At 35.9% G+C, this 72,089-nt stretch overlaps 4 protein-coding genes, 1 long non-coding RNA gene and 1 other non-coding gene across 23 annotated transcripts; 2 read left to right on the top strand and 4 right to left on the bottom strand.

Annotated features, from left to right (window-relative positions):
- Positions 1-4,029: 4,029 nt before the first annotated feature.
- Positions 4,030-5,608, bottom strand: LOC110867020 (zeatin O-xylosyltransferase). Its single transcript, XM_022116168.2, has one exon. The coding sequence runs from the start codon at positions 5,547-5,549 to the stop codon at positions 4,149-4,151; it is 1,401 nt and encodes a 466-aa protein (XP_021971860.1). The 5' UTR covers positions 5,550-5,608; the 3' UTR covers positions 4,030-4,148.
- Positions 5,609-25,053: 19,445 nt separating this feature from the next.
- Positions 25,054-25,160, top strand: LOC118482945. Its single transcript, XR_004869303.1, has one exon. It is a non-coding gene; the product is annotated as a small nucleolar RNA R71 (small nucleolar RNA).
- A 13,623-nt stretch (positions 25,161-38,783) lies between these two features.
- Positions 38,784-42,595, bottom strand: LOC110867011. Of its 8 annotated transcripts, none has more exons than XR_002551451.1 (7): positions 42,401-42,595; positions 42,061-42,170; positions 40,622-40,698; positions 40,427-40,496; positions 39,621-39,946; positions 39,109-39,490; positions 38,784-38,992 (listed from the first exon to the last, which is right to left on the bottom strand). It is a non-coding gene; the product is annotated as an uncharacterized LOC110867011 (long non-coding RNA). The 8 variants fall into 8 exon arrangements; XR_004865162.1 differs by having other exon boundaries at positions 42,061-42,137; positions 42,333-42,595; XR_002551450.1 differs by having other exon boundaries at positions 42,061-42,142; positions 42,333-42,595.
- Positions 42,596-42,793: 198 nt separating this feature from the next.
- LOC110866981 lies at positions 42,794-49,151 on the top strand. 9 transcript variants are annotated; one of them, XR_002551448.2, is made up of 13 exons: positions 42,794-43,183; positions 43,554-43,633; positions 43,792-43,853; positions 44,340-44,567; positions 44,649-44,719; positions 44,810-44,889; positions 45,063-45,202; positions 45,441-45,553; positions 45,846-46,008; positions 46,109-46,208; positions 46,293-46,410; positions 46,499-48,619; positions 48,873-49,151. XR_002551448.2 is itself a non-coding variant. In XM_035976674.1 (5 exons), exons 2-5 carry the CDS (start codon positions 45,923-45,925, stop codon positions 46,741-46,743), a joined length of 549 nt encoding a protein of 182 aa, XP_035832567.1. In that variant the 5' UTR covers positions 45,605-45,740; positions 45,846-45,922; the 3' UTR covers positions 46,744-49,151. The 9 variants fall into 9 exon arrangements, 1 of the variants encoding a protein (XP_035832567.1); XR_004865169.1 differs by having other exon boundaries at positions 46,499-49,151; XR_004865173.1 differs by having other exon boundaries at positions 46,293-46,405; positions 46,499-49,151.
- A 9,237-nt stretch (positions 49,152-58,388) lies between these two features.
- Positions 58,389-59,922, bottom strand: LOC110866972 (zeatin O-xylosyltransferase). The gene has a single exon (XM_022116116.2). It carries the CDS (start codon positions 59,879-59,881, stop codon positions 58,481-58,483), a length of 1,401 nt encoding a protein of 466 aa, XP_021971808.1. The 5' UTR covers positions 59,882-59,922; the 3' UTR covers positions 58,389-58,480.
- A 2,164-nt stretch (positions 59,923-62,086) lies between these two features.
- LOC110866956 lies at positions 62,087-64,283 on the bottom strand. Of its 3 annotated transcripts, none has more exons than XR_004865210.1 (3): positions 63,834-64,283; positions 62,632-62,724; positions 62,087-62,509 (listed from the first exon to the last, which is right to left on the bottom strand). XR_004865210.1 is itself a non-coding variant. In XM_022116107.2 (3 exons), the coding sequence occupies exons 1-3, from the start codon at positions 64,195-64,197 to the stop codon at positions 62,388-62,390; spliced, it is 366 nt and encodes a 121-aa protein (XP_021971799.1). In that variant the 5' UTR covers positions 64,198-64,254; the 3' UTR covers positions 62,087-62,387. The 3 variants fall into 3 exon arrangements, 2 of the variants coding, with proteins under 2 accessions (XP_021971799.1, XP_021971793.1); XM_022116107.2 differs by lacking the exon at positions 62,632-62,724 and having other exon boundaries at positions 63,834-63,965; positions 64,086-64,254; XM_022116101.2 differs by lacking the exon at positions 62,632-62,724 and having other exon boundaries at positions 63,834-64,243.
- Between the last annotated feature and the right edge of the window lie 7,806 nt (positions 64,284-72,089).

Genomic DNA, 72,089 nt, shown 5'->3' on the forward strand with positions numbered 1-72,089 from the left:
TCATCAAGATTCAAGCGTTCTAGGATGATGTCATCATGGTGTTCTTGAAGAACTTCATGTTTTGGCCTCATTCCACCAAGAATAACTTGGATCTAACCGATTTCCACATAAACAAACAAAGATCTGTTATTGATCTAAACATAATCACGGTGTAAAGGATTCAAAGATGGATTTTCCAACTTTCTTTCAACTCTTTTACACTCAATGCCTTCAAACCGATAGAAATGAAGCTTGTGCCGACTTACTAATCAATCTAGTAGTTGTGCGGTTCAAGATTCAGGTTCTATCCACGAGGTTCACCGATTTCGGGTTACGCATTAAACTCCGTTCCGAACCATTCATCGGCCAGATTTGGGTGATTCCTGTCCGAGCAGGAGAAACAATTAAGAACGAGGGTTCTATGGTTCAACTCGTTGTCAAAATACCTCGATATAACGACAAACAATTCAGAACAGCCAAGTGTTAGACGAACAGGATGACTAGGTCAGGAAGCTGACCGATCGGACTGACTGTCCGAACAGACAACCAGCCGATCGGACAAGCCAGCCGATCGACCAGGCCAGCCGATCGGCTAGCACATGGCCCCACACTTTAGCAATTTCATGAAGTCTAGTATTGAACGAAATGTCGTTCGATCGGACTACTATCTGATTGAATTACTCTTCGGATCATGAGATACTATGCTTCAACACTTATCGATTTTCAACTTGTTTGATGCATTTGGAGTGCCACCCGATCGAACATGCCGTCCGATCAGGTGACACCCTGCTAAGAACTTGTTCACTGAAGTACCTAACCGATCGGTTAAGCGGGCCGATCGAACGGTCCGTTCGATTGATCGACCTGAAAGGTAAGGATACTTCAATGTTTTCAAATACTGCAACAAAAACCTCAAAAGGTCAAACCATCATACACAAACACATCTTACTCAAAGGAAGAAACAATCCACTCGAACAGCCCATCCGATCGGACCTACCTACCGACCGGACAGGCCGTCCGAATGGACTAATAATCGAACGGACAAGCCGTCCGATCGGACCTACCGTCCGATCGACCAGGCCGTCCGACCTTCCACACTTGTTTCCATTTTACGCGTTACGCATTGTTATACTATCGAACTATTCAGGCTAACCCAACTCTGAAGCGCTCCCTACAATCCATCAACCGCTGTGAGTATACTCGAACCCTTTTTGCTTTAGCACGTTTGGGTGTTACATACGTTACTTATCTAAATCACAATCGAACACACTACTCAATTACTTTAAACGCTAACCATTCTGCATGTATTACGTGACTAAATGAATACTTGTTGTTATGTTTACAAGTGGAATGTTGTCTACCTACCTTAACGACGTAGTACTATAGTTTGGACTCAGCACCCGTTCACACGGGGGTTGTTAAGGACAATTAATTGCATGGATTACGGTGGTAATCATGTATTGCGAACTGCCTCGGGCAGTCAACCCGCAGTCATTAGTATCGATAGATCCATGTCGATAATTAACATGCTTCGTTTCCTCTGTGTACGTGTTGGTTATGCGTAAACTATTTCGAACTCTATATGCTATTATCAAACTTGTATGCTCACCTTTACATCATATGTATTGACTTTATTTTAATGTATGTGATAGGTGTTTAAGATGCTTAGCTGCTAGGAAGGCGAAGCTAGACTAAGAGTCTAGAGCATAGTTGTCTGTAGATCTTGCAGGACGAGTCTCTAGACATAGATAAACAATATTTATTTATTTAAATCTGAGTTGTCGGAACAGAATACCTGAATAGTTGTTATCTGTAATAATTTGTTTTACTATTTTAGGTACGATATGGGACGTATTATATAAATTGAATAGTAATAATAATTGTTGTGGAACTTCTGGACAATCTGTTTCGCTCAGTGCCATGCCCCGATGATTCCGCCATCGGTTGGGGTGTGACATAGAGAGAGAGAGTAGGAGGTAGTTGTAGTAGTTGTTGTTGACAATGGAGGTCGTTGTTGACAGAACCGTTTACTGCGGATCTGGGTTGTTGCTACTTAACATTGGTCAAGCTCTGGTCATCCCTGCTAGGTCCTGCACAACTCCGGTCATTCAGGCTATGATCGCCCCTGTAAAGTCCCTTCCCTAGATTAAAAAAAAGCCTTTATTCCTCTCTCTCTCTTTATATACAAAAACAATAGCACGAATCTAAGATCAACAACACCAAATCGATCATCACAACCCGATTCTCAGATCGAACCTGAACACCATCGTGCGTCCGTCACCAGCTTCGTTGACGGGAATAGTAGTTTTCGATGGAGTATGATAATGGATGGTGGACGGTGACGGAGGTGAGTGGTTGGGTGATCGCGGCAGGAGGCGGTGCTGAATCTCACAATCGGCAGCATGAGGCGGTGTTGGACGATGTGTTAATTTTCTTTGTTTTATTATAATTGTTATAAATAGGAGTGGTGGTAGTTTGTTTTTTTTTTTTTTTGTTTTGTACTCTGTTTTTAAAAGAATTGCTCAAGCTTTTGGGAGTTCCATAAGTTTATTCTCTGCATCCATTTTTTAATCTTCAAATTTACTTTACAAAGAATCTTTAGTGTGGAGTGTGTGTTTGTGGTGTGGGACCTGGAACCAACAAAAAAGTCATAAGGTGGTTCAGTGCTAGTTCGGTGATGCGTTTTCATTGACGAGATACGGTAGTGAAAGGTGGAGGTGACCAGGTCAGTGATGATGGAAGGTGTATGGAGATGTTGAAGATGGTCCCACGAGAATTAGGAACCAATAAGAAATTAACAACACATCCTTGGTTTTCTTAAAATTAGATAATTAAATATATAAATTGTATTCATAAAACGAGAAAGGACCAAAATACCCTCACATGCAAAACATGTGAGGTAACTTAACCAGAAAATTTAATGGTGTTTGTGTTAAAGGTTGAACTTGTAGCAAAACATGAACAAAAAGGTTGATTTTTGATGATTTCATAGTGAAAGGTATAAAGTGCAGTTTAGGGCAAACATAAAGATTGTTTTCTGTAATTTTGTCAACGTCAAATATCAATTATGAGAAAAGTATTACTTTATAGAAAAGATATAATAATATTTGTCATGTGTCATAAGAGTCAAAGCCAATGAACGACTAGAAGCTCACTGCTCAAGACCATAACAGATACTTTAATAAAAATAAAAATAAAGCCTCCAATAAACTAAAAGTTATAAACACTAATAAATAAACATCACATAAATAGAAAAGTAAAACATACGTAGATTCTTTTTGAAAATTTGGTATACATAGTTTTTTTTTTAAAAAAATTTTGTATAATCAGGGATCCAGTTAATTTATTCAACCAATGACTAACGAGCCTAGTTAAATGGGGCTAAAAATAGGCTTGTAAACAAAATGAACGAACATGAACAGATGTGTGTCTGTGTTCGTTCATTTAACTTTAAAACACAAACATATAATCAAACAAATCCTTTTGTGCATGTTTGTTCATTTAGATAACGGTCATATTCGTGTTCGTTCATGTTTGTTCATATAAATATAAAACTTAAACGGACAGTTTACGTACATAAACAAACATAATTTAACAAACTTAAATAAACATAAATATAACAACCATGAAGTAGTTTTTATATATTAATTAGTGAATAATTATGATAAGTTTCATTTTAAAGCTAATTTTTATCACTAGAAAGTGTATTTACTAGTTAGTTATATTTATATAAATAGTCTTTTATGCTTATTTTATATAAGCATAACTATTACCTACTCATGTATTTATTAGAAATTAAACGAACAAATATAAACGAAAATATATCAACGAACAAAATGTGTGTTTATATTTGTTCGTTTAATTAAACAAACAAAATATTTTGTTCATGTTCGTTTGATTATTAGTCAAACAGACATAAAAAACTTACCGACGAATAAGTTCATGAGAGTTCGATTGATTTACACGCCCACACAAAAGGTATTCAACTAGACCGATCCAATCTCATACCCAGAATAGTGATTGTCGCAAGAACTTGTTTCCTTTTTCCCATTGAAATCAAAGCTTTTCAAAAGTAATGATGATAAAGAAAAGCTTTTTATATTGTTAAAACACACACATAAATAATCAATACATTGAAATCAAATTACTTAAAAACTGTTTTCACATATTTATTGTCTAGTGAAATGATCAACAAAAGCGTTTATCTCCATACGTGTAACACCACCTTCTGCCAAAGATTGCCTAACATCTTCACCAAGTTTGTTGGCTCTTTTCCTTATCTCTTTGCCCTCATCAGAATCCATCAATATTCGAATAGCTTTCTCAATAACAGAAGATGTTACTACCTCACCATTACGCCCCCAATCCCCTACATTCACCCCAATCTTTAATACATCAGTTATTAGCGTAGCGTTTCTTGGTTGGTCTGAATGCATAGGCCAAGCCGCAATCGGAACACCCATAGTAATGCCCTCCATGCTCGAGTTCCAACCACAATGACTCATGAATCCGCCTGTTGCGATATGAGCCAATATCTCTAGCTGTGGTGCCCATTCCCTCACCACTAAACCTTGTCCTTCAACTCTTTCTTCAAACCCTTTTGGCAATTCAATATTCCTACCTTCACCTTTAAAGATATCACCTTTATCAGCATCTCTTAGCACCCATATAAACTTTTGTCCACTCTTCTCTAATCCAATAGCAAGTTCTTGAATCTGCTCATCAGATATTGAAGTTGTGGACCCAAATGCAACATATATCACCGAGTCTTGAACTTGTTTATCGAGCCAAATGAGTGACTTGTGTCGTTTTCCTGAGTCTTTGTCTTCGTTGTTGTTTATGGACACTGGATTAAAAGGACCAATTGCCCATTGCTTTGTGTTACCAGAAAGCCCTTCTCTCGAAATATAGTCGATGAATTTACTGTCAAATACTTTGGAAGTATCGTGAATATTGCCGGAATTAAACTTCTCACATCCAACATGAGTATAAATGAACTCAAAAAATTCTGGAGGGACAAGATCTTGAATATTAGCAAGCTTTGAAAGGTGCATATAAGATTCATCGTCATCTTCTAAAAACGGTCTTCCTTTCTCTTCCCACATGTATGAAAACGTAGTAAAAGCCGATGCACAATGAAATACATAGGCTTCTACATTTGGAAATGAAACTACATCTTGAACGACCGTACTCATAAGAAAGTCATGAATAACGACGACTCGCCTCGCAGTGTTAGAGATATTAGCGAGTAGTTTTACGAAAGGTTCGCGTAGATGAGATGATGCTTTGAATGATGGGATAAGGTGTGATGGGAATTTTGTGGAGGAATTAGGGTTTGGAGGAGGAGATTCGAACTGAGGTGTTTCAAACTCATGGAAGTGGATATTTGTGTCGGAGTTGAGGTTCCAGCCGTGGATACGAAGCTTTGCTTGGCGGTTGTGGGTGGTGGTTCCGGCGATATGGACCGGTAGATTATAGGTGGATAGAAGACGGGAGAGGTGGAGGAGTTGGTTGAGATGACCTTGTGCTACAAAAGGCACCACCACCACCACCACATCTAAGTTTTCCATGGATATTGACTCTTGAATGGATTTTTGATTATTTATTGTTGTTATTGTTGTGTTAATAAGGTGTCATTGTATCGAATACATATACATATGTTAATAGACAAAAGGTTGCCGTCTTGATTTTGTAGGTCTTTTAAAACGACATACCTTGTAATTAATCTTGAAAATGATGTTGACAAGATAATAAATAGTTTAAGATATTAAAAAAATGTTATTGATATTTGGTAACCATCTGACAAGACAATAATATGTGGTTAAAAACTAAAATATTAACGATTCAATCAAAGGATTTGAGATAATTACCCAAGAGGCCAAGATAGTCAATTTATTGTCAAGTCAACATGGAAGAGCATATTAAAACACATTAGTTGCTACTTGCTACATGTATAGAAGATTATCTTAAATTAACATTTCAAAAAGTGCTTATTAACATCACTAAATTCAAAAGTTGATGACCTTGTCGGTTTCTCATATATGCTACTACTGTTCATGAACAATAGCTTTCTATTTGTGTTATTTTAGGAGATAAGATTTTTCATGTGCACACATTTGGCAATTAAACAGAAGCGAGGTGGGGGCTAGTTATCCGACTCGGGTACACCGTCATCACCCCATTTGGTATGGCTCGTGGGTTTGTTTCACGGGTGTAGGAACCCTAAGTGCTTTGATTGTTTGTGGGTAGGTTTCGGTGGCGGAACTAGAACAAAAAGTTAGGGATATCCTTTTTTTTAGATCAGGGGTATCCTTATCCTTTATATAACGGAAACGGAGTTGTGGGATATTTTTACACTACGGAAATAGAGTTAAAGGGTATTTTTACACTACGGAGACGGCGTTGAGGGGTAGCCTGTGCTACCCCTACTAACACTCTAAGTCCGCCCCTGGTTTCAACGGTCATTTGACAGTTCGTAAAATAAAAAAGAAATCATCACATCACCATTTCACCATCTATATTAAAACAATTTCACCATAACTTATTTTAGAGCATTCACATTCCATTCTGCATGTTGTTGATTTGGTTATGAACTCTTAGAATTTTACTTCAATTGACTTAATTGGATGTTGGTTTAGTTTGATTTTATAATTTTGAAGTGTAAATTTTAAACAAACGGGCACAAATCGCCATGTTTTTTTTTTATATCTGGCTTAATTATTTAAATTCAATTCAACAAAAATAATCCACATATAAAATAGAAGACGGGAGTTTGTAGATGCAAAATTGCAAGTATATATCACAGAAACTAAATTGGCAATTTGATGCCACAAAACCCCGTTCATTTAATACCCTTTTGTTTTTAGGTTCCAAACAACCCGCCTAACATTCCCAAAACAGCACGCCCATTCAAGCCTATTTGTTTCGGCCCGTCTTTAAATGGTCTGGTCCCAGCTTTAATAATCCGTAAACTAGTTTTGGGTTCAAACCGAGTTGGTTCGGTCTCGACTCAATGAAAAGTATAGTCTAAACGTTTCACGACAGTCACGAATAAGTAATCAAGATAGCTTAATGGAGTTATTGCATAAATGATTTTGAGTAATCTAATAATATTTTTGCTAATGTGGTTTAGTTACTTTCGTTACTTCTATCCAATTTCTTTTTGTTTTGCTATCTTTAACCAAGTCTTCATGTTATTTTACCATTGATTCATTGTATGTGTTTTTTAACTGGAGCTTTGAGTAAGGTTTAGTATTACTATTTGGGCGTTGTTGCTGTTGGGCCGATGGGTAGGGGCTGGGAGGGATAGTGTTCCATGCAGCTAGGGGTGTGCACGGTTTGGTTCGGTTCGGTTATTAGCATTATCCGTAACCGTAACTGAAGTCATCGGTTAATCGGTTCGGTTAATTCGGTTAATTTTTCGGTTTTCGGTTCAGTTCGGTTAATAACCAATTAAAACAAGGGCTAATTTTTTGCTTAGAAATACATGTAATGGAGGTATAAATACATGAAATATGTATAAATACATGAAATGGATGTATAAATAAATGTAATGGAGGTATAAATAGATGTATAAATAAATGAAATGAAGGTATAAATAAATGAAATAGAGGTATTATTACATGAAATGAAAGTATAAAACATGAAATACATGAAATAGAGGTATAAGAGCTAGAAATATATAAAGAAATAAATGGTTCGATTCGGTTAATTTCGGTTAACCGATGGTAAAAAAATATCCGTTAACCGACTTTCGGTTAATTCGGTTTCGGTTAATTCCGGTTCGGTTTTATCAGTTTTCGGTTCAGTTTCGGTTAACGGTTCGGCTATTGCACACCCCTACATGCAGCCCAAGGAGTGGACGTATAACCTGTGTGTGGGCCGGCCCATGGCGGGTATGGAAAAGGCCAAGTAGGATAAGCAGAGGAGTAATTTTGTTGGCCCATATTGTTCCCGCGACCCCGTGAACTATTGATGTCATACCGAGATTGATCACGTGTTGATTCTGACCGGCTATCTTGAGTCGCAACTAGAGCAGTACCGGCGGCCTGAGCTGCGTTGCAAGTTTGAGCAGCTTTGCGTGATTCCGTCATGCATAGACGTGACCGAGTCTCATAGAAATCAGGGATAGGATTGGTTTGTTGAATGATAGTCGTCGTGCTTTCATGTTGTTCCGTGAGTCCCATGAGTAGTTGTAGTACCAACTGTTCCTCGGTAATGGGAGAGCCAACATTTGTTAGTTGATTGTAAATGTAAATGACTTTTAAAGCTTGACAGTAAGCATTTATTGAAGGGAATTGATCAACAAGGGCGGACCTAAAGTCAACCCAAGGTGGGCGGGCGCACCCCTGGAGAAAAAAAAATTTAGTGCTAAATTCCGTCGAAAATCCCGTCCGCACCCCTTGGAATTTTTCGTCCGCACCCCTTGGAATTTTTCGACCGCAACCTTGAAATTTTTCGTCCGCACCCCTTAGGTAAAAAGTGTTATCAATTTATATTTTAAACCCAAATACCCATACCTTTACCCACTTATAACTCCTAACTAGCTAGCCCACTAAGTCTTAGCCCATTAGCCAAACCCAACAATATTTTAAACTATAATAAAATAATTAAAGCCCAAAACCTTTAGAAATTCTCTCCCGCTCTCTCTCTCTCTTGCGTCCCTGCACTGCCAACGAACAACCTCACCCAGCGACTACAGTCCAGCAGCCGGCAACCACCGTAATCAGCCACCATACCACCGTCGTTTGACACCAAATCTAACCGGAATCCGAACACGAGTAAGTTTCTTTGTTATTTTGATGATTTTGGTTGATATTACAGGAGAAAAAAGGGTAATAAAGTTGTTAAATAGGTTTGAAATTTTTTGTGTTTTGACACTGTTTATGGTTGTTTAGATGATTTTTAGGGTGATTATGTTGTTTATATATTTTTAGGTTGATTATGTTGTTTATATATTTTTAGGGTGATTACAACTTATCTTATGATTTATAGGGCTTGAATAGTCGAAAGTTAAAATTGAAACATTATATGTTATGGAGCGATAAACTTATGTTATATAAAGAAAGAATTGCTTAAGAAATTAGTTTTAGATGATATTTTGGATAGATTTCAAAAAATGAAAACCCGCAGGGCGTCGACGTTTTAATTATGTTTGTAACAAGGTTTGACATGTTTTTGATGATTATATGAATTTAGTTTGATGTTCGTTTATTTTACATGACCCGACCCGACCCGATACGAACCTATTTTTTTACTTATATACCTACGAGCCTAAAATTTTTAAAAATGTTCCGCACCCCCATGAAAATATTCCTGGGTTCGCCACTGTTGATCAAGTCTTGTGTTGGTGAACTTATTTGTTTAAGTGAATAGTTCTGGTTGCTTTGTTATCTTGAAAGATGTTTGCGAGAGCCGTCCATGCCGCATATGCATTAATGTTTGGCTTAAGGATAGTGTGTAAGAGATCGGTGGAAATCGTCCCATAGATCCATTGTAAAACAATGGAGTTGAGACCAGTGGCAAATTCAAGAATTTTTTCATGGGGGTGCGGAATATTTTAAAAAATTTAGGCCGCCTAGATATATAAAGAAAAAATTTGGTTCGGGTTGGGTCGGTTCGGGTCATGTAAAAAAAACTAAAATCTTTAAGTGTTCAACCATCAATATTTCTTAATTTTCAAGTTTTGAATTTCAACTTTTCAAACCCTTTACTAGAATCATATAATCAATAAGAGATTAAAAGACAACAAACCTATCCTATAAAGACTAGAACAACCCCAAATTACCTCAAAACACATAAAAGTTTAAACTTTTTTAACCATTCCTATTATATCATGAGTCTTGAACAAAATCATATAAACATTAAAATAACAAAAAGAAAACAAAACATGTACCTATCCTTGGCCGGAATTAAGCTATTCTTGCCGTAATGTTGTAGTCGCCGTCGGGAGTAAGGGTGTCGTAGGTCGCTGGCAGTGAGGTGAGGCAGAGGGAGGGCGGGAGTCGCACAAAGCTGACAGTCAATTGGTTTTTTTTTTTTTTTTTTTGTAAATTGGACTGATTTTGTTTAATTAAAGTTGTATTTGGCTTGGGCTTGAATTGATATTAACTTATTGGGGCTTGATGGAATGAATTCCAGTTTTATTAAAGGGGTTAGTGGGCTAACTTGTTTACATAATTTGGTCGGGTTTTAATCCGTGTTCACAATTTTTATATAAATTCCTAACATTTTTTTCTAAGGGGTGCGGACGAAAATTTCCAAGAGGTGCGATTCGGGATTTTTCGCGGAAAATACCACTAAAATTTTTTTTAAGAGGGGCACCCGCCCACCCACGTCATAGGGTAGGTCCGCCCCTGGTTGAGACGTTCCCATGAAGGTGTAGAGGCAGTTGCTTTGTCCTTATCTTTGTTAGAAGATGATGTGGTAGCAAGTTGTTTATGGGGTAGATGATTGTAAACATCATATGATTTTCAATGGATTTTGAAGAATTCGGACCAGGCAGTGTAATGTCTGTTTTCAATATCAAGAGTGATAGGGATGAGAAATTTGATTGACTGCGGGATGTGAAGGAGTAGACATGATTGATTTGTGAAGAGATAGACAAGGTTAATGGTGGCGGCAGCAGAAGAAGAGGTAGGGGCGGATCCACATATATTGTTATCGGTTCACATGAAGCCACTGTGTTTCGAAATTTTTATTAAAATATATATATCAAATCTAGAAGGAACCCATAAGTATAATATCAAATGAACTAGTAGACAATAAAAACAATCGTCCCAGCCGATAAGGTGTGTGTTTTCACACTGGATCCTACGTTCGAATCTTCTCACGCATGGTTTTATAATTTTTATTTAATTTCTAAATGGTTTCTATAATTTTTATTTAATTTCTAAATACAGTAAAATCCAAATTAGGGTTCCACTAAAACAGCTAATCGACACACATTAACTTTGATTGGATCTGATTGATTAAGTTGATAATTGGTAGGAGATGAGATTTTGGATGTTTCTTTTTTGAACGGTGATTTCTTTTTGAGTGACCTAATATCACATCGCTTAAACGACGGCCCTAGCTAAGATTTGTACAGACTACGTTGTCTTACTCGGGTCTGTGCTGAGTTGGTCAGACTTGGTTACGGCGTTCCCCGGAAACCGTACTGCCTCCACACGAGTTGCCTCGCTGAAGTAACACCGGATGAAAACCGGGGTGCGCTCGGGATTGAACCCCCTCGGTGGGTTTGTCACCATCATTGCCCAACCACTGAGCATAATCCCAGGGTTATATCCATCACAATATGACACAAGTGGAAATTGAACTTAAGTCTTTGTTGGAAAACCCAAGTCTCTTATCACTAGGCCACAACCCACAAGTGGGGATGATGTTTTTAATTTTGCTCAATTTTACATGTTTTATTCAGTTATCGTAACTTTTTAGTTGTAGAATTAACAATTTATGGTAAACTTTTAATTTCTTAGTTTACAGTGTTTATTAGTTGGATTGGTGCATCTTTACATGTTAGTTTGCATGCTTATTGCTTGAAGCTTGATATGAAAAAAGTGATTGCTAATGGTGTTGAATTTTGATTTACCTTAATGAGATAACCAATTCATCTTTTTTTACTTACATTAGCGGAGATGCTTGATTGTTGAGGGATGAAAGGTAGGATTGCACTGCAGCCATCAACTATTAATTAACGTGTTAAACTATAAAAACATATATTTCCTCTTGTATTACGGTGTTGTACATATTATTTGGCATGTTACAATAAATAGTGCATAAGGTACACGTACATGTGTCGAGGCCTTTCCTTGCCTGGAACTGACAGGGTGGCGTGTGCCAAGACTAGGGGTGCAAACGAGCCGAGCGGCTCGCGAGCTACTCGAGATCGGCTCGAGAAAAAGCTCGAAACGAGCCGAGCCTTATCGAGCCCGAGCCGAGCTTGAGCCTCAAGACAAAGCTCGTTTGTTTATCGAGCCCGAGCTCGAGCCTCACATGTGAAGCTCGTTAGGCTCGTCGAGCCTTATCGAGCCTTACTGTAAACGAGCCGAGTCAAGTCGAGCTTATTAACTTGTTTACAAGTCGACCTCGAACCTAAAAATAAGCTTATTTAGTAAACAAGCCCGAGCCCGAGCTTTACTTATCGAGCTCGAAAGCCTAAAAAGTCTATTATTTATATTATTTTTATATAATATACTAATTAATAGATAATAAACGAGCCGAGCCCGAGCTTGATAAAATACAAACGAGCCGAGCTCGAGCCTGAGCTCTCATAAGTTAATCGAGCTCGAGCTCGAGCCTGGCCGAGCTCGGGCTCGTCTCGGCTCGTTTGCACCCCTAGCCAGGACCCTTCCCTTAAGTCACCCTATTGTTTTTTTTTTTTTTCTGAAAATCAAACTTCGTTAAAATACATCTTCGACCCAAACAGGTAAAAGGCCAATACAAAACAACACCCCTGACCTAAACGGGCAAAGGGCTTTAAGTTGACAATATATGAATTTTAAACATGCCTTTTAAGTTTTACCTAAGGGGATACAGAGTGGTGCGGTAAGGGTGAGCGGCAAGGGGGTTTGCTGCACGGGAACACCGCCGCCGACCCCCTTTGCCACTCGGTTTCAATCTTGATCGGTGACCAAATGCCGTTGCGGTGAAGGGAGGAAGGAGAGAGAGGGGGTGTGCGGTGGGGTCTATGCCATCTCTCAACCAATCACACCTTTTTCCTTTTTTTTAAAGTTATCACTTCACCAAGTGTCTAATCTGTGACAACCCTTAAAATTCCATGTATTCCGTACAATTTATTATTGATAATTAAAGTGCTTGACGACTGTGTGGAATTACTTAACTGCTCTCTGATTTCTGTGTTATACTTACATGTGCGTGTTAACATACTGGTAGTATACAGAAAAGTTACTAAATAGTCCGGTATATTCTCCTTTGTGTTAGGAATTAAAAGTGTTACAAAAATATATGTAATAGACACTTTATGGAATAATTAAACATTTTAACGAACCGGTATCAAACCGAACAATCGGACATTACCCGGGACACCAAATTTCTGCCAAACACATTGTTTAATTTCTTGGCTTGCCATGATCCTCGTTCACCATAACACCCACTAAAATATCTAGTAAACTAACTAAACTAAATATACACTTGAAATGAAACTAATATTTACCAACTTGTTAACAAATATTACAATTAACCCCCCCCCTAACCAATCGGTCACCATCACCACCCTATCTACACACCATACCTCAAAGATTTTTTCTTATTATTTTATTTGATGTCTTGCTTAAGGATATGAACAAAATATGTGAAGGTAAGGTTATAAGTATGGACCATATCTCACAAGATCACTTCATATCATCTCCTACACTCCACCACTTCATCTCACTCTCCTCTCTCTCTCTCTTCCTCTCAGTCACCCACAGCCGCCCCCATCACCCCCACTTCACAACCATCTTCATCCATTAAACAAGTTCCATCCAAGCTTTGAAAGTGATTCAATGAGGTTGCACTTGTGGAGCTTCAAAAGGAGCCTTGTTCTTGCTTCTTCATCATTTCTTTCTCATCATCTTCTTCACTAGATTCTACCCTATCCTTGTGCTAGTAGTAAGCTCTTGACAAACCCTTGTTCATCTTGTTTTTATGGCTAAATGATGTAGTATGATACTTATGTTTAAACACTAAATAACAAGAACCAAGAAGATGAACATAAAGCTTTATTAAAGATGAAACATGATGTTATAATGTTAGTATGAAGTTGTTTTGATATGTTGCTGGTTACTTGCTGATTACTTTTTAATGTTACATGTCGTTATTGATCGCTAAACTTGTTAACGGAATCAATCGAACACACTTTAGAATGTTAAAAGCTGAAACAGGATGGCTGTTTAGTGATTACAGCCAACTTCAGTTGGCTGTAACCAGACCTTAATAAAGCAGAAAATGTATTTTCTAAACTCTAGATTTATGTACTATGAAATACGGTTCTAATGGCACTGGAATCGTAATTTTTCGACTTCGTTTACTATTTTTAAAGTGTCATTCCGTAACAGCAGCTAGAGCTGCATTTTTCTGCTGAAAATATACGTTCTGTTTTCTGTCATAACTTGAGTTCTGTGTAGAGTTGGGTCATGAAACTGGTACTGTAGATGGATACTAATGTCGTAGTAATTGTCCCACTAGAATTTCGTCAATCCGACTTACAATGAATTTTTAGTGAATTATTCCGTGGGCTGCAGTCAGAAAATAATGAAGCTGATTGCAGTCCGAAAAATGATTTTTAGTAAAATATTGGTGATGAATGAGATCCCGATATTTTTACACAATAATATTTGGATCATTTAGCACTTTTTGTAAAAAGTTGGGAATTTTTGAAATAAGATAACTATTTTATTAAAATGCTCAAAAACAGCCCAGTTTTGGATATTTAAGTTGAAATGACATAAGTAGTAATTTGCATGTCTAAATGTCGAGTATGCTATCTGTGAATAATCTAACATGTTATGTGTCAAAAAAAGTGTTATGTGCAATGTCGTATGTTTATTTGTGAATGGGAATAGATGGGGAGGTTACATGGGCAAAAACCGTTAAAGTAATGCATGTTATGTGTTAGATCCGGGTAGGAACTTTGTGCTCTATTTGAAAACCACTAAATGACTAATTGGTAATCATATTAGGACGTGATTGACCGACCTTGACTGTTAGCTATACTTGAGAATCTAACCGAGCAAACCGAGGTGAGTTCACACACTTTCTAAGGCATGGGATTCCCGGTGGTTTGGGAATGGGTTAAAGAATTAAAACGCAATCTACATATCTTACTTAGGTAGGATATGTACGGCCATCCTCCTCGGGTAGGATGCCAGTATTTATCCTGCGTATTCTCTTTGGGAGAACTACGTACGTTCGTCCTCCTTGTGTAGGACAACAACCTTAAACTTACTAGACAAAACTCTATCATAAGTCCCTCATTTTATATCGACTTAATTGCCGAGGCCAATGGCGAGCGGGTCATTAGTTAATAGCGCTATTAGGTTTAACAAACCTCACACCATGCCAGTCGGACGGGCGTGTACTAATGGACTATGGCAAACCATCAGTGATGATAGACACTGATGTAGGGCACAACTTACTTGCGTAGTAGTCGATATCATACGGTCTAGTAGTTCACATGGGGAAGCCCCCACTAATCATAAATATGGTCTGGGTAATAAAGAATGAACTGGTTAATCTTACTTTCAACTAGGGGTAACCCCCACGGCAATTACGCCCACGAAAGACAAACCACGTTTTCAGAAACAACTTAAAACTAAACAACCAAACGTGAACTCACTCAACTTTGTTGTTGACTCGTTGTTACATGCCTTACAGGTCACTAAATGCTTGGAGCTTGCACGAGGAAGGAGTCGTTGTGGTGTACGGACTGTTATGTTCCGTGCTTAATATTTAAATCCTTAGGAACTTATTAAACTTGTGTTTTGAACTTTAACTTTTAAACTATGGACTTATGTTTTGGACTTTACGCTTATGCTTCCGCTGTTTAAATTAAAACTTGGTTAACTAGCTTTTGGTCACCAATCGTATTGTGGTTGGCTTTATTTACTTAAATACGTTGTTCAGTATGATTGGTGGCTTGATCCTGGTCATGTCACGCCTCCAAGCGGTGATACTCTATGGTGGATTTTGGGGGTGTTACATAATCATTGCCAACACTTTTCAGCATAGTTTAAACACTTTTTACTGATTGACATGGCGCACTCTGATTGGTTGATTTTTTAGTTTGCCACTCTCAAACATCTAACCACTCCTTATACCCTAAATGGGTTATTAATTCTAATTGCTTTTTTCTATTATTATTAAGCCTAAGGACCCGTGTATTACACGGGTTCATTAAAGATAATATCGCTTCATCATCGTTCTTTACATAAAATGTTATGTATATATGTCGTTTGAGTCCCTCTGTCAGTGTGCCGTCAGTTTGACTGTTTATGCCAGGGGTAAGACCGTCTTTTGGCATATATTAATAAAACTTTGCGTCCCTATGTTATGAGTGAAATATCAACCAGAGTCCCTAAATTCATTGCTTGCTTTTTTGTTAAGAAATCATTGATTTAATAATTAAAATTAAATCTTTTAATTAAGTATTAACTCTTTTTTAAATAAATGCAATCTAATAATTAACTATTTTTAAATAAATGCAATCTAATACTTAACTCTTTTTAAATAAATGCAATCTAATAATTAAATGTATACTATATATAACAAATTATTAAAGCCTATATTGTATATTAAATGTAAACTTTTAATAGATACAATACAGAGGCAAAACGTTACAGACTCGATAACAAAAGACCGTAACATACAATACAGAGACAAATGCAAATGTGGATCTTTACTGACGGGTGCACTTCGGAATGTAGCAGATATGAATGAATATAACCCAAGTGGTAGATATGTAATTAGAAAGCTCTGGAATTTCTAGGAAAATCAAAGAGCTACACTGGAGTTATAATCATTCATATCAATCACTTCCTTATGTGCACCGCACCATCTTATAGGAGGTTGTTAATTCTAATTGCTTTTTTCTATTATTATTATTATTGGTTTTTGGGGGTTAAAATAGATTTTGATCCTCAGTGTTATCAAGCTGAGGTCTCTACTTTCTGTTTAAATACTTTGATGTTTGTTATTATTTCATAAGTTAATAATTAGTTGTAAATAATTTTCATTTTGATAAAAACATGTATTAAACTGTTGCTCCTTAAGATTGCTACTTTTGTTTTACTGTCTTACTAGGTTAGAATCCCGTATATTACACGGGTTGAATAAATGTAATTGTATATATTAAATAATAAAAAGTTATATCTTTATAAACCTCGTATATTGTACGGGTTAAATAAATATAATTTTATATATCAAATAATAAAAAAATAATTTTATCTTTAAAAACCATGTGTATTACACAGATTAAATAAATGTAATTTTGTATACTAAAAACGTCGTATCTTAAAAAAAACCCTTGTATAATCGGGTTGAATAAATCTACCAAATAATAAAAATGTTACATCCTTAAAAACCCCGTATGTTACACGTGTTGAATAGATCTAAAAAAGAGTTATATCTTTAAAAAACGTGTGTATTACACATATTAAATAAATGTAATATTGTATATTAAATAATAAAAACACCGTATCTTTAAAAAACCCGTGTATAGTCGGGTTGAAAAATCTACCAAATAATATAAAAAAAAATTGTATCCTTAAAAACCCTGTTTGTTACACATGTTGAATAAACCTAATTTTACATAGCAAATGATAAAAGTTATATCTTTAAAAACTTCGTGTATTACACATGTTATATAAATGTAACTTTGTATAGTAAATAATAAAAAAAAGTTATATTTTTAAAAACCTCGCGTTTTACACGAGTTGAATAAATATAATTTTGTATACCAATTAATAAAAAAAGTTATATTTTTAATAAATTAGGATAACATTTAATATTAATTTATTATTTATATATTTAATATAAAATAAGTAGGAAATAGAGGTATTTGTTTTAAAAATATATTAAATTAACAATTTAGATTTGAGGATAATATTTTATTAAAGGATGATAAGATTTAATATTAATTTATTATTTATTTATTTAGTTAATATAAAATAAATATAGATTTGAGGATACCTTCTATGAATGACACGTGTCCAAAACTTAGTTTCTTTTATTATAGTAGATAGATTAAATAACCTAGCTACTCCCATTTATTTATTATTATTATTATTATTATTATTATTATTATTATTATTATTATTATTATTATTATTATTATTATTATTATTATTCTATTTAATGAACTGTTGATTGTTAATTATATCACATGATCATATGCAATATTATTAGGTTACTTTAAAAGGTTTTCAAGAATTAGAGTTGAAAATGCTAAGCCCGTGTGTGGAGCGTGTCTTATCGTCGATCTTGGTGAAGAGCCACAGGACTAACTAGTTATGCTAATAAGGCCACCTGGGGTGGCAACCAATTTGTCCGTAATAAAAGAATATCACGCGTGGACTTATACAAAACACCATCGCCAATAAAAAGGATCACGCGTCAATCAGAAAACGCGTTATATTTTTGACGCGTTGAGTTTTGATTGTTGTGGGAGAAATTGTTGGTTGGGGGGAAATTGTTGGGTGTGGTGGTGAGTGATGACCATTTCCACTAAAAAAGTTGTGAGTGATGGAATAATGGTTGATGTCATGTCGGAACTTGACTGGATGTCAGGACGAGGACGGGGGAGGGGGGGGGGCACGGTGTGTGCTTCGTCGCCGGGCCTGGACGGGTGGAGGACGTTCCCAATACCGTCTAGCCTTATGTTCATTCATATCAATAGCATAAACACACTTTTAACGAACATAACCGAAAATATATTATTTTAAAATAAGGTAGAATAATAGCAAGTTATAGTGTTGATCCATGTAGTTTGGAGAATTTTCCAGATTAGTCAATAATTCTAGATTTTACGTATTTGATTCTTAATAGCACTGTTTGCTTTCAAAGTTGGACCCTAGTTTTTTTAACGAGGAGACGTACCTTCATTTATCAATCTGTTGATTCTTTTATACATGTGGAAATATTATAAGATCTTTATTATTCTATGGATCCCTCATACTATCATTGACTTTTGTTCATTAACCACAAATTTCTTGCTTATTTTATTACACATGGTCCAATTTGTCACAATATAAAATAGGTTGTTTTGCCACACATTCCCTACCTTTTGTAGTTACAGGTGTGGAAAAAGTAATTTCTTACAATTAAACCATTCTTGAAATATGATAAGAGTTTAATATCATTTATACAAATGTAATTTGGACAATGGTAAAGAAAAAAAATTATTAAATTGTAACACAAAAAAATCAATTGAAAATATAATTAAACAATTTGAAAAACAACGTTCACGCATGTTTCATTATTTTATTTCCCTAAATAGACTGTAATTATTAAAACTGTGTAATTAATATACCTTTTTTAATATCATCAAAACTAAATAAATAAAACCCATCAGCATGCATCATTCATTCATATTTGTAATTGAAGTAACATCATCATAAAATCGAAACATCATCAACCCCACATTCTTTGAAAATAAAAACATTCCTCTTAAAAAAAGTTAGTTTCATGATAATAATTAAAAGCCTTAATTACCACCATTTCCGCCGTTTCCACCACAAGCACCACCACTGTGCCCTTCACCGTGCCTTGCTCCGCCATGACCACCGTCGTTTCCACCACCACCGTGCCCTCCGCCGTGCCTTGCTCCGTCGTGACGACGGCCACCACCAAAATCGGGTAGCAAACCACCGTTACCGTTACCGTTAGGTTTAGCATATCCGTTACCCGGAGTGATGGTGTAACTGATAATGCGGGCGACAGCTAACAAGAGATGCAAGTACCTACGAGCAGTAGCTTTAGCCTTAGGTTTCTGGTTCTGGGTGGCTTCGGGAAGCTGCTTCTTCTGGTGGTCACAAGGTGTGAGAGGGATGTAGCTCTATAGCTCAGCTAGATCAAACCCCGAAGAGGTATGCACACAGTGTGCGATCGAAATGGTTTTTGGGACCACCACTTTGGTTTCCGGCGGCGACGGCTCTGCTGGCTTCGGCCCATCAGCAGCTTCAGGGTTTGTTTTCGGCGCCATTCTTGGAAACGCCCGGAGTTTCCATATCCAACGGTTCAACCTGGAAACCACCATTGCTTCTAGCGTTTTTCAGGGGCTTTTCTTTGGATTTGGGGGTGAGTGGTGACACCGACATCACCTCACTTATTTATACACAACTTTTAAATCGATCTTCATCGTGTAACCCACATTTGATGTTTCTAAATTCTATAAAACTAATCATAGGAAATACTTATTCTAATCTATGCTAGAAAAAAAGTTTTGTTATGGTATTGATGCGTGTTAGTGTATATATGTTTTTAGATATATATTTAAGCCCTTTTTACACTTTTAGCCAAGTTTTAAATTTATAAAACACGATATTTACTAACACTAAACACACATATGGGCAAGTGCACCCATCGTGGACGTAGTATAGTGTTGGTAAGATACCGAGGTCGTCCAAGGACACAAGAGCTTTTAATACCGGTTTATCCTCAACGTCTAATCAAATCAAAAAAGGTTAGAAAAATGTTTTAAACTAAGAAAAATAAAAACTAACTAAATGCTGAAAATAAAAATAAAATAAAAACAGATAGACAAGATGAATCACTTGGTTCCGACACGTGTATTAGTATAACCTTTGATTATTTTCGCACTTTTGCACTTGTTTAAGAGATTATCTTAGTTATTGTAGTAGGCCCCTCTTTTGAAGGCGACGTTACCCTCAACCCAGTAGTTTGAGTCAGCAAGGATACAATCCTAAAGGGTCGGATTATTGAAAGATAATGAATTAAGTTATTAATGCAAATTATGGTAGGTCCCGCTTTTGGCGGTGACGTTACCCTCGGCTAAGTAGTCTGAGTCAGTAGGGATACAGTCCTAAATAGCCGGGTTATAGTATTAATAGTAGTTAACTTATGAGGGGGTCAAAGAGTTTGGATCCCCGCCATCCAATACCTATGGGCATTGAAGGAGATCCTACTAAATTTGACCCAGGTCCCAAGCAGGACCTCTAAACGCTGAACAAGGGCAAGACCCTTACCAAACCGTTCCCTTAACCCCCGACCAGGTAGCCAACATACCTCCATATAGACCGTGGAGATATGAATGGTGAAAATCTTTTATTTTATATAGACAGTAAAATAACGCCAAGACACCACGGACAAACGATAAGGAAAGATCACCTTCAACATAAGTAACTAGTTATTAAAGTCATTAATACAAAACCAAATAAAAAGTGCAAAAGATTAAAAATAAAAAGTATTATACTAAACACTTGTCTTCACCAAGTGATGTAAGAGACTTAGGCAAACATGGCCTTGATTGTCAAGAACTCTTACGATCAATCTTGGATCCCGAGACGACTCACACACTCTACGATGGACAATGGATGATGGTGGTGGATGATGGTTTTATGGTGGTGGTGGGTGGTGGATGAAGTGTGAGAGAGGTGGTGTGCCAAGGGATGAGAAAGAATGAAGCCAAGCTCCTCTATTTATAGGCTGAACAGAAGGCTGGACACGGCCCCGTGTCCGCTGGACACGGCCCCGTGCCCGCCTGACACTCTCTCTCTTCATTAATTGTAATTGCGAATTACAATTAATGCGCCTGCTGTACTTTCACCACGCCCCCGTGCTCGCTGGACACGGCCCCGTGGTGGGCAATGGAAGCTTCTACTGGTTTGTCTTTTCTGCTGCTTCCTGGGCACGCCCCCGTGTTCGCTGGACACGGGGCGTGTTCAGACTCTGTTTCCTTCTTTTTGCCTTGGGAGGTGCCGTTGAGGGTCCGGGCAGTCCACTTTTGTTCCTTTTCTTGTATTTATGGTAGAATTAGTTGTCTTTTTACTTCTTTTGTGATTTTGAGCTCATTTCATCCTGAAAATACAAAAGGAAGACAAAAACACTCTTTTTCCAACATTAGTACTTAAAAAGGGTTAGTTTTATGCCTTAATTGATGTGTTTTATATGTTGCATTTTACACACATCAAATACCCCCACACTTGAACTTTTGCTTGTCCTCAAGCAAAACTCTTTAAATGTGGCTTCCACTCCCAAATGGAATAGGTAGAAGAGAAGTTTTTTAGCTTGTCCTAGAGTGTCGGGAATCCAAGGTTTTTATAGGCTTTATTTTTATTTATTTACAATCCTATTCGTTATGATTTATTTTGAACTTTTCATAAGATAAACTACTTAGTTGGGCATAACATGCCTTATTAAAATTCCATTTATATACAAGTTCACATACCTCACGGGAGATCACTCAACACTCGGCCGAAGGTGTATATTTTAGTGAATCACTCGAGAGCGGCACGGAACTTACGTATTTCCATAGGCTTGCCAAGCAATCAATCCTCCTTCTTTTTAACTTTTTACCTTTGTAAATATCAAGAGGACTTTTTGGGTGAAGGCTTGGGTTTAAAGGTGGGTGGTCGGTTAGTGGTTAGTAAAAAGGCGAAAATCGTAGCAAGCGTCGGTTTTCGTAAAATACCTTGTTTTTAGTGACTTATTATTTTTGAAGTATTTCTCCAAACAAGCTTTTTATAGCTTTTGTTTGTTTTTTTGACTTCATCATCATTTTTTTTTTTTTTTTTTTGATGTCACATGAAAGGGTAAGTTGACGAAAAACCGAGCTTGTTACTAAAATAAAGGGAAAAAAAATGAAAAAGGTTTTTAAGGTGGGTAAAAATGGTTTTTGGGGTAATGAAATGAAAGGTTTAGGCTCAAAGGGGCTATCTAGGGGGATTTTGGGTAGGTAAAAAAAATGAAAAATAATGGTTTTGAAAGAAAAATAGTTAGTCCTAATGCCTCCATCATTTACTTACTTGGGTTTAAGTTGGTAAGGACCGGGAATGTATCGTCGTGGCAAGTTCTAGATTTGTAAGGACCGAGCGGCTATTCACACAAGAAACGAAAAATGAGCATTTAATCTAAATATGTGTATTTTTATGCTCAATAAAGGCTCAAAACTCACTTTTGTGGGAATGGGTTTTTAATGTGACCAAGCATATATAATCGAATTTTAAACTAGACTTGTTATGCCGTTTCATAATTTTCTTATGTTGGTTCCTTTTTTTATCACGACGCTATCGGTTGTAAACTTGTAAAAATATAACCTTTTTAGAACTTGTTATTCCCATCTTAAACTAAGACAAGTAAATAAAAAAAATGAAAAAGTTTTTGAAAAAATTTGGGGTGTTTAGCGGTTCCAATAGAGTTTTGTGTAAGGCTTGTGTTTAGGATTTTACAAAATTTCAAGGTTTTAGCATCCCCCCCACACTTAAATTACACATTGTCCTCAATGTGTCCAAAAACAATATTTTTGGGTGATTAAAATGTATAAAAGTGTGTTAAAAAGCAAATATTTATGTTACTGGCACTCTGGACACGGCCCCGTGTTCACCGGGCACGGCCCCGTGGTCAAGTGCCAGTAACAAAAATTTCAGAATTGAAACAGAAGCCTGGACACGGGGGCGTGTCCGCTGAACACGGCCCGTGTCCAGTTACCTGAACTGGTGATTTTTCTGCAGGGGCTCAGCACGGGGCCGTGTTGGTTGGGCACGGCCCGTGTTGAGCCTTCTGTAATGGAGATTTTTGTCGGGTTGCTCTGTTCTTCATGCATGGTTCCATTTTTCTCGTTCCCTTTTTCATCCATTACCACCATGAGTGTGTTTTATTCTGCAAAAATTAAAAGATTAAACTAAACTAAACTAAGGATAGATCCGCGGAATGCCTCCGTGGTGCGCCACGTTTATAAGGGTCCTTGGCTAGACCCGATTTCTGGTTATATCTCTTCTGAGTGGAGTGCCTTGCTTCCCAAGTTACACCGTCGGAGAGCGGCATCCAAGCTCGAATCAATAACCTTCATGTAATTGACTGGGTCGTCGTCCTCTATTTTCTTCCCAACTCCGAACTTCACCTCATCGTCCCCATACCTCAAAGTCAGTGTCCCTTCGTTCATGTCTACCACTGCTTGTGCTGTGGCAAGGAAGGGTCTCCCTAAGATAAGGGGGACCTCGGTGTCTTCCTCCATGTCGAGTATGACAAAGTCAACGGGATAAACGAATTTGCTTACCCTTACCAAGACATTTTCGATGACACCTTGCGGGAATTTGACTGATCGATCAGCAAGTTGTATGCTTATTTTTGTAGGGCTCGTGGTTCCCAAGCCAAGCCTTTTGAACATTGATGAGGGCATGAGGTTAATGCTAGCCCCTAAGTCGGCCAAGGCATTGCGAACGGGTGATTCCCCTATTGAACATGGAATCGTGAAACTTCCGGGATCGATTTTCTTTTGGGGTAGTTTATTGAGTACGAGGGCAGAGCATTCTTCGCCTAAATTAACTAATTGCAAATTTTCAATTTTCTTTTTATGTGTAAGGAAGTCCCTCATAAATTTAGAGTATTTGGGCATTTGGGTTAGGACTTCGATAAAAGGAATATTGATATGCAATTGTTTTAACAAACTTTCGAATTTTGCGAATTGCTCATTGGTTTTTTGACGAATTAACCTACCGGGGTACGGAACTCGAGGAGCCTTGATAGGCTCTGGTGATGGGGGAGAGTCCTTTTCCTGCGGATGTGTTGGCGTTGTTTCTTCCGCCGCTGGAGGTACTTCTGCAGGCCCTACGGTGCGGTTTCGTAGTGTGATGAGGTGAACTTGCGCCTTTGGGTTTGTTTCGGTATTGCTAGGTAATGCGCCTTGCGGTCTCTCGGAAAAATTTTGTGCTAGTTGATTTATTTGTTTTTCTATGTTTTGAATGCTAGCTTGTTGATTCCTAAAATTAGATTCTAATTGTAGAAATCTTTCCGAGTTTTTCTTATCAGTGTCGGAGATGAGGCGAGATATAGTATCTTCGAGCCTTTCTCGTCCACCTTGTTGTTGAGTGAAATTTTGTGACTCATTCCTTGATTGCTGAAAGTTTGTTCGTTGGGTTTGTTGGTTACTACTATTGCCGGTTTCCCTCCAACCAAGGTTTGGGTGGTTTCGCCATCCTTGGTTGTAGGTTCCCGTTGGAGGACCCCGACGGCCTAGGTCTATTATCAATGTAGTTTACCATTTCTTGTTGATCGTCCGTTTCTTTCATGCAACTCCAATTTTCATGTGACCCACCACACCCCTCACAAGCCATAACCGAGACTGTTTTTGTCATTTCTAATTTTTTTATTTTTGAAGAAAGGGCCTCGATTTGGGCTTGTAAAGAGGTGCTTTCGTCGACCTTATGGGCGCCCGGGGCGATAGACTTATTTCCCCGGGGAGTGTGCCATTGAAAATTGGTTTGAGCAATTTCCTCAATTTGATTATATATTTCGTGTGGGCGTCGATTACCTAAAAGTCCCCCGGAGCTAGAATCAAGTGTCTGCCTAGTATGTGGCAACAATCCATTGTAGAAAGTGGATACTTGTTGCCATATTGCGAGGCCGTGATGGGGGCACTTGCGTAATAGCTCCTTGAACCTTTCCCAAGTTTCATATAAGGATTCCCCGTCCTCTTGTGAGTATTTATTAATTTCAGCCATTAATTTAGCAGTTTTAGAAGGAGGGAAATACTTATATAGAAATTTTTGGGCTAGTTCATCCCAGGTGTTTACCGATCCAGCTGGGAGGGTGTTGAGCCAAGCTTTCGCTCGGTCTTTCAGTGAGAATGGAAACATACGGAGGCGGATGGCGTCGTTTGATGCCCCATTGATCCGAAAGGTATCACATATTTCTAAGAAATTAGTTATATGTAGATGGGGATCCTCGTCCGCAAGCCCGTGAAAGGTTGCGGAGTTTTGGAGCATTTGTATCAAGTGCGGTCGAAGTTCGAAGTTATTGGCTTCGACATTCGGGGCATTGATAGCGGCGCCTAGATTACCTACGGTGGGCCGTAAATAATCCATGAGGGTACGTTGGTCCGCCATTGGGGGTGGATCACCCGAAACCTTCTCTTGGTTTTTGGCTTTTAACCTTTTTCTGAGAAAGCGTTCGGGTTCTTCTAGCGGTTCTTTTATGTCTTTATTGGAACTGGAGCTCATACACTACGTGAGGATGGTGTCGGGTTCCAAGTCCTGCAATAAAAACAAAAAAGAATGTCGGTCAGAAGGTTCACCACGGCCCCGTGTTGAGCGAACACGGCCCCGTGGTCGGAAATACAGTGATTGTTTTCCAGACCCCAGTTACTGGAAGTTAGACACGGCCCCGTGTTGCACCGGCACGGCCCCGTGGTCAGCCTTCTGTAACTTGAAAAACAAAAACTGCCAGTAACTTTGCTGAGCACAGCCCGTGTCCGACCAGGCACGGCCCCGTGCTGAGCTCTGCAGAAGCTAAAAATCTAAGAAAAAATCCTAAAAAATTAAAGAAAAATAAAAATATGATTAGGCCGTTGATTCCTAACTTTCTTAAAATCCTTGTGTCCCCGGCAGCGGCGCCAAAAACTTGATGCGTGTTAGTGTATATATGTTTTTAGATATATATTTAAGCCCTTTTTACACTTTTAGCCAAGTTTTAAATTTATAAAACACGATATTTACTAACACTAAACACACATATGGGCAAGTGCACCCATCGTGGACGTAGTATAGTGTTGGTAAGATACCGAGGTCGTCCAAGGACACAAGAGCTTTTAATACCGGTTTATCCTCAACGTCTAATCAAATCAAAAAAGGTTAGAAAAATGTTTTAAACTAAGAAAAATAAAAACTAACTAAATGCTGAAAATAAAAATAAAATAAAAACAGATAGACAAGATGAATCACTTGGTTCCGACACGTGTATTAGTATAACCTTTGATTATTTTCGCACTTTTGCACTTGTTTAAGAGATTATCTTAGTTATTGTAGTAGGCCCCTCTTTTGAAGGCGACGTTACCCTCAACCCAGTAGTTTGAGTCAGCAAGGATACAATCCTAAAGGGTCGGATTATTGAAAGATAATGAATTAAGTTATTAATGCAAATTATGGTAGGTCCCGCTTTTGGCGGTGACGTTACCCTCGGCTAAGTAGTCTGAGTCAGTAGGGATACAGTCCTAAATAGCCGGGTTATAGTATTAATAGTAGTTAACTTATGAGGGGGTCAAAGAGTTTGGATCCCCGCCATCCAATACCTATGGGCATTGAAGGAGATCCTACTAAATTTGACCCAGGTCCCAAGCAGGACCTCTAAACGCTGAACAAGGGCAAGACCCTTACCAAACCGTTCCCTTAACCCCCGACCAGGTAGCCAACATACCTCCATATAGACCGTGGAGATATGAATGGTGAAAATCTTTTATTTTATATAGACAGTAAAATAACGCCAAGACACCACGGACAAACGATAAGGAAAGATCACCTTCAACATAAGTAACTAGTTATTAAAGTCATTAATACAAAACCAAATAAAAAGTGCAAAAGATTAAAAATAAAAAGTATTATACTAAACACTTGTCTTCACCAAGTGATGTAAGAGACTTAGGCAAACATGGCCTTGATTGTCAAGAACTCTTACGATCAATCTTGGATCCCGAGACGACTCACACACTCTACGATGGACAATGGATGATGGTGGTGGATGATGGTGTTATGGTGGTGGTGGGTGGTGGATGAAGTGTGAGAGAGGTGGTGTGCCAAGGGATGAGAGAGAATGAAGCCAAGCTCCTCTACTTATAGGCTGAACAGAAGGCTGGACACGGCCCCGTGTCCGCTGGACACGGCCCCGTGCCCGCCTGACACTCTCTCTCTTCATTAATTGTAATTGCGAATTACAATTAATGCGCCTGCTGTACTTTCACCACGCCCCCGTGCTCGCTGGACACGGCCCCGTGGTGGGCAATGGAAGCTTCTACTGGTTTGTCTTTTCTGCTGCTTCCTGGGCACGCCCCCGTGTTCGCTGGACACTGGGCGTGTTCAGACTCTGTTTCCTTCTTTTTGCCTTGGGAGGTGCCGTTGAGGGTCCGGGCAGTCCACTTTTGTTCCTTTTCTTGTATTTATGGTAGAATTAGTGGTCTTTTTGCTTCTTTTGTGATTTTGAGCTCATTTCATCCTGAAAATACAAAAGGAAGACAAAAACACTCTTTTTCCAACATTAGTACTTAAAAAGGGTTAGTTTTATGCCTTAATTGATGTGTTTTATATGTTGCATTTTACACACATCAGTATCTTCACTTTTCCGTCTTTGTACACACATTCGTTTTCGCATATTATGAGAAAAAATTCATCCGTGTGTAGACAAACACAAACACGCATGCGTTATTTTTGGTATGTTCAGTGGGAACTGATTAAAAAATTGGGTGGTTTTAAGATTGGTTGCGCCATTAATTCATGCAAGGATAGTACAGTGAGGAGACTAACAACTATGGGTGCAAACGATTGAGCGGCTCGCGAGCTACTTGAGAAAAATATCGAAACGAGCCAAGTATTATCGAGATCCCGAGCCGAGCTTGAGCCTAAAACAAAGCTCTTTTATTTATCGAGCCCGAGCTCGAGCCTAGTATGTGAAGTTCGTTAGGCTCGTGGAGCCTTAAAGTGTTATTAGAGTATTATTAAAATTTAATAACATTTACCCCTTATATAAAGTTGTTTATTAAACGAGCCGAGCCGAGCTTCACTTATCAAGCTCGCGAGCCTAAACGAGTCTATTTTTATATTATTTTTATTTAGTGTATTAACTTATAGAACATAAATGAGCCGAGCCCGAGCCAAGCTCGAGTTTTCGAAACTAATAACGAGCCGAGCTCGAGCTTTGAAAACAAAGTTTGAACCGAGTCGAGCTCGAGCTCTCAGAAGTTAATCTAGCTCGAGCTCTCATAAGTTAATCGAGCTCGAGCCTGGTCGAGCCCAGGCTCAGCTCGGCTCGTTTACATCCCTAAACGATGGGCTTCCTTTTGTGTTTTGATGGAGAGTGTGAAACCCGGGTGTTAAAGTGTGTTATATTGATTGTTTTATTTCATTTGGAGTAATTATATGGCGTGAATGTGATGACTACGCAGATTTGTGATATTACAGGTTAATTGGTTTAAAACGATGGATTTCGTATGTTTGATGATGAACCGGAACACCCATTGATGTCAACCGGGCATATCACGTTGCTAGGTACTTTGTGAGAGAGACTTTTGGATTTGTTGGACTGGGCCGATATCATCACTCATCATCAATATCACATGACATTAATACTTGGGGAATATTGGGCTGCCACACGCTCATGTAACATTCACGCATACAGGGACCATGATATAAATCACTTCTTGATGGCAGACAAGAGTAGACAACATTGGGCTTTGTTTTGTTTTCAAAACATAAAAAGTCATGTGAAGGAGGGGCCCACATATACATTTATTTTGACGGCTAACTTCTTCTAGTGATCAGGTGAATAAGTCAACATAAATCCAAGACACGCATTGGACTTCTTGTGGACTTCTTTAAGTTAGACTTGGGGATGCACAAGACAAAAGCCAAACTCACGTGAAGAATTCTTTTGGGCCATATACATCACGCAGACAGCCAACATCATCATCATCATTTATTGAGAGGACTATTATTATTATTATTCTAAAACAATAACAAACATCAATCATCATTGGGCTTTTGCAGAGAACATCACGTGGGCCGGCATCTTCTAGACATAGTGGGCCGATTAAATGAGGGCAATATGATTAGCGGCAGAAGTTAAGGGAACGGGGGATCGGATATTATCATCATAATCTTGACGGCAGAAGGGTTTCAACCGGGTATCAAGCGGGCGAAGATCTTTCAACCGAGATGAGCGGCTAAATCTCTCGTGGACACTTCGGGTGAATGATTATGTAAGACACTATTGATTTAGTTTATTGTTTTATGTATTGAGTTCGGATTGTAACCGTGTGACAGACGGTCTTTACTTGCGTTTTTATAATTCGTTTGACAAACGAATCCTGTGTTAGACAGAGACATAAACACGTTTAAATCCGATTATACTTTGTTGGTTGAATAATTATTCATTGCATGAATAGTTGATAATTATATCGTTTAACCAATAGTATCCAATATGACAATCAGCTAAGTTATTAGTTAATCACACAATCTGAATCCCGGAGTGATCACCTTTTCTCATCATTGTTTTAAACCACAATTTTTATTCGTTAATTTAGATAATTCTCACAATCAATCAAACTGAATTTTCAATTTAGTAGTAGTTAATTAATACTTAGCATCATAACACTTTCCACAATCCTCCTCTGGTTCGATATCCGACTTACTCTAGCTACTAGTTTATTTCGGTTTTTGCATGTCATTAACGACAGACATCAAAATGGCGCCGTTGCCGGGGAGGCGTGCGCAAAGTGTTTAGTGTTAAGTTTTAGTAAAAAAAATAAATAAATAAATAAATAAATAAAATAAATTTAAAAATCCCAAAAATATTTTTCTTTAATGTTCGTGATTTACACTTGGTAGTTGCGTTGTGTTGTGCAGGATGACAGAGCATTACAGAGATTTCAGCTTTTCTACGTGTATATTGTGCGGGGGTCCACGTCATCCGTGTATCGGTTGCCATGAGGCCCACTACAGGAGGGCACATGGAAAACCGGTGTCTTATGTTTCACAGCTTCCACCTCCATCATACGCTGATGATTATGACCTAGAGATGGAGGATGATTATTACTCGGATGGATATGATCGGGACGAGGATGTTTATTTTGAGCCAAGGACGGATGGACGATGTTTCTGTTGCGGTCGTTATCATACTTCTTATGATGAGGATGTGTGCGCGGTGTATTTGGAAAATCCAGAGTATTGGAATAAAAAAATGATGGATGCATACATCTCAAAACCGTATCAGGGATACCGACAGTATCATCCCGAGGATTATTCTAAGCACGAGGGTGTGTATGCTTATCAGACCGAGGAGGAGAAAAAGCTTGCTATGTTGGAAGCGAGTTTGTCCAAACTCGAGCAGTATTTATCAACACCCAATCTTTCCGATGAAGATCGAATCAGCTGCCTAGTTTTCAAGTGTCAGAAGTTAAAAATGAAGATAGAAACAGAAGAGCGTCTCTCACCATTACCTGTTGATATTAGAGATTATTCTCACATGGAGGAGGAGGTTGTGGAGGATAATACCACACCAATGAACCCTTTATCTGATGAAGAGTCACTAGTGGATGGTGTGTGAGGATGAGGAGGCAGAGCAGTCTGATGAGATGAGTGTATGTACCGAACCTCTCCCCATATCAGTCATTCAAATTAATAAGTGTGGGGAAGAGGGTTCGAGGAAGAAGATGAGAAGGGTGAAACAACAAGACATCAGGGTACATATCATGAAATGGATTAGCGAAACCCGCATGTGCAGTCTGAACATGCCAATTATACTGACGAATTTATGGAGATGGCATGTAAATTTTCGGGCATTTGTTGGAAATGTTTTGGGTAAATGTGCATTGAGACCACCGTAGCGCATAGCAGGTACGGTCTGGCTGAAGACCTTTAAACTTAGCGCTCTCGGGAGGCAGCCCGAGGATGTAGAGTATTGTATTTTGGTTTGGTTTCGTTTTGGTGTGTTTGTGTTTTGACAGGTTTCTACGTTCCATCTTCACGGATGCAATGAATCAAGTGTGGGGATGTTTGGCAACATCCCCGGTGAGATCTCAAAGAATCTATGTGGGCGTATGTTCCGGTTAGATCGTAGCAGCTACACCGCCATAGACACTCACTTGTTTTCTGATCAGGTGCATGTGTTTATCTATCCTGTGTTTTATTTGTTCTTGTGTACTTGGTGGTGTGAAATTTTTTGTGTTGGGAGTGGTTTTTTTTGTGTGAGTCGAGTTGTTGTTAGCCGTTCATGGTTTGTGGGTGGTATCTCTCGAGTTTAGATTATAAAGTGCACCATACATTGGGGACAATGTATCCCAAGTGTGGGGATGCAATAACTCGAGAGAGGGTTGGTATAATTGATGATCTTAAGTGCTTGAAGGGTTGAAATTGGAAAAAATTGAAAATTTTTGAAAATTTTTGTCTCTCAAAGTATGCTTGAACTACAAGAAAACCAAGATTTTCAATCGCTAATGGGTTCCTTGCTGATATTAAACTAACATAGATCCCTAGTCATGGTTGTCCCTTTAAGTTTCATGAGAGTATATCTGAAGTTGTTTTAGAGAAGAATTAAAAATAGATGCCTAACTAGGGGTAACATGCTTTAGGAATTACACATGCTACGTGTCGGCAACCCATATTCCTTTTGTTCGGTGAGATATTTGAGCCTACTTAGTAATAGTTGAATTACAATAAATGTTCATTTGCTGAGAGTAGGCCATATGTTGCTTTGTGTTAGAACTTGTGTGGTTTGATACGTGCCGAGACTGTGGTTTAGCGTATACACATAAATGATAAAGGCATTAGGATCCCTTCCATTGTGTTATTTGTTGATTGTTTATCCACCCACCTTAGTTAACCATGTTGAGCCTTATACCTTTCGTTTGTTACACCTTGTTTGACCTGTTTGATTACCAACCATGAATGACAAGTACGTGTTAGATGTTTGTTGAAAAAAAAAGAGAAAAGAAAAAAAAAGAGAAAAGAAAGAAAAAGAAAAAAATTAGTATTACGTTCGTGTTAAATAAATGGGTTGAAAATCACCCAAATTGTTAGTAGTATTGTGAATAAAGTTGTCATGGTTTGGTATTTGTTTGTGTTCGCCATATAAATTAAAAAAAAAGCCAAAAAATATATTCTTACCTTTACCCTTAACCCAAAACCCATAAGTCCTTTTGATATGTGCTACGTTATTTGATACAGTGGAGGTATGATTGCTACACAAGCTTATGATTGCAAGGTAACGTATTTGGTTTTGAGTGAAATATATACTAGCACATTACACGCTAGTCTTGATTGAGCCGAGAGGAGTGATTATTGTGAGGGGTGTGTGGCATGTGTGTAGTAATATAAGCATGTTAGTGTTAGTTAGGTAAGTCTTAAATTGTTTTAAATGCATACCACTTACTTGTCAGATTGTCAACCTCGATTGTGTCAGTCTATGGGACGGGTATGACTTGGGACCTTAAATTGCTAAATTCAGTAAGGAATTCTATGGTGACTTGTTAATAAGGTGAGTAATGTTTGTAATAGTTGCTTGAGGACAATCAAGGTTAAGTGTGGGGATGTGATGGAGAGTGTGAAACCCGGGTGTTAAAGTGTGTTATATTGATTGTTTTATTTCATTTGGAGTAATTATATGGCGTGAATGTGATGACTATGCAGATTTGTGATATTACAGGTTAATTGGTTTAAAACGATGGATTTCGTATGTTTAATGATGAACCGGAACACCCATTGATGTCAACCGGGCATATCACGTTGCTAGGTACTTTGTGAGAGAGACTTTTGGATTTGTTGGACTGGGCCGATATCATCACTCATCATCAATATCACATGACATTAATACTTGGGGAATATTGGGCTGCCACACGCTCATGTAACATTCACGCATACAGGGACCATGATATAAATCACTTCTTGATGGCAGACAAGAGTAGACAACATTGGGCTTTGTTTTGTTTTCAAAACATAAAAAGTCATGTGAAGGAGGGGCCCACATATACATTTATTTTGACGGCTAACTTCTTCTAGTGATCAGGTGAATAAGTCAACATAAATCCAAGACACGCATTGGACTTCTTGTGGACTTCTTTAAGTTAGACTTGGGGATGCACAAGACAAAAGCCAAACTCACGTGAAGAATTCTTTTGGGCCATATACATCACGCAGACAGCCAACATCATCATCATCATTTATTGAGAGGACTATTATTATTATTATTCTAAAACAATAACAAACATCAATCATCATTGGGCTTTTGCAGAGAACATCACGTGGGCCGGCATCTTCTAGACATAGTGGGCCGATTAAATGAGGGCAATATGATTAGCGGCAGAAGTTAAGGGAACGGGGGATCGGATATTATCATCATAATCTTGACGGCAGAAGGGTTTCAACCGGGTATCAAGCGGGCGAAGATCTTTCAACCGAGATGAGCGGCTAAATCTCTCGTGGACACTTCGGGTGAATGATTATGTAAGACACTATTGATTTGGTTTATTGTTTTATGTATTGAGTTCGGATTGTAACCGTGTGACAGACGGTCTTTACTTGCGTTTTTATAATTCGTTTGACAAACGAATCCTGTGTTAGACAGAGACATAAACACGTTTAAATCCGATTATACTTTGTTGGTTGAATAATTATTCATTGCATGAATAGTTGATAATTATATCGTTTAACCAATAGTATCCAATATGACAATCAGCTAAGTTATTAGTTAATCACACAATCTGAATCCCGGAGTGATCACCTTTTCTCATCATTGTTTTAAACCACAATTTTTATTCGTTAATTTAGATAATTCTCACAATCAATCAAACTGAGTTTTCAATTTAGTAGTAGTTAATTAATACTTAGCATCATAACACTTTCCACAATCCTCCTCTGGTTCGATATCCGACTTACTCTAGCTACTAGTTTATTTCGGTTTTTGCATGTCACTAACGACAGACATCATGTTTGGTGTGCAAAAGTGTTTAGTCGAAGATCATTTTAAGGTATCGGAAATTGGAGAGGGAACAAGGGGAAGGAGAGTTGCGAGTTAGTAGCACAAAGGGTCAATTTATAGAATAAAGGGTCGTAGTCAACAACGTGCCGTGGTCCCAAGCTTCTATGATGACTAGTCATTTTCAATGACAATAATAACGACAAACAGTAAAGCGGTGACCAATAAAGCTAAAGAGGGACATAAGGTGTCTCTAAACGTACATCTATACTAAATGTACCCTTAATATTGGCCTGACCTAGAGGAGGTGATCACCTAGCAACTTCTCTCCATAAGTTCCCAATTTTTTTTAGTTTTTACTATATACTTATATAATTTAACTTTTATATATATATATATATATATATATATATATATATATATATATATATATATATATATATATATATATATATATATATATATATTAAGATCTTATACACTTTTTTAATATATATTTTTAGGGGACAATTTTTCTGATCCTTCTGGATTTTTAGGGATTCTCAAAGACAAATCAGCTTTAATGTGAAAGGAAAAGTGGTTTTTAATGGTGGACCCCGCCCCTAGTTGGTGAGAGAGGGATACGTTTAGCAAGGGGCAAAGGGTGGCTCACAAAAAAAATTGCAGGGATAAATTTGGTTTTAATTTATTGTTATCTTTATATATACGTTATAGATATATATAGGGTTAGATTCATGTGAAAATTACTAGGCTAACCGAGAATCTTGAGAACTATTCTGAACCAAATTTTTCGATTTTGGTTTTAGGATGCTACTTTATGAAAATTGGTTGATTCATGACAATTGGTTTTAATATATACGTTTTGTTTCTAGTTCAATAACACATGTTTCAAATGAACTGAATATCAAACCAACATAACATATACCAGTCTATATCTATATGAGCTTTACCTAAAGTGCATTCTTTAAATTGTTAATCCCTGGACTCAACATTGTTATGTGAGATCTTTGTTTCCTGAATTGCATGATATACCACTATGAACTAAACCATTAAAATGTTGATAATTGAGCATGATACATATCACATATTATTTGGTGTTTGTAATATGTTTTTATTTTATATCCCATAGGTTTTATATATGATTTATGGTCTTTTTGTTTCAAAGTAGATATACTATAGTATTGGAAATAGATTATAGTCATGGTAAATACGGTGGAGTGTTGTTTGGTTCAAGGTAGATTTTGTTCGTAAAACATTCAGGTAACAAGCAGAAGTGTAAAAATAAAACTATTTTAGAAAGGGAAAATTTGTTTAGATGTCATGATCAACGTTTGTTAAAAGGTAAAATATTCGGGTTATACTTTTTGGGCTTTCTAATGACAGTTAATCTTTTTTTTTTTTCAAAATCATGAAATTATTAAACGATGTTCAAGATAAAGTGTTTGTAAAATAGTAGTTGTTCAGGTTTATTACTATTATTAATTATTAATGGTATAGTAGTGTCTTGGTCAGTTTTGTATCGGGTTTGGTATCAGTCCGGCATCCGTTGGACTTCTGTTTCTGTATCAGTTCCGTATCGGTTTTCAAATCAGTTACGTATTAGTTCTGTATCAGTCTTGGTTCAAAATTGTTTTTTGGTATCTGTGTCAGTTCAACTTAAGTCTGGAATCTGTATTAGTACTCGTGTCAGTTCAGTATCACGATGTGCCTTTTACTGTTTAGTATTAAAAACAATTTCAGTGTCAGTCCAATTCAGTCTCAATATCGTTATGTTTTGTTTTCCACTGATTGGTCTTTACTTGTACTATTGATTCCTCCGGTGAGCAATTTTTTGCCTAGTCGTAGTTTCTTTTTGTGTTTGTCTTGTTTGTTTTACAGGTGATATGTAATCTAAGAAGTATGGGGAATAAGTGAGGAGTGCTTGAAGATCAAAATTTATATTATTTATGTATTGTAATGTAATAAAATGTAATTAGGATCGTATTGATATCAAGCAGGGATGAGAAATTTTGGACCAAATAACGTTCCGTTCCGTTCCATACTAATACCGTACTTGTACCATATCATACCGATACCGACCAAACATATACATATGGTATTTGGTTTTAGCCCAATTTTAGTATCGGTGCCGTGTGATGCACTGCTGGTTTAGTACTTTTTAATGGTACCCTACCGTACTGGTATTGACCGAACATATACAGTACACTATTCGGTTTTGGTTTTAGCTAAATTTCAGTTGTAGTACTATGCGATACGGTACCAGTTCAGTTTGATACCGATACCAATCTGATCCCTAATATCAAGCTTGATTTGTAGATATACATTTATGTAACTTTATTTCTCATCAAAACCAACTTTGTATCTCATGCAAAAATTTGTATTACTAGTTAATCAATGCAATAAGGAACATATTCTACTGAGAGTACTTGGTTACCTATATAACGGTTACTAGTCATAAATAATAGATAACGGGTATGTTTGGCAAAACTAGCTGGTGGCTGGTAGCTGGTAGCTAAAAGCTCGTAGCTGGTGGCTAGAAGCTGGTAGTTGTAGTTATAGCTTTTTAGATATATTTGGTGTTTGGCAGAGTAGCTGGAGCTTTTAATAAAATGTATAAAATCACCAAAATAGACATAATTAAATATTTAAAAAGTTTATGTATTAAAAAGTTTATTATCTTTAGAGGTTAAAATAGTCATTTTTCCCTAAAAGCCTGTAGCTCCTTCTAAACGCTACTAGTAGGAGCGTTCAACCAAAAGCTTCAAGCTCCTAACCTAAAAGCTTCAAGCTCCTTCAACCAAACAAGACTTTTTATTGAATAGAAGCTTTTTTATAAAAGCTTAAAGCTAAACGCTCCTAAAAGCCCCTAAAAACTCCAGGCCAAACATACCCAACATAGGGTAAAGATAAAGTAGGAAGTTTGATTTAGGTGAAAATGCTAGGAAAGGAATAGAATTGTAACATGTGGCATATTAAACAAACTAAAGATAATGGCATTTTAGTCAACCACAAATTAATCTCAAATAACCCTAGATCTAAAAGGAACCAAGCACATCTTTATGGTTCATCCCATTCCATCCTCACACCACCACCATAACCACCGCCACTCCAGCGCCCACCACTACCACAAACGTCACCCCACCTCCACCACTCTATCACCGTCCACAAATCACAAATGCAACCCTTGCCCAAAATCTCTTAATCTCGATTCAAACTTGACACATCCGCCTGCAAAAGAGACTAATAGATTGGCATCAGTGTCGTGTTCATCGATGCCGGCACCATGGTCGGAGCCATCGACGAATGGATTACGTTTTACGGAAGCCGTTGAATGAATTGTATTTTGCTATTAGCGGGAGCTATGTGGAATTTTGAATACACAAAAAGTGATTATGCCGTTGAATGAATTGCGTTTTGTCGTTACAGGGGGCTATGGGGAATCTTGTATCTGCCTTTATATAAGACTTGATTATAAAGAAAAATTCACCTCTCCATGTTTGCAAACCAACCAAACTTTGCAGTAGGGGTGAGCAAATTAACCACCATAACCGATAACCGAACCATAACCGACATAACCGAACCACTAATAACCGATAACCAATATAACCAATGGTTATGGTTATGAAACTTTGTATAACCGCTCAATCGGTTATGGTTATGGTTATGGTTATGAAGCTTTGGTTAACCAAATATAACCGAAACCGAACCGAAGTTGTGATGTAAACTTTATATAATAGATTTGTGTTTTACAAAACCATATAGAGGTTTTTTACTAAGATAAAAGTATGTTAGTAACAAAATGATCTTGATATAGATGTCATTTATTTTGATAAAGAACTAAGGTGTTATGGCCATAATTGTTTTTGTTTGAGAATTACCTTATTAAAAAGAACTCAAAATCGGTAGTTTAACCAAAAAGTTTAGTCTTTGTTATCTTATAAAATAGGCTCAAGCTAAGTTCAAATCGTGCACAACCCTATTTATTTCAAACCTTGCTTGGTTATTTAACCGAAATTAACCAAAACCGAACCATAACCGACTTCATAACCGATGCGAAGTTTGGTTATGGTTATGGTTAGCAAAACTCCATAACCGAACTAGCGGTTATGGTTATGGACAATAGTAAAAACCGACCCATGCACACCCCTACTTTACAGATATAAAAACACAACACTCTGTTTCAAGGCGATTTGAAATTTGGACACTGTTGTTGCCGAATCATTTTTGTCACCTATTAATTTCAACATACAAAAAAACACAAGTTGTGAAAAGTTAAGCTATCGCTTAATACCGAATAAAACAAGTTTTTATTGACTCTTTGGTCATAACGCACTACTAGAAAATACACATTTCTTGACACACATTGTGCGTCATAAAACGGTAATTATGACACGCAAAAGCGTGTCGTTGATTGAGGAATCATAAAATTAACATGACATGCATTTGTGTGTCATATTTTTATGACACGCATTTATGACACTCATTTAATGACATGCATTCATGACATAAATTTATGACACACAATGTGTGTCAAGGAAGCCCATGTCATAAATAAGAAGATGACACACTTATATACGTGTGTCATGAATTTAGGTGTTTTAAAAAATATATATATATTTTTACTAGATTTCACATTAAATGATAATTGTCTCAAAATACAAATTAGAATACACATATATCAAAACAACCCATTTCATTCAATATTTCAAATAACAAAGTTAACAATATTTCATTAATGTTGATACTAACAAACCAATATTTCATGCAATATTTCAAAAAAATACTAACAAAAATACAATATTTCATTAAACTATGCGAGTGAACCTCCTTCACCATTTGCTTGTGTAGCATGCCCAGATTTCCTACTCACTTCGATCATCTTCACCTACAAAATGGGGAAAAAAACCCAATTTCATCCACTCTTTCATTAGTGAAGAGAAAATATATAAAATGAGGCCAATTTATCATTTAATATTTTGTTCAAAAAAACATGTACTCTACCTGTTCTTTGAACTATTCTTCCTTCTCTTCGTAGCTAGAAAGAGCAACAACTTCTTCAATCTGGTCAATTCCTCAATAATGAAAAAATCTAATACAACTAAACATGACAATTTGCTTTATCACACTTACTCTATCTATAACATACGTGTGTAGACCGCACTTACTATTGTTGTATCGCGTATAGCAAAACAAAAACTAATGTTGTTTTGCATAGACCAAATAATCTTATCATGACCTCAAAAAAGGAAAAGTCTAAAGTAGATTGTTAAAAGCTTCCAATTAAATAGAAGAACAAAACAAAGATCTAAAAGTATATACCTAGAAAACGGTTTTTATCATAGGCTTATTTGTAGCATGCTCACCACCAATATCATGGCACCACCTAAGCAACATTTTTTTTATAAATACAAGCAATATTTCGTAAAGATGTAACATGATGTATCTCATATGTCAGCACACTTACATATTTTTATAAATTAAATTTTTATTATATTTTTTTAATAAATTAGTACCTTATTGAGTAAGATGTGGCGGTGTCTTTACGTTGGTTCATAAAGAACGCAACCACTTTAGGCAAAAACCAAAATTCCATCTCGTCCTCACATCATCTTCATCTTCGGAGCTTGATAGAATCATACGCAAATAGTGAAGGTTGAAAAAATTGGTGTGTACTAGTAGCCACATTACATTGTCATTGTCTACTTACATTGTCAATGCGCGTAAACATTTGCCTAAACTTCAATCTGGTCAATTCCTCACATGCATGTAAAAATTTGCCGAAACTTACATTGTCATTGTCTACCATTTGAACTCCGTCGTATGCTATCTCTCTCATGAACTTCATCACATTGTAGCCACATTTAGTACTTCTCGACTAGGGATGAGCAAATGCCACCGAATACCGATCCCATACCGATCCCGTACCGATCCCGTACCGATCCCGATCCCGATCGGTATCCCGATCGGTATCAACTTTTTGGCGTTTTCGGTATCGGTACGGTACGGTATCGGTATTATACCGATACCGACTCTCAAAATACGGTATAATACCGATACCGTACCGTACCGATACCTAACCGACATGTTTCGGTATCGGTATCGGTACCTAGTTTGGGTGAAATTCGGGATCGGTATTAGGCGGTATCGGTATCGGTTCGGTATCGGATACCGATATGCTCATCCCTATTCTCGACTGACATAGTGACTACACAATTAAAAAAAACCAAGTATGAAATCATTGCGATTTCAATTTAAAGTAAGGGTTCCTATATTTATAGTACCATTCCAACCGCATTCAAATAAGAAATTAAATGCTCACCCTAACGTTGACCCAATTCAGTTTAACCCTCATGCTAGTACCACTTCATGCAGCATACACGACCATTGCCCTGTAAAGCCTTATAAAAAGTTAAAAATATTTCGAAGCATAACAAATTTAAATTATACAACTATATAAATAATCAAAATATAAATGAATTATTTATTGTATTTAATAAGGAAAAACTTAGATTACAATTAGATATCTTCCTATATGCATGTGCTTGACCCGCTGACCCGTCCGACTATCCAAAATGAGAGAAGGAGACCAATCTGAAATAAAGAAACCGTCAATTCAAATTGTGTCATACAAGGATTTGTAACCTAATACACACAAATAGTGTAATGCTATATTCTACCACATTTGGCTAAAAACTGGTTTCATAACTGGTTGTCTTAACATTACACTTGGAAGTTGAGATTAATAAACAATAATACATAAATTCATAACTCTAGTATGGCAACGCTATTCATTTTTTGAAAATGGTAGATAATTAAAAGAAATACATTTAGTAGTTTGATTGAGCATTTGGTATAAAACATGAAGCCAATCTATTGTTTTCATTGACAAATGCTCTCCCTCTATCTTCTTCCTTAGTTTTCTGCAACCAAACCACACATAAAAATTTATATATTTTGTAAGTTTTAACTTTTTTTCAAATGGCTGTACGTTTTAACTAATTTTAAACATACCACTTTGTTTCTTCCTTCTTGTTTTACTTTTAGTGGTATAAGTTCTTAAAGCTCCTGTTGTATATCTGTATCTAATGAGTTATTCAACACCATTGATTCATCTTTCAATGCAATAATTGCTGGAAAAAATTAAACATCAAACATGATCAAAGCATGGTTGTAAAACAAGGTTTCCAAGGCCGAGTACTCCCCGAGTAGTCGCTACAAGGCAGGCTGCCGAGACGACTTTCTTTGACTCCGCCTAATTACTCGGAATCGGTCAAACGCGGTCAACCTTGGCCAAAATCGTATCTAGTAGGTCAACTAGGGCCGAGTTTGACTTAAAAAATAACAAAACATAAATTCTATGTCTATCATATTAAAGAATGAATATCATTTTCAGGTATTTTGTTATAAATATTAGTAAATTTATGCTATTTGACATATATTTAATTTCGAAACACTAATTTCTTTATAATCTAACATGTCCAAATACTCCCCGAGTACTCTCAACTCCCCGATCGACTGACTAGGGAGCGCCTAGCGACTTTTACAACCATGGATCAAAGTGTTCTCACTCACAAATTATCAAACAGTTGAAGCCCATTTCATAATCACAAGTTTTTTTTTTAAATTATTAAACACCCGAAATTAAAATGAAGAAAGTGCATTATTGATCAAGATCATCATCGTATACCAAATACCAATCTGAAAATTCAAATTGAATCAAATACACATCACCATATAAAATATATTTTGTAAAAGAACCCTCAGTTCTTACTCAGCTTTGGGACTCCAAAATGGTGAGTTTATCATATCACACAATAAATAAGAATTTAGGTGCTCATGAAGGGCTTTCAAATAAAAAACAAATAAATAATCTAAAAACTTAAGGGATTTATTCAACAAAGTAAGTTAAAGTTATTCAAAGAGACATTTCAACAAACAGTTGGGGAGCCTTACACTAATGCATGATTGCAAGGGTCAAGAGTAGCCTGTTCGTTGAAGAGCATTGCACTAATGCGAGGGTGAAAACGAGCCTTCCCTAAGTCACCAATCACATGAAAAATAAACTACAATATGAAGAAACAGTAAGAACTACGATTAAGTATTAAATAACCGACAAGAAGAAACCTAGAAATTGCAAACCCCATCGATTCTTTCACTAATCACATAAACAAAACAAATATACTCAGATAAACACACGTATTTGTAAATTAACCCTATATGCATACCGATTCTTCAGTTGGATCAATTATGAATCTGATTTTGCATTCAATAATTTTCAAAATTAGGGCTTTACTTGTGATGAAGAAGAGCCGGCTCTCTTATTGACTTGTGGCTGCTCGAAATGGAGATAGAGAAAGAGTTTGATCTGAAGTGCTCGAAATATTGAGAAAGAGAGAGTTGCTTGGATTATTTGAGAGGCAGATCTAAAAATTAGGGCATGGGTTACATACTGAGCGGGAAGAACTATAGGAGCGGGAAATGATCTAGAGAGGAATTATCTATATATATAATATATGAATAAAATGTGGGACACGTGTCAAGTTATGGTGTAACCACAATGGATTTTTGGCGGGAAAAATGTGAGAAACCTTATGTTTTCACACGGGATCCGAATTAGGTTAGTGATACCCGATTTTTTGACCCGGGGTATATAAACTATCCTAAAAACCTAAACCACTCATTCGCCACATTTCACGCTTACGGAACCCTAATCCCTTACGCTTTTCCTTGACGCTTCCTGATTTCCCTTTCTTCTTCACCTTCAATGCTATGAAGTTCAATCGATTCAATGTGTTATCAACCCGTTTTGTTATATTTGATTGTTAGCGGAAGACGGTTGAGGTTCTCGGAAGTCACAGCTGCCCATCCGGTGGTGGTGCTTCGATGGAGGAAGATGGTGACGGTGGTGGTGGCCTGAAGAGGAACTATCACAGCGACATGGGTTCATTTAGGGTTTTGTCCAACGATGGTCTTGTGATGGTTGTGGTTCAAGGCACAGGGCGGCGGCTAGGGTTCCACCACCACAAAACCATAGGAAAGTCTTCGGATCTTGAATCCCAAAAATCATCTCATCCAGGTTTCTTTTGAGATTCTTTGATTGTTACGATGTTGGTTTTCTTGATTCAAAGTCATATGATGTTTGAAATCTTATTATAGGTTCATGTTCTTCAGTTCTTCCTGTCTTAGTTTTACTTTGCTGTATGATTTTTGATTAGTTCGTTACTTTGAGGTGAATCGATTACTTGATTTCTGTATATATATATTTTACTTTGCTGTATGATTTTCGATTTATTCGTTACTTTGAGGTGAAACAGTTACTTAATTTTTGTATATATATGTATGTTGTACTTGTGAAATTCCTCTTCCTAATACGTACATTTTTCAAATTTTTTGATGATTGTATGCCCTTTATAACACATTGGCTTTTATATTATTCATTGAAGCAGCATTACAAAGCTCAAGGCATCTGTTGGAACAGAACAACCGAGTTCTTGGTCAAATCTCAACTAATATACACACACTAAAGGTAAAGTAATTGTTCCAGTTCAACTAATATATCTCTTGTATATATGTGCTTGAATATTTCTTTTGATAAAAAGGATGACAACATAGATTGCAGTTTTGAATTTTGTATGGTTGAGTAGTCTTTACTAGAAGCTGATGCTTTACAACATCAATCAACAGCTGCAGGACAATTACGATCTTTTTTGGCAGATCAAGAACAGTATTACTGTCATCTTAAACGAGTATGTCAGATATTGATATTCATAGAACTTTTTATTTTTTTTGCACATATCTGAGGTGGCAACATGGACGTGTGTGGGGTTGAGTAACGGGTCAAAACAGGTTTGGGTCAAATGGGTAATGTTTATTAGTTGAGATGGGTCGGGTTGACCCAATACACTTCTTTCCAATTTTTTTAAATTTATTTCTAGAAAACTAGGGTCTTAAATATGATTAGAAAAAATTATATGTAAATTCTGAATAAAGGAGGTTAGAAAGTGGTATTTATTAAAATACACTTTGAATTACTTCCGACCCGTTTGACCCATTTCCTTTTCTAACAATTTTTTTTTAAAAAAAATTACTCATTCAGTCTGTTAATAGATGAAACACATTTTGTGCTAAACCATTACGTATTTTTTAAAAAAGTGCCTTTGTCAAGTGTGATTACCAAAAAAAATTGTGTTATTAAAATTTTAGAGAGTAAAATGCCCTTTTTGTCCCTGCAGTTTGGCCAGTTTTGCGACTTTTGTCCCTGCGTTTTAATTTATATTATGTGCTAGAAACCGGAGTAAACCCATAACTGTTTCTATTCGGTGGATGAGTCAGCAGTAGTGGCGTGTTTTCTTCACATCTGCAGTAGTGGCGGTAGTAGTCCGTACTGCTATGGGGTGGTGTAAGAGTGGCAAGTGATGGCATTTCGGTTTTGGAGGTTTCATTATATGGGACGTTTCAGAGTGAGAACATAAACCTCATGTTTTCTCTTTTTAAATTCTTTTCTTGTTCTTCCTATCGATTTCTCATTAAATCCAATTTAGTGGTCAACAGGACTACTCATTTGCAGAACTGTTACCAATGGGCACTATAGGTGTTATAGGCGGTCTTCTTGGTACGTGATAGTCACTTATAAACTTTCTCCACTAGCAAAAAAGGGTATTTCTGTCATGTTATATCTGTAATCACTTATAAAAATTTTCAGGACCATTATTTAACCAGCTGACACTATATATAACACGTTGGCGTCGAAATTATCTACACAAGAAAGGAAACTGGGTCAAAGTAAGTTTTATTTTAATCTTTCAAAAGTTCTATTTCATTTGAATGTCATTGGAATATATTATATATGGTATTATTATATTAACCTCTGACTTGTTTTAATTTTTATATGAACTTACTTTCTTACCCTGTTTCATGGCTAATCTTTTTACGTCAAAATATAAATTACAACGCAGCCAGTTAGAGAAGTTGATGACACAAAGTCGATGTACAAGGATGTCGTGCTAGGGGGAGATGTGTGGGATCTTTTGGATGAATTAATGTTTACATGCGGAATCCTATGCAATATTATGAAAAAGAAGTGAAGTTTGTTCGGGTAATTTCTCTTTTATATGATTAAATGTTTGAAAGCGTAACTGTAAATGTACAAGCGTGTTATATTATAAAGTTTTAATTACTTGTGGCGGGGAGTACTTTTATCAGGACCTCCTGGAACAGGGAAAACGCTGTTTGCAAGAATGCTAGCAAAGGAGAGCGGGATGCCGTTTCTATTTTAATTTGATAGTTGGTATATGAAACTTGTAATAACGTAGGTTTCTATTTTTATTCTGCAGGCTCCTGCTTTTATATTTGTAGACGAGATTGATGCTATTTCCGGAAGACATGCAAGAAAAGATCCAAGAAGGCGATCAACATTTGACGCATTGATAACGCAGCTTGATAGAGAGTTAGTATCTAAAACATCTTGAGCGCTATTCGTTTGGATTTTTTTATTTATTTACTAGGTTAAAACCCCGTATATTACACGCGTTGAATAAATCTATATATTATATAAACAAATAAGGTTAGGGACACTTGTCCTCTTGTCCTCTTCTGGTGCAACCATTTTAGGTTTTTGGCGGGAAAATGAATGGGTAAGTGTTATTTGCTAATCGGTTCACATACAAATGAGTCAAAATTTTCACCTCTATGCTTTTCGCATGATAATATTTTGATGGATGCTTTGTCGGTTTTGGCAGGAAAACTCAAGCATCAACTGAAATACAAAACTTGGCTGTTTATGGTCAAGGACTTCTGAGATTGAGCGGTCGGGGTGATGCAATCAAAGAGCAAATACTTTCACAGGTTGGACCGGGTTCTAAACCTTGAAGCCCCATTAAATGATGAACAGAGTAAAAGCATGTGAGTGTAACCTTCTAACCAATAACTATTTTGGCATTTTTATAGCTTAACAAGCACAAACAATGTATCAGCCAATCTAATTACCCTTTTGTTTTGGCAGGATAACAAAATCCCATTGCGAGAATCCAACATGCCCAAGAGATTTGATTTACCCCCCTGACGATTGTCATGTTAACGACACACTTTCGTTTTCACTACAAGTAAGAAACACGTAACACTTTAAAGCTTTTTAAACTGGATGAACTTGGTACTGATTTTGGTGGTTCCATTTTAACCTTTCGCAGATTTGTCGTGTTGAAGACATAGTTGTGGATGGCACATTTACAGGGATTATCATTCAGATATACAGAGCAATGAGTGTCATCGTCAACACAGAAGGCATGATAACCGCTTCCGAGTTAGGTATTTTTCTTTGAATTTTTAAGCAAGATCTACTTTATCCAAACTGCATGTATATTGACATAGTAAATACTTGAGATCGTTTCTGCAGGTTGTCGAAATGGTTTCGGTTTGGGAAACTGTTCAAATGGTGCTGGCGGCGGTGGTGGTGGTGGTTGTGGGCATGGGGGCAGAGGGGGTACTAGGTTGTACTATGGAAGGTTGAGTGAAGGTGGTAGCGTTTATGGTAAACAGGATCTTCCTTGTGAGTTAGGAAGTGGAACTATTGGCCCTAATGAGTATGTTTGTCGGGTTGCTGGTGGAGGAATGATCGGTATTCTTTCCTTTCTAAAATAAAACTATGACATCATTTTTCAAATTTAAATCTAGCTATGTGGTTATAATAGTAGTAATGATAGTGATAATAATAACAAGACAAAATTACACAAATTGTCCTTTATTTATACGTAAAATTGCACCCTATGTTCTTTGTCTTTAATAAGTACACTTCGTGTCCTTTATGACTAAATTTTGCACACTCTAAGTCCTTTACACTAACCACCATCCATTTCATACGTTAAGTAGGTGCATGTGCCCCTCATGTGAAGGGCAAAACAATCATTTTACACATAATTTTCTCTTCCCACACTTTTATTAAACCCATCGATCAAACACTGCATATCAAAACAATTTTAGTGCTTTTTTTGTAATTTTAGGGTTTCAAATGTAATGCTACTATTATGTGTAATGCAATTGCTTTTGTGTCTATTTTAATTTGTCAAAATTAACATTAAAGTGGGTAAATGTGGTTTGACTTGAACCAACTATAGCCGCAAATGTCCATACATTAGACTTGAACCAACTTTGCATACAGTAAATGTGGTTATAACCATAACAACCATAAGTAACCAAATGTGCATACATTAGACTTCAAGTGAACTAACTATAAATTTGGCAGCTGATATGTGCATGTTGATCAAGGTATGGATGGGTTAGACTGCAAATTTGGCACTTTGATTCAAGAATTACAACATTTAGATACCCAATTACAAAAAAAAAAACACTATTAGATGCATATAGCACTTTGAAAAACACACACAAGGGACTCGAATTAAAACATCAGATGCACATATATGATGTTTTGTCCCTCACATAAGGGGCACATGCACCTACTTAACGGATGAAAGGGATGATGGTTAGTGCAAAGGACTTGGAGTGTGCAAAATTTAGTTGTAAAGGACATGAAGTGCACTTATTGAAGACAAAGGATACAGAGTGCAATTTCACGTATAAATAAAGGACAATATATGTAATTTAGTCTAATAACAATAGTAGTACTAATAATAATAATATTAATAATAAATCATTATATTAATATAACATTTAATATATAATAATGTTATTTTCTATGTACATGATGTATAATTGTACCACAACCCAACCGGTCAATTGGATGTCATTAACCATATAATGAAAATGGAATATAACCGAATGGGTCAGTTATATTATATTATCATGCCGACATACTTGGTTATGGGTCAGTCATAAAGCAAAGACTTTTTGAATGAATGTTTATCCTCGGAGGATCATTTGATTAATGAAGTTGTTGAGTGGGCCAAACCGTTTGGCCATAAGTCGCGCTATTTCTATTTGAGCGTTCTGCTATTTGGTACATACTTTTCCCTCTTTTTGAATGAAATATTGCTGGATTGGAATGAAATTGCACAAGAACATGCTAAGGAGAATTTTGGGACTATTTGTAAATTCCTTACTTGCAAGGTAAGTTCACGTGGGCTTTTCATACTCGAGACACAAGATTATATAAACAAATATGGTTTGGGATACTTGTCCTCTTCTGGTGCAACCATTTTAGTTTTTTTGCGGTAAAATGAATGGGTAAGTGTTCTTTGTTAATGGGTTGGGTATTTTATCTCAAACGGGTTAATTTGGGTTGTGTTCAACTTATAACGGCCAAATTTAGGTTGGGTATTTTATTTCAAACGGGTCAATGTGGGTTGTTTTCAATTTGAAACATGTGGCATTTGGGTTCTGTATTATTTCAAACGGGTCAATTTCGGTTATGTTCTATATAAAACATGTAGACTTGGGTTGGGTATGCATATTTGAAAGGGCATTTTTGTCATTATTGTATCGATCTCTTGTATACAACCAAGCAACCTGAAACAAAAGATTAAGCAAATTTGCATGGAATGAGTTGTCCAGTTTACAAAAGGTATGCTCAACATATTCTTCGTCTCTTTAACGCAAAGTCAACCCATTATTTTTGTATATATGTCCATAAATCAGTGGCTCCTTTTTTAGTTATTTTGACTTTCCGGGTCAAATTTTAATCCTGGCAGCAGAGACTACACTCATGTTGTAGTGATACGGTTTCTCATGCTTTAGTGAATATGGTTTCGATCATGTGACTTTATTCCAAGCTTTTTGACATGCTCACTTATTGCTTTTGTGTTTTTTTTTTGTAGGTGACTACAGCGACTGCCTCAATTATATTTTTGGTATTAGTTTTGTCATAGGTGATCACCACAAAAACTTGAAAGCTAGATCCGAGAACACGTGTTCAAGCCGTTATCTCACACAATTTGTTGTATTAATGTATTTAACTGTTATTACTCACTATGAGGTCGTGCTAATGTGAGGTTCACATGAGAACCAGAAGTTAGAATCATCACATGTATACAAGTATTTTGTCATAAAAAGGTTGCGTGTTTGATGTATATATTAAGCGAGATGTGTTCAGTGAATTTAGTTGGACTTAGTCTTGTATTCTTGGTCAATTAGATTTATATTGTTTTTTTTGTTTTGACAACATAGTTGGCTACATGCCAAGTATTGATTTTTTTTATTTACCCAACCAGTAGAGATTTATAATATAACAAGTACATATTTTTATACATATTGGTTGACCCTTCTTTTGGAATTTACATAATACCGTTCTTATCGTGTAGCAGTTTTTTATAACACGTAATAGCATACTATATTATTTTTTATATTTTATGATATTTATTATTGTATATGTGGCTACAAGGAAAGTATGGTAAATGAATGGGCAAACATATACTATACTCTGGCTACAAGGAAAATATAGTTAATGAAATGGGTACACACATATCAATTATAAATAGTTTTTAATATAAGTAAATTTCTCGAGCCTGGGAAACAATCTCGGATGATAACAAAAAAGTACTCTGTCTAACATTAATCGATAAATCTTAATAAAAGAAACACTAAAACCAAATACATATGATTTCCTAAAAGACGATTACAACTTCTTTATTAATGTCATTCGTAAATGTTCTTTATGTACTTTTGTTTATTGTAAATTAAATTTTCCTAACCCGGGATGTTCCCGGGTGATAGCCTAGTTATCCCATATATAAATAACCAACTTTTTAGTGCATCATCACTTATAACTTGTGCTTTGGGAGTTTTTCAAAAAAAAACTTGATTTTTACTTTTAACTCAAAGGTTTTTAGGGTTTTGTAATTTTAACCCTACATAATTTGTTTTTTTAACTTTAACCCAAAACTATTTTTACTTTTAGCACAAAGGTTTTTAGCTTTTGCAATTTTAACCTTACATAATTTGTTTTTTTAACTTTAACCCAAAACTTTTCATTATTTGCAATTTAACTTCACAACTTTTGTCACTTATACTTTTCATCTTTGGCAAATTTTCGTTGTACGTATAGTTCTAAATTTTTCGACTTAATACAACGCAACGTACGAGTATGGTTCAACTTTTTTATGTTTGTTTCAAAATTTGAAAGTTAACACGACGTAACGTGCATGTGTGGTTCAACGTTTTTTACCTCTATTTTTTCATGTTTGACAGGTTCGTCGCAACATGCAGATCCTAGGTCGAGTCTGTGTTGGTGGTCGATGACGGTTGTATGACATTAGTATTATTTGACACCGTTTTATACCCCACCACAACGCGGGGTGTGCTTTGGGGGGTTTTCTAAAGAAAGCAAATCCTAGGTCGAGTCAGTGTTGGTGGTCGATGACGGTTGTGTGACCTTAGTACTATTTGACATTGTTTTACGCCCCGACACAACGCGGGGTGTGCTTTGGGGGTTTTCTAAAGAAAAAATGGTTATGCATATGGTTGTCGTGACCTTGGCTTTGGCGGTTTTCAAAAAAAAAAAACCGATTTTTTTACTTTTCATTCAAAAGTATTTCATAAATTACTTTTAACCCAAAACTATTTGTTTTTTTTTTTTTTACTTTTAAGACAAAACTTTTTATCTTTTGCAATCTATTATCGCAACTTTTTTTACTTTCAACTTTGGTCCTTTATAGTTTTCATTTTCGGCAAATTTTTCGTTTTATGCTTGGTTCTAAATTTTGTGACTTAACACATCGCAACGTGCGTCTTTGGTTTAACGTTTTTACGTTTCGTTCTAAATTTTTGCGAGTTAACACGACGCAACGTGCGTGTGTGGGTAAACGTTTTTACATCGTCTATTTTTTTTTCCCGTTTGACAGGTTTAACATAACGTGTGGTCCTAAATTGACTTTATAACTAAAGAATCCCCGCCGCATTGCGGCGGGTCTCAATCCTAGTTTAATTAAAACTAGGTTATAACCCCGTGTATTACACGGGGTTGAACAAATAAATTTTATATACTAAATAATAAAACAATATATTTTTAAAAACCTTTTATATACTAAATAATAAAACAATATATTTTTAAAAACCTCATTTATTTTACGGGTTGAATAAATATAATTTTATATATTAAATAATAAAAAATTATATCTATAAGAACCATATTGTACTGTACGGTTGAATAAATGTAATTTTATATACCAAATAAAAAAGTTATATCTTTAAAACCACGTGTATTACACTGGTTGAAAATGTAATATTGTTTACCAAATAATAAAATAATACATTTTTGAAAAACCTCATTATTACACGGCTTGAATAAATGTAATTTTATATACCAAATAATAAAAAAATTACATCTTTAAAAATATGTGCATTACACGGTTTGAATAAATGTAATTTTCTGTACTAAATAATATATATATATATATATATATATATATATATATATCCTTAAAAAAACCTCGTGTACTGTACGAATTGAATAAATCTAATTTTATATATCAAATAATAAAAAGTTATATCTTAAAAAACCTCGTGTATTACATGGGTTGAGTAAATGTAATTTTGTATAGTGAAAATATAAATCTTTAATATATTAATACAAAGTTTGGTTTTCGTGATAAAAATAGATTATTCTATTGTTGCAAAATTTGTTAACGAAGTCTTAATAAATTTAACCCTTTATTTAAAACTCCGTAAATATATAAATGATAAATAATATTAGTTAATTTTATTTTAAGTTTCGTAAAATCTATTTGATACCAAACTAAACAAAACGTTCAAATATAATTAATTTAAATAAATAATATTATAAATGAAAAGAAGATTAAACTAAATAATAATTATCCATAAGATATTAAACTAATAACAACTTTAGTTTAGTAGAAGTAATTGAACACTTAAAGGTCTTTAGTTTAGCAGAAGTAAAATTGATAGACTGTGGGACTATATATGCTGTCGATAGTTACGTATGTGGTTTTATGTCCATAATATATGTGAATAAATCCATTCTTATTAAATATTGTTGTATTTTTCTTTTACTTTCATAATGATGATGATGGTTTAATTATGGCAAAGAACGAATAAGATGACCGGCAATACATACATTTGTACATGATTAAAAGTTAAACTATTCAAATTTATTTACTTTTAAATATAATAGAAAGTTGATCACTCAAATCTAAAATTTTGTAGTAGAAGTAGTTTAGCCGCGTCTATTCTCTGGTCACCACTGGATTATTAAGGCTAATGAAAATATCACTGATTGAGTCTCGCTATCTAATGATATAAGATATTAAATTAAATATTATTTAGTAGGAGGGTTATAAATAATTAATTAGAAAATATTAAACAAAAATAATAATTATCTATAAGAGATGGTTTAATATGATGACAAGTGTCTCAAAACAGGTTTCTTTTATTATATAGTATAGATTACTTTTAGTTTTAGGTTTAGTTTTACGAATACCTTATCTTTATTTTCTTTTTTTTTTACTTTTGACTTTTCCTTATTATATAGATATTATTATAAATATTATATTTGTTATTTTGTAATATTTTCTTATTATAATTGATATTCTGTTTTTCGCTTCTAACTTTGGTCGAACATGTCTAATATAATTGATATTTTTCTTTATTGTGAAGATTGAAAACGATATCGTTTGAACATCGGTACCGATATCGTATTACCTTTTAAAGTTCTTTGAAAATGGAGTTGTATTCTCAACATTCATAGTGTTTTTTTAACCTAGTAAAGTAACGAGACCATAAGAAAGCACCGCATCGCGTGGAAAATTATTGTTCGCCGCGAAGTGCAGGCTTATTCTTAACTCTAGCTTTTATTAAAACTTGAACTTAAAAAAAATAGTGTCATAAAACTTTAGGTACACATTTTAATAGTGTTGCTTTTTAATGACGCTAAAAAAAGACACACAAAAGAGTGTCATAAATTTATTGTATTTTGTAAATCATGACATTTTTTCTTGACAAACGCTTTCGAATGTCATAAAATGAGAGTGTGTCATTGTTTGCATGTCAAGATAGATCTTGTTTTTCTTTATGACGCAAAGACCAAGTGTAGTGGTAGCAATTTATAATGCCCCCACCATGAGGCATTATCTGACATGTGGCATCCTAGTCACACTTGGGCATTATAACAAAAGTGGTGTAGTGGGCATAATGCCCTATAATGCCCTACCAATCATTAAACAAAAAATAAAAAAACTATTTTCTCATTGGCTAGTCAAACCCATTCAAACCTTCACAATTCATTTAGGCGTTTTCATTAAAACGCCAAACCCATTTTTCTTTGCCCTATAATGCCCTATGTAATGGAGAAGGGGGCGTTTTTTTTGTCCTATAATGCCTCACTACACATGGTCTAAAAAGATGACCAACAAAAAAGAGTGTCATAAGGTTATTGAATTTTGTAAAGCATGACATTTTTTCTTGACACACGCTTTCAAATGTCATAAAATGAGTGTGTGTCATTGTTCGCGTGTCAAGATATGTGTATTTTCTAGTAGTGACGGTTACATTTTATGATATTGATCCATTATTTTATCAATTGCCTTCTTTTATATTAATCTATTATTTTATAATATTGATGCATTATTTATCCATTGCCTTTTTATCTATTACATTTTTTGTCTTTTGATCTATAGTATCTTTTGTTTGATGCATTGCTTTTAGATATAAAATATATAATATCTTAGATATATATACATATTTCACCCAAAATTTCTTTTTTTTTTTTGATAAATGAGCATTTGCCCAGTAAACATATTCCAGAAGAAGCGTGCTACAGGTTTTAGGGGGGCATACCCCCCGAGACTAGACCTGTAAACGAACCGAACGTTCATGAACTCTTCATGAACTTGTTCGGCTGGAACTTCGTTTATGTTGTTTTAATTAATAAATGAACGAACACGAACAAAACATGAACACATCTTGTGCTCGTTCATTTATGTTCGTGAACATTCTTTTATGTTCGTGAACGCTCGTTTATTTATGTTCGTTAAAATTTTAATAAATACATAAATAGTTATATTTATATAAATATTAGGTTTTCTAACTACTTATATAAATATAACTAATTAGTATATATATGAACACTTATTTATATGTGTTTTCGGATAAAATGTAATATATTAGACTTGTTTCTTCAATCATGATAATTTATGTTTATTCAAATATATTCAGTTAATTTTTTCTATGTTCGTGAACTGTTCGTTAAGCTTTAAACGAACGAACGAACATAAACGAACACGAACATGCCCGATTTCTTAATGAGCGAACACGAACAAAAATATGTGTTCGATTATATGTTCTGTTCGTGCTCGGTTAAAATTAAATGAAAGAACACGAACATGCCTATGTTCGTGTTCATTCGGTTCGTTTACAGGCCTACCCAAGACTCCAAAAAGAGGACACCCCAATACAAACTTTGGAAACCTCACAAACGACAAAGCTATATAAAACCCGACTAGGCTATCAAAATAGATAACTTAGTAGGATAAAATAAAGCTATCTTCCACTAGAAATCACGTTACAACAAAACACGCATTACATTTTCAACATATACATTTACAAGTTGATGGCGTCATTGGGGAAGAGTTTTGTTAAGTGGTTGGCCACTTTTGACTTTTGTTTTTTTTTCCCTTTTTTCATATAATAGTTATTTACAGGTGATGCCAAATTACAATTTTATCCCAAGTGTAAAATTACTATTTCGCCCCTGGTTCAAAATAAAATTTTGCTTTTGCTCCTTGCTTAAATTTACTATTTTGCCCTCAGTTAAAAAATACAATTTTACCCCCAGTTCAAAATAAAATTGTGGTTTTGCCCTCACCTAGAGTCCTGCCAAATTACGATTTGGTTCCCAGTTTAAAATTACTATTTTGCCCCCAGCTAAAAATTACGATTTTGCCCACAGCTAAAATATTACGATTTTGCCCCCATTTCAAAATAAAAAAAATGGTTTTGCCCTCAGTTCAAAATATTATTTTACCTCCATTTTAAAATTACGATTTTACCTCCGCTAAAAATTGTAATCTTGCCATCGTTTTTTTTTTCTTTGGCAAAACCATGGTAGTGTTTTATTTTACTTTGTTGACTTAATTTTGTTTTCATTCATGCCAAACAGCTGCCTAGCATTCGCTAATTGGTCCTGACAAATTATTGTTTTGCCCCCAACTCTAAATTACAGGCTTGTCATCGTTTTAGTTAATTTTTTTTTATCATAACTATGGTACTGTTTTTCTTTAATTGGTTAACTTGATGTATTGTTTTTGATATCGTGTTATAGGTAGCATGTATAACTAACCGACATAAAGGCGTACATGTTATTAACCTAATAAATACTCAGTTTGGCGCCCCGCAACGCGGGCGGCGCATAATTCTAGCTGCCTAACACTAGCTCATTAGTCCTGAAAAATTACAGTTTTGCCCTGAGCCTAAAATTACGGTCTTATCATCGTTTTTTTCATAGCAAAATTATAGTAGTCTTTTTTTAATTGATTGAAAATTATTCGATCATTGCCCCGCAACACGGGCGGGGCATCTACTAGTTAAAAAGCAAAAAAATCAACTAGAAAAACAACCCAGTAAAGGTGGGCCTTCAACATAAAAAACCTAGCATAAATCTGGGCCTTCAGCTGGAGCAGGCCCAAGGGGGCGGGGGCCCAGCGCAGAGACAGAACAAAACAGTTGGCCTGGAGACAAAACCAATAAATAGGGAGCTGGGCTAACACTTGCGACAGGCCCAAAACACATCCAAAATAAACCCGGAAGGACCAATACACAACCCCAGACGCCCACCCCACAAAACCGGAGAGACCACCAAAATTTCTTTTTGTTACCTGTAAAGTATTCGATATAACATACATAATATATTTTATTTGATTCATTACGTTTTATAAAAAAAAACACACTTTTTATTGTGTTTTAGATTATTAAGTTTTATAACACAATAAAGAAACACATATTTTTTGTGTGTTTTTAATATATTGCGTTTTGTATTACAATAAAAAACATATTTTTATGTGTTTTTAGTTCATTACGTTTTATAACACAATGAAAACACATTTTATTGTGTTTGTAATCTATTATGTTTTATAACACAATGAAAAAACACATGTTTTGTGTTTTTAGTTCATTGCATTTTATAACACAATAAAAAAACATATTTTTTGTGTTTCGAGTCCGTTTTATAACACAATGAAAAAACACATTCTTTGTTTTGAGTCCATTGCGCTTTATAACACAATAAAAAGACATATTTTTGTGTTTTTAGTCTATTGCATTTTATAACACAATGAAAAACACATTTTTTAGCTCATTGCGTTTTATAAAACAATAAAAAACATATTTTTTTTTTGTTTCTAGTCCATTACGTTTTTTAATTTGATCGTGTTATAGTATGTTGTGACGTCCATTGTGTTTTACGCATCTGGGTTTTCGATTTTTTTTCAAAAGTATAACAATAGTATACTCATTTTAAGGATAAAAAACGGCTTTTCCTCCAGTTTAAAATTACGTCTTTGCCCCCCAGTTCAAAATAAAATTACGCCTTGCCCCTAGCTGAAATTTTCGATTTTCCCCTAGGTTCAAAATTACGATATCACACTCAGTTCAAAAATACGTTTTTGTCCCCAGTGCAAAATAAAAATATAGTTTTCCCCTAGCTAAAATTAGGATTTTACCCTCGGGAAAAAAATTTGATTTTTCCCCCAAGTAAAAATAAAAATATGACTTTGCCCCCAACTAAAAATCGTGTCAAGAAGCGGCCTAATACTCTTTTTACTTTTTCTTTCAAGAAAAACTATAGTACTGTTTTTTTAATTGATTGGAAATTATTCGGCCATTACCCCGCAACGCGGGCGGGGCATCACCTAGTAATAAATAAACATCACATAAATGAAAAAAAGTAAAACATACATAGATTCTTTTTGAAAATTTGGTATATATAGATTTTTTTTTTTGAAAATTTTGTATAATCAGGGATTTAGTTAATTTATTCAACCAATCACTAACGAGCCTAGCTAAATGGGGCTAAAAAATAGGCTTGTAAACAAAATGAATGAATGAACGGATGTGTGTCCGTGTTTGTTTATTTAACTTTAAAACACACATATAATCAAACAAATCCTTTTGTGCATCTTCGTTCATTTAGAAAATGGTCATATTTGTGTTCGTTTATGTTTGTTTATATAAAACTTAAACGGACAGTTTACGTACATACACAAACATAATTTAACAAACTTAAATAAACATAAATATAACAAACATGAAGTAGTTTTTATATATTAATTGATGAATAATTATGATAAGTTTCATTTTAAAGCTAATTTTTATCACTAGAAAGTCTATTTACTAATTAGTTATACAGTAGAAACTCTATAAAATAATATACTTGGGACCACCAAAATTTATTAATTAAAAGAGTTATTAATTAATCGATAAATTAATAATTATTAATTTATATATTAATTAATATTTTATTAATTTATAGTAGAATACTTAGTTTACAAACATCTTTCAAGCTTCCACTTAATTATTGTATACAATGCATGTATATCAAATGAACGGCCCAATTTGAAAGAAAACTTCAATCTCCCACCTTATTATGCTTCTTGTGTTCAATGTATCACTTTATGGACATTAAAAATATTTTCTATATAAATACAAGATCAAAATAGGTTAACACAAACAAATCATACACACAACATGGCTTCTCATCTTAAAGGTGTGAAAAAAACAACAATGACAGACGAGATTCGAAGAGCATTATGCTATATATAAGGATTATTAATTTATATTTTATATGGGGTCTAAAGAAATTATCAAAAATGTATTATCTTATAATTTTAGCGAATTATTAATTTAGCACCCTATCCCCGAGTCGGGACTGGCAATTATCTTAGAGAGTTTAGTAAATAATCGAGTATTAATTTATCGAGTTTCTACTGTATTTATATAAATAGTCTTTTATGCTTTTTTTTTTTATTCTCACATTAAATTTCATCTCAAATAAACCTTCCCCTACATACATAAGCATAACTATTACCTACTCATGTATTTATTAGAAATTAAAGGAACAAATATAAACGAAAATATATCAACGAACAAAATGTGTGTTTATATTGTTCGTTTAATTAAACAAACAAAATATTTTGTTCATGTTCGTTCGATTATTAATCAAACTGACATAAAAAAGTTCCCGACGAATAAGTTCATGAGAGTTCGATTGATTTACACGCCCACACAACGGTATTCAACTAGACCGATCCAATCTCATACCCAGAATAGTAATTGTCGCAAGAACTTGTTTCCTTTTTCCCATTGAAATCAAAGCTTTTCAAAAGTAATGATGATAATAGAAAGGATTTTTATATTTTTAAACACACACATCAATAATCAATACATTGAAATCAAATTACTTGAAACTGTTTTCACATATTTATTGTCTAGTGATATGATCAACAAAAGCGTTTATCTCCATACGTGTAACACCACCTTCTTCCAAAGATTGCTTAACATCTTCACCAAGTTTGTTGGCTCTTTTCCTTATCTCTTTGCCCTCATCAGAATCCATCAATATTCGAATAGCTTTCTCAATAACTAAAGATGTTACTACCTCACCATCACGCCCCCAATCCCCTACATTCACACCAATCTTTAATACATCAGTTATTAGCATAGCGTTTCTTGGTTGGTCTGAATGCATAGGCCAAGCCGCAATCGGAACACCCATTGTAATGCCCTCCATGCTCGAGTTCCAACCGCAGTGACTCATGAATCCGCCTGTTGCCATATGAGCCAATATCTCTAACTGTGGTGCCCATTCCCTCACCACTAAACCTTGTCCTTCAACTCTTTCTTCAAACCCTTTTGGCAATTCAATATTCCTACCTTCACCTTTAAAGATATCACCTTTATCAGCATCTCTTAGCACCCATATAAACTTTTGTCCACTCTTTTCTAATCCAATAGCAAGTTCTTGAATCTGCTCATCGGATAATGAAGTTGTGGACCCAAATGCAACATATATCACCGAGTCTTGAACTTGTTTATCGAGCCAAATGAGTGACTTGTGTCGTTTTCCTGAGTCTTTGTCGTCGTTGTTGTTTATGGACACTGGATTAAAAGGACCAATTGCCCATTGCTTTGTGTTACCAGAAAGCCCTTCTCTCGAAATATAGTCGATGAATTTACTGTCAAATACTTTGGAAGTATCGTGAATATTGCCGGAATTAAATTTCTCACATCCAACATGAGTATAAATGAACTCAAAAAATTCCGGAGGGACAAGATCTTGTATATTAGCAAGCTTTGAAAGGTGCATATAAGATTCATTGTCATCTTCTAAACATGGTCTTCCTTTCTCTTCCCACATGTATGAAAACGTAGTAAAAGCCGATGCACAATGAAATACATAGGCTTCTACGTTTGGATATGAAACTACATCTTGAACGACCGTACTCATTAGAAAGTCATGAATAACGACGACTCGCCTCGCAGTGTTAGAGATATTAGCGAGTAGTTTTGCGAAAGGTTCGCGTAGATGAGATGATGCTTTGAATGATGGGATAAGGTGTGATGGGAATTTTGTGGAAGAAGTAGGGTTTGGAGGAGGAGATTCGAACTGAGGTGTTTCAAACTCATGGAAGTGGATATTCGTGTCGGAGTTGTGGTTCCAACCATGGATGCGAAGCTTCGCTTGGCGGTTGTGGGTGGTGGTTCCCGCGATATGGACCGGTAGATTATAGGCGGAGAGTAGACGGGAGAGGTGAAGGAGTTGGTTGAGATGACCTTGTGCTACAAAGGGCACCACCACCACCACAACATCTAAGTTTTCCATGGATATGAACTCTTGAATGGATTTTTGATTATTTATTATTGTTATGGTTATGTTAATAAGGTGTCATTGTATCGAATACATATGTTAATAGACAAAAGGTTGCCGTCTTGATTTCGTAGGTCTTCTAAAACGACATACGTTATAATTAATCTTGAAAATGATGTTGACAAGTTAATAAGTAGTTTAAGATATTAAAAAATGTTATTGATTTTTGGTAACTATCTGACAAGACAATAATATGTGGTTAAAAACTAAAGAGTAAAATGTCAAAATGGTCCCTGAGGTTTGGTCATTTTTTGTCACTTTAGTTCAAAATTTAAACCTTGTGAATCTGGGTTTATGTGATTTCAATTTTGTTGTCATTTTCATTCAAAAGCAAATTCTGGTCAGATTTTTCAATTAATATTCAACTTTTTTGTCTTTTTCCTCCGTTTTAATAAAGGGAAAATGGTCAAATTTTTTTAATTTGATATAATAAAACGTTAAAATACCATTTTGCCATTCATTAAAAGTGAGAAAAATACCAAAAAGTTGGATGAACTGAAAAATCTGATCAGATTTTGATTTTTGATGAAAATGGCAACAAAATTGAAACCACAAGGACCCAGATTTAAAAGATTTGAGTTTTGGACTAAAGTGACAAAAGTGACTAAATCTCAGGGACCAGTTTGACAGTTTACTCAAAACTAAAATATTAACGATTCAAAGGATTTGAGATAATTACCCAAGAGGCCAAGATAGTCAATATATTTTCAGGTCAACATGGAAGAGCATTAAAACACATTAGTTGCTACTTGCTACATCTATAGAAGATGATCTTAAATTAACATATCAAAATCTGCTTCTTATCATCACTAAGACCTTGTCTGTTTCCCAAACATGCTACTACTGTTCATTGAACAATAGCTTTCTGTTTGTGTTATTTTAGGAGATACGATTTTTCACGTGCACACATTTGGCAATTAAACAGAAGCGAGGTGGGGGCGCCCCACAGGTAGGAATTGCGGCTAGTTATCCGACTCTGGTACACAGTCGTCACCCCATTTGGTATGGCTTGTGGGTTTGTTTCATGGGTGTAGGAACCCTAAGTGCAGTGGCGGACATAGAGTGTTAATAGGGGTAGCACGGGCTACCCCTCAACTCCGTCTCCGTAGTGTAAAATACCCCTTAACTTTATTTCCGTAGTGTAAAATATCCCTCAAATCCGTTTCTATTATATAAATGATACCCCTGATCCTAAAAAAATAAGATATCCCTAACTTTTTGGGCTAGTTCCGCCACTGCCTAAGTGCTTTGATTGTTTGTGGGTAGGTTTCAGTGGCGGAACTAGAACAAAAAGTTAGGGATATCCTATTTTTTTTAGGATCAAGGGTATCCTTATCCTTTATATAATGGAAACGGAGTTGAGAGATATTTTTACACTATGGAAATAGAGGTAAGGGGTATTTTTACACTACGGAGACGGGGTTGAGGAGTAGCCTACGCCCCTACTAACACTCTAAGATCATTGGGTATGGGGATCGGCAGAGGGCCGTCCCCCCCCCCCCCCCTTTAGCCACGTCCCACACCGCCCCCTTGAGGCCGTCCTCGGCACTTCCGTCGGATATGTGACGCCGGAGACGGGGCAAGCTGGTGGGCCCCCCATGGCAGCTTCTCTCTCATCCTTTATATATATATATATATATATATATATATTAATATATTATTAATGGTGGGATAGTTTTGGCTAGTCCCCACACCCTTAGGTAGTCCCCAAAGAGACTATCCTTCTCCCATGATTACGTGGCGCCTACATGGCGGGTAGTCCTTTGGAGACTATCCTCCCCCATACCCAATGGTCTAAGTCCGCCCCTAGTTTCAACGGTCATTTGATATAGTTTCCATAAAAAAGAAATCATGACATCACCATTTCACCATCTATAATAAAACAATTTCACCATAACTTATTTTAGAGCATTCACATTCCATTCTGCATGTTGTTGATTTGGTTATGAACTCTTGGAATTTTACTTCAATTGACTTAATTTGGATGTTTTTTTTTTTCATGTTTTTGTTGGTTTAGTTTGATTCTATAATTTTGAAGTGTAAATTTTAAACAAACGGCCACAAATCGTCACGTTTTTTTTATATCTGGCTTAACTAGGTTATCTACCCATGTAATACACGGGTTGAACAATTTAAGTTGGATAAAATATAAAAATATGATAAAAATCAAGAAAAAAATGGTTATTACATTTATGAAAAAAATTACAACACACAAAAGTATAAAGAAATCACAAGTCTCTAAATATTTTCTTATATACAACTTTTGTCGTATCATTTGAAACTTTCCTTTCCATACCTATAGACCCATGTATCACACCTGCAAAACAACAAATATACATACCGATGATGAAGCAAATGGGTTTGTTGACTTGTAGTAAGCGATCTTGACACCTTCAAATGTCCATAAAACTCCATCAACATGCTTCGAGATTGCAACTTGAATGATGGATTTACACAGAGTTCACATCTGAAGTCCCATGGAACATACAAGTAAACACTTATAACACTCAAAAGTCACACCCCGAAGATGATCTTTGTTGTTGCTCACTTGCCACATCAATTGTGTCGAGAAGGTAGCTTCATCTATAATAAAAGGTGAAAAACAAAAAAAGAATTAATCTTGTACATAATACTACATACATGTACAACTTTCTAAAGCAAAGTTCGTTTCACTAAAATGTGTCAAAATAGCCCAGAGAAATTACTTTTCAAAATAAAGATCCGGGTTGTGACATTGAGGATCTTTGCAGCAATTTCCAAAACGGGTCACTTCTCAGAAAAAGATTTTTAATTCTTCCCTATAAACAACATAAATGGACTTGCTTGTATTACTATATAAGACCAGTTAAAGTTGATAGCATTGTATCCAAACAAATATGAAAATATGGCTTTGAAAGCGAAGACGTAATGGACAATTAATCCTAAAAGGTAAGACAATCAAAAGATTTCGACTGGAGTTCATTTAAGCCGGTTCCCCTCTGGTTCACCATTGAACCTTCACATATATATGTATATGCAAGACACCTTTCATATGCATTTACAACTAAGATTGGTTTTGAAAAGGATGAGTCGCTCTGAGACATTTATGCCCTAAAAGTCGAGGGACGATTCGGTCTTTTAATCAAGTTAACTGTTATAGTTTTTCATCCTTTCTGTAATTTTTACATCTCAGCCATAGGCGAAGCTTTTAAGGGGCGGGAGGGGGCGGTTGGCCAGAACTTTTCGCTCAGTAGTGAAGAGTATGTAGTTTTCGTATAGAAATTTTTGGGTGTATGCGTTTTCGACCCCCCCCCCCCCCCCCCGATTTTATAAAAATTTTTAGGTCTGGTAAAAAAACAGACGGGAAAAATATCTATGTCCTACCAATGTTTGAATAAAACAATATAACTACAGCCGTATAGCGACTGCATGACTATGAAAAAAAACAGACGGGACAGGACCGCAAAATTGAGAAAAACTGATTTTAATATGTATATGTTTGCATTTGAATGTATAGGTGTATTAACGGTTAACAAAAAATTTATTTATCTATCAAATAGTTAACATGAAGTATCTGAAATGTAATATGCTTTATTAAATTAAGATATTCTGAATATTGTAGTCTGTAAGCCTCTTTATTTTATTTTCAAAAATGACCTCCAGATAGCTGGAATTGATGTTGAACCAATCTTTTATTTATTTGTTTAGTTTCAAAATCTACCCGGCAGAAACAACATGATGTAGTCTTATCCATTGTTTGAGAACCTCAAACTGTGACAAATTATAATAACAGAACCAATCAAGAAAACAGAATTGCCGTCCTGGTTACACATTTTAACACTATCATCAATCCTCAAAGGAATCTAAATTAATGTTTTGAGATGAAATTAAAACCAAAACCTAAAATCAAGGACAGATTTTGACTTACCAAGAAACTCCAAATTTTCAGAGATCGAGATCGAGACCACGGTGGATTCCGGTGAGACAGCGACGAGTATTAACAACCCAAAATAGAATTGATCGTACATCATATGTGTTGCTATGGCAATCATGTTTTGATCTAGAATCGTCGAAAGTATGTACGGATTGTTGTAAGAGTCGATAGTTAAAAAGCTTGAAGAAATTCTGGGTAGTTTAGAATCAATTTGAAGAAAATATAAATTGACAAAGATAACCAAACCTTGAACCATAAGAAGGATCTTTCGGTTGGATTCGATTTTGATCTTCATAGCATCACGGCTGGGGTTTAGGTATGGATCGCAGTTAGGGTTTAGAGTAGAATGGCGTTTCATCAACAGAATGGATATAGGAGAATATGGATAGATATGGGTCGGGTTAGTTGTGATTAAGGGTAGTGAGTTGTAAAACCGGGTTATCGGGGATTGAGCGGGAAAACAAAAAAAAGGAGGCCCTCAACGAATGCCAAGTGTCCCCAAAAGGTTTTCTTTATTATATTAGTAAGATTATTTAAATTCAATTCAACAAAAATAATCCACATATAAAATAGAAAACCGGAGTTTGTAGATGCAAAATTGCAAGTATAAATCACAAAAACTAAATTGACAATTTGATGCCAAAAACCAAGTTCATTTAATGCCCTTTTGTTTTTAGGTTCCAAACAACCCACCTAACATTCCCAAAACAGCACGCCCATTCAAGCCCATTTGTTTTGGCCTGGCACAAACTGACCCGTCTTTAAATGGTCTGGTAAACTAGTTTCGGGTTCAAGCCGAGTTGGTTCGGTCTTGACTCAATGAAAAGTATAATCTAAACGTTTAATGACATCACGAATAAGTAATCAAGATAGCTTAATGGAGTTATTGCATAAATGATTTTGGGTAATCTAATATTTTTGCTAATATGGTTTGGTTACTTTCGTTACTTCTATCCAATTTCTTTTTGTTTTGCTATCTTTAACCAAGTCTTCATGTTATTTTACCATTGATTCGTTGTATGTGTTTTTTTTAACTGTGGCTTTGACTACAAGGTTTAGTATAGGCCCTCACTATTTGCACACTTTGGCAGGCTATCTACACACTTAGGGTTTACATACGCTGCGTAGAGGTCAATACGCAGCGTATAGGGTTAGCCCTATACGTTGCGTATTGAACTCTACGCAGCGTATGTAAGGGGCAGGTACACGACCAGACAGTCAAACCTAGTACCATGTCAAATCAGTCTGACATACGGTGCGTATTGACCAATACGCAGCGTATACTGGTAACACTATACGTTGCGTATTGCTCAATACGTAGCGTATGTCAGACTGATTTGACATTGATACGATGTTGTCTGGGCACGTGAATAAAGTAATACGGGGAGTAGAGAGCTATACGCTGCCTATTGAAGTAAATTTGAAAGTCTATTTATCCATGCATCTCTAGTTCCCTTCGAGTTCATCTTCTGCTTTCTTTTTCATCTTCTTCTGCACTAACAATTTACACCCAGACCAAAATCATTTGTTCTGTTTTTTGCTCAATCTTGTTAAAATGTCATCATTTTGGACCAAGAATTATTTCGGTAATCGCTATTCTAACGACGCATGGAGAGCAAATGATGCCAATGAGGAGGAGGAGGAGGTTGTGTCTGGAGTCCCTGTCGATCAAAAAACACAGTTGCCAGACTTGAACAAGACTCCCACTCCACCTGTTGATGAACCAAATTACCCGGCGCATCAAGTGTATCTGGATTACGGATACGGGTATGAATCTCCGTACGTGCAATAAAGTGGATACGGTACTGAGAATGCACCTGTTGATGAACCATATTACCCGACGCAACAATCGTATCCGGGTTACGGGGTATACGGGGGTGAAGGTGGATACGGATGTTACAGTGGATACGGGGGTGAAGGTGGATACGGGGTTGAATGTGGATACAGTGGATACGGGGGTGAAGGTGGATACAGTGGATACGATAGATATGGGGGGTGAAGGTGGTTACAGTGGATACGGGGGTGAAGGTGGATACAGTGGATACGGGGGTGAAGGTGGATACAGTGGATACGATAGATCTGGGGGTGAAGGTGGAAACGGTGGATACGGAGGCTACGGTGGATACGAAGAACATGGTGGATATGGTTATGAGCCCCGTAACACATCACTTTATGAACCATCTACCCCGGGCAATCCGTTTCAAATAAATGAGGTATCATATTAAAATAATTATTATTATTATTGTTAAAATACTATAATTATAATTGTTATTATTATTATTATATTATTATTATTATTATTATTGTTAAAAACTATATTTCAATTTAATTATTGAACTTGAATATCACTGATTTAAAATAATTATATATTAAATTCCTAATGTGTATATAAATTTAATATAACTTAGATATAAGACAACCCAACTGGCAGCCCAGTTGGTTTGTGCGCCTGTTTTGTGTGCGGGAAGGCGCGGGTTCGAGTTGTGTCCTTGTCCGGTTCTATTGGGTTTAAAACCCTTTTAGTTTTTTGAATTTAATTAATAATTATATTAATCCTAACTAGTGTATATAAGGAATTAAGTTTCATATTCTAAAAGCTCCTAGTAGGAGGATGATAAACTGGTTAAGGTATTACGGTTCTAAACGAGAGGTCACGAGTTCGATCCTTTCAAGGGCCGGTTCTTTAAAGAAGACCCCATTTTTACCGATTTTTGATATATTTACACTTTGGTCCCTGAAGTTTCAATTTTTACAAAAATAGTCCCTGAAGTTTTGAAAATTGACACAAATGGTCCCTATACTGTTCAGTTAAGTATGCTAACTGAGTTAGTGTTTAAAGAAGAAATCTTTATATGAAAGTTAACCTGGCTTAACCATTCAGTTAAAATAGTTTCAATAATGACCATATTAGTCCCTAAAGTATGAGTTTCATAGATATTATAATTATTATTATTATTATTATTATTATTATTATTATTATTATTATTATTATTATTATTATTAATGTAACTTTTTTTATCGTTTCATGTCTCTAACTGATTTGAATAATTGGGTACAAGAAACGGGAAAGGAGTATGGTTACGTAATTGTTACCCGCCGATTAAAATATTATTATTGTTAAAAATATTATAATTATAATTATTATTATTGTTAAAATACTATAATTATAATTGTTATTATTATTATTATTGTTATTATTATTATTATTATTATTATTATTATTATTGTTATTGTTAAAAATATTATAATTATAATAATTATTATTATTTTTAAAAACTATATTTCAATTTAATTATTGAACTTGAATATCACTGATTTAAAATAATTATATATTAAATTCCTAATGTGTATATAAATTTAATATAACTTAGAATATAACACATACCAACTGGTAGCCCAGTTGGTTTGTGTGCGTGTTTTGTTTGCGGGAAGGTGCGGGTTCGAGTCCCGTCCTTGTCCGGTTCTATTGGGTTTAAAACCCTTTTTGTTTTCTTAATTTAATTAATAATTATATTAATCCTAACTAGTGTATATAAGGAATTAAGTTTCATATTCAAACAGCTCCTAGTAGGAGGATAAACTGGTTAAGGCATTGCGGTTCTAAACGAGAGGTCACGAGTTCAATCCTTGCAAGGGCCGGTTCTATAAAGAAGATCCCCTTTTTACCCATTTTTATATATTTACACTTTGGTCCCTGAAGTTTCAATTTTTACAAACATAGTCCCTGAAGTTTCGAAAATTGACACAAATGGTCCCTGTACTGTTCAGTTAAGTATGCTAACTGAGTTAGCGTTTAAAGAAGAAATCTTTATATGAAAGTTAACCTGGCTAAACCATTCAGTTAAAATAGTTTCAATAATGACCATATTAGTCCCTGAAGTATGAGTTTCATAAATATTATTATTATTATTATTATTATTATTATTATTATTATTATTATTATTATTATTATTATTATTATTATTATTATTATTGTTATTGTTGTTGTTGTTAAAAAGATTATAATTATAATAATTATTATTATTGTTAAAAACTATATTTCAATTTAATTATTGAACATGAATATCACTGATTTAAAATAATTATATATTAAATTCCTAATGTGTATATAAATTTAATATAACTTAGAATATAAGACAACCCAACTGGCAGCCCAGTTGGTTTGTGCGCCTGTTTTGTTTGCGGGAAGGCGCGGGTTTGAGTCCCGTCCTTGTCCGGTTCTATTGGGTTTAAAACCTTTTTTGTTTTCTGAATTTAATTAATAATTATATTAATCCTAACTAGTGTATATAAGGAATTAAGTTTCATATTCTAACAGTTCCTAGTAGGAGGATAAACTGGTTAAGGTGTTGCGGTTCTAAACAAGAGGTCACGAGTTCGATCCTTTCAAGGGCCGGTTCTTTTAAGAAGACCCCATTTTTACCAATTTTTGATATATTTACACTTTGGTCCCTGAAGTTTTAATTTTACAAAAATAGTCCCTGAAGTTTCGAAAATTGACACAAATGGCCCCTGTACTGTTCAGTTAAGTATGCTAACTGAGTTAGTGTTTAAAGAAGAACTCTTTATATGAAAGTTAACCTGGCTAAACCATTCAGTTAAAATAGTTTCAATAATGACCATATTAGTCCCTAAAGTATGAGTTTCATAAATATTATAATTATTATTATTATTATTATTATTATTATTATTATTATTATTATTATTATTATTAACGTAACTTTTTTTAGCGTTTCATGTTTCTAACTGATTTGAAGAATTGGGTACAAGAAACGGGAAAGGAGTATGGTTACGTAATTGTTACCCGCCGATCAAAAAATATTGGCGGTACTATTGGGATGGTATGGCTTGTGTGCGACCGTAGTGGTGAGCACCGTAGTAAAGCAACAGTTAGGAAAGCTCATTACTCGCCATCCGGGATGTGACGAATGACACGTGGGAGTTAAAAGTGGACAACGCGAACCATAACCACGAACCTACGACGAGTCTGTTGGGCCACGCTTTTGTACGAAGATTTACTGAAGCCGAATACAAGCTAGTGGAGCAGCTAACTGCTCAAAACATGGAGCCACGTATCATATTTCAAACCCTAAGAAAGCAGTTCCCCGACAGCCTGCATGTTTAGAAAGACGTGCAAAATGCTGTACAAAAAATTAGAGCGACACTAATGGACGGAAAGACTCCTATGCAGGCACTTGAAAACCTGCTGCATGACCACCGATTCATTTACGACACCCGACAGGAACCCAAAACAAATGTCGTAACACAGATTTTCTTTGTTCATCCTTATTCAATCACTATGTGGCGTGCATTCCCGCACGTGATGTTGATCGACGCGACCTACAAAACAAACCTCTACAACATGCCATTTGTCCAGGTTGTGGGTATGACGTCGACTGGGAAGTCTTTTTGTATCGCATATGCCGTTATTTGTAAAGAACGAAGGGGTAACTATGTGTGGGTGCTTGAGCGGATCAAGTCAATATTGCATGAATGTATGATGCCGCGTGTGATAGTCACGGATAGGGAGCTTGCCCTAATTAACGCGTGTTCTAAAGTATTCCCAAACGCAACCAGGCTTCTATGCCACTTTCACATCGAACAAAATATAGTTAGACAGTGCAACAAAGGGTTCAATTAAGAAGATTGGGGGAAATTTATGTCGTACTGGCGGAGAGTGTGCGAATCTACTTCAGAGCCCATGTACAAGTACAACTTGGAGAAAATGTATAACCGACTCGTGGTTGCCAACCGAGAAAGTAAGTGTTCCTTCAACAAACGACTCACCCAATCTATTATATTTTACACACGCTTTTACATTTCATTATTTTATTTTTGCAGGTGTCTATGATTACGTCTACGAAAACTGGCTCAAAGACTATAAAGAAATGTCCGTTTATGCGTGGACCGATAAGTGTCGCAACCTTGGTCAGCGCACCACCAACAGAGTTGAGAGCCAGCACGCAAATTTAAAAAGATACGTTACGCTCGGGAGTTCATTGGTACGAATAGCAAGATGCGTCATTGATATAGTTGAAACTCAGTATGATGAAATATAAAAAAGTTTCATCGAGAGCATCGAAAAAACGATGAACCACCACAGACACCCGCTGTTGGACAACCTACATGGAAAGGTTTCCCATGAAGCACTTGATTTGCTGGCAAAAGAGCTAATGAGGAAGCTGGAGGTGTTGCGGAAACTTAACGCATCATGTGGTTGCCATATGTGGCTTAGCTGTGGATTGTCGTGTGCTTGTAGGCTGGAAAACTACAAACGTACAGGTAAAAAATATTAAAACCACAAACCTTTTGTTATTTTGTACGATTTAGCTGTTTCTCACACCGTATTAACTTAACTGTGCAGGGCATATGATATAACTCGACGACACAGATGTATTCTGGCGTAAGCTTGACCTGCTCCCGTGTAAACTGGTAGACGAGGAAGTCGATATTGTAGCAGAGCTCAATAATGTGCGGCAACATTTAGAGGCGCAGTCCCTCGTTCAGTAAAAGAGTATGCTTTCAAAGATAAAAGCGGTCTTCACCCCGAAAAATCGTCAACCAAGAAACCACCGATCGTCCAGCAAAAAACTCGCGGTCGGCCTACATCAAAGAAAGTACAAGAAAGGCTAGATGAAGCTGCGAGGTTAGACGAAGCTGCGAGATACAGCTCCTGTGGCGAGGACAGCAACGTATATACCGTTTCTCCCAAACATAGGTACGATTTACCCTGACACAACTCATACGTACCGTCAGAGGGCTCTCGTGGAACTAGTTCGGTTGTAAAGTCTGAAAAACCTAAAATGCAACGAAACAGTTCAACGAGTTCTAAAACGAAGGAGTCTTGGGATGATCAGGGTTTTCCATTAATGAAGGGGGACGAGCACTTGTTAAGCATTAAGAGGTTTAAGAATCAAATTCCATCAGAGATTCACTCTTACATATCGCGTATACAAGATGTGACCCCAGACGGTCATTGTGGGTACAGGTCTGTGGCTGTCGGGTTAGGTTTTACGGAACACGTATGGCCCGTATTCGAAGTGATTTACTACTGGAGATTGACCATAACAAGCCGCGTTGGAAGCATGTATTCGAAACATATAACAAAGGAGACTTTAAACGAATACGTAACAGCATTGAATGGCATTCAGTGAAAGGGTGCGATCCAAGTCACTGGATGGAAATACCCCACGTAGGGCTTCTCGTAGCGCAAAGGTATAATATTGTCCACCACGTGCTAAGCATCGAATGGAGCTCTACCATCTTCCCATTAATGGATGCCCCACTAGATCCACGACCTCAAGCGATAACGCCCGTACATGTTGACGGGGGACACTTCATACATGCTAAGTTGGAAGGAGACTACCCCATGCCTTTAGCGACCCCGTTGTGGTCGACACATCGATCAATAGCTGCGAAACGGTGGGAAGAAATGTATAGACCGCGGTTACAGCACTACTACGAGTTAATCAATCCTAAATCAGACTCAGACAAAGACAGAGAACCGAGTTTAAATGTTATCGAAGATTAAGCGGAAACTTGTATTTTTGTAAATTGTAGAAATTTTTTAATTTATAAAGTTTGTATCATTAAGCGGAAACGAGTTTTTAATTTTTATAATTCATAATTCATAATTTTTGTATTATTTTTAGCTTTTCTAAATTATATTTGTATTATTTATCAAATAATATTGTTTTCTATAAATAAACAAAGGAAAACACAAATGACAAAACAGCGTATGAAACGCAGCGTATGAAACGCAAATGACAAAACAGCCCCTGTGTTTGGCTTCATATAGCCTCAGAACAAGGGTAAAAAGGTAAAATGACAAGATAAATACGCAGCGTATTGATCCATACGCGTCGTATGTAAAAGGCGAACAATTTTCCCCCCAAATCAAAGTTTCAAAATATAAATATGTTAAATTACTTTTTAATATAAATATGCTCTAAATTTTCCCCCCAAAACCCCCGTTCATTTAATGCCCTTTTATTTTTAGGTTCCAAACAACCCGCCTAACATTCCCAAAACAGCACGCCCATTCAAGCCCATTTATTTTGGCCTGGCACAAACTGACCCGTCTTTAAATGGTCTGGTAAACTAGTTTTGAGTTCAAGTCGAGTTGGTTCGGTCTCGACTCAATGAAAAGTATAATCTAAATGTTTAATGACAGTCACGAATAAGTAATCAAGATAGCTTAATGGAGTTATTGCATAAATGATTTTGGGTAATCTAATATTTTTGCTAATG

Source organism: Helianthus annuus, chromosome 1, assembly GCF_002127325.2.
Source record: "Helianthus annuus cultivar XRQ/B chromosome 1, HanXRQr2.0-SUNRISE, whole genome shotgun sequence".
NCBI lineage: Eukaryota > Viridiplantae > Streptophyta > Magnoliopsida > Asterales > Asteraceae > Helianthus > Helianthus annuus.

Coding starts and splice junctions, on each gene's coding strand:
- LOC110866956 (XM_022116101.2), bottom strand. CDS start 64,197: ATGAAACGCCATTCTACTCTAAACCCTAACTGCGATCCATACCTAAAC. Junction 62,510..63,833: donor TGAAAATTTGGAGTTTCTTG/GTAAGTCAAAAT, acceptor CTTTTATTATAG/ATGAAGCTACCTTCTCGACA.
- LOC110866972 (XM_022116116.2), bottom strand. CDS start 59,881: ATGGAAAACTTAGATGTTGTGGTGGTGGTGGTGCCCTTTGTAGCACAA.
- LOC110867020 (XM_022116168.2), bottom strand. CDS start 5,549: ATGGAAAACTTAGATGTGGTGGTGGTGGTGGTGCCTTTTGTAGCACAA.
- LOC110866981 (XM_035976674.1), top strand. CDS start 45,923: ATGCAATCAAAGAGCAAATACTTTCACAGGTTGGACCGGGTTCTAAAC. Junction 46,209..46,292: donor CACTTTCGTTTTCACTACAA/GTAAGAAACACG, acceptor AACCTTTCGCAG/ATTTGTCGTGTTGAAGACAT. Junction 46,411..46,498: donor GATAACCGCTTCCGAGTTAG/GTATTTTTCTTT, acceptor TCGTTTCTGCAG/GTTGTCGAAATGGTTTCGGT.